Source organism: Neoarius graeffei, chromosome 16 (assembly GCF_027579695.1).
Source record: "Neoarius graeffei isolate fNeoGra1 chromosome 16, fNeoGra1.pri, whole genome shotgun sequence".
NCBI classification, from domain to species: Eukaryota; Metazoa; Chordata; class Actinopteri; order Siluriformes; family Ariidae; genus Neoarius; species Neoarius graeffei.
The window spans coordinates 69,514,436-69,586,524 of NC_083584.1; the positions used below are offsets into that span (position 1 = coordinate 69,514,436).

Sequence of the window (72,089 nt, forward strand, 5' to 3'; positions counted from 1 at the left end):
TTCTTTATCTGAGCTTGGAAAGAGAGACAGCAGCGCACGCCTCCTGCTTGAATACCCCAGGCTCGACTAGTAGATTACCCAACACTTTAACTCTCAGTAGGCAGGAGAAAATGATCACAGATGAATCACAACAGTGAATTAGCCAAACTAGTACTAGAATAATAAACTATAAGAAACAGGAATAATTAGGTGAACCAATAAAATACCAAATGGATGGTGTAAGTGTAATATATAAATTCCCACTTGTCACACACTTCCCATCAAAATAAATGTTGTCCTCAACATTCTCTGACCTTGAGTCTCATTAAGGGGTTCAAGTGGCCTAGCCTAGGCCTAATAGTTCTATCAGCTCAACAGTTCTGCTATCATACAGTGCCATGTTACAGACTGGAACTCTTTTGATATATTCACTTCGGCACCATCGTGCAATGTTACAGGCTGGAGTTTTGACAAAGAAATAGGCATACAACTGCATGTGAATTCCTTTAAAGCTAAATGCATTAACACTTGTGTTTTTTTAAACTTATCACACACTCCCCTATGAAATAAATTTCATCCCGACATTAAACTTATGTTTTTCTAAACTTCCGTTTGAAGATCCTCTTCTTCTGTGAGTTGGAAGTCAGATAAAGGTCAATGTTCACAATTATAGTTTGGGTCCTGTCAGGGCCACAGTCCATGTCTGGTGACTGACCACTATGTCATGCCTGTAGACCTGTTTGCTGGGGTCCATACATTAAAGGGGGCTGGAAGTAGTATGACTGGAAGGGACGCAGCCATGGGACCAGTCCTGGTGCATGGTAAGTAGGTAACAACTGAGGTGTTGGCTGAACACTGTAGCAGGAAAGGATGTCAAGCTGATTGTTTTGGCGGTTGTCTCTCTCTTTTTGTCCACTGGTAGGGTGGATCCTCGGGTTCAGCAGCAGTACTTGATGAGAGAGAGGCATGTGGTGAGTGTTCGTCAGGTAAGTTTCTAGCAAGAAAGTCTCCTTCCTCAACAGGTACATTTTCAGCAGACTCACTGACCACCTCCAGGTGATCATCTTCCAGTGGCTGTGCTGCTGGTTCAACAAGAGCTGGGGTTTCTCTTTCCTCCATTTGTGGGTGTTGGTGATCGAGCTCTGTCTCTGATTCACCAACTATCTCATTTCCTACAACAGGGCCCCTGGAAGGCTCATAATGAAGCTCATACTCATCTGCACTGTCCTCATCAGAGTCCTGAATTTGAGATGTGGGCTGATGTCTCCATTGTTTTTTTGTATTTTTAGCCACCTCTGGTTGTTTCTCAAAAGGCAAGTGATTACAGGGCATTAACAAGTTTCTATGTAGAACTCTAGAGTGACCCTTTCCCTGTTCTGGTCTCACCTCATAGACTGGCAGTTTAGGCCCCATTTGTTTCACCACTGTGTGAACTGTGTCCTCCCAATAGTTGCGGAGTTTGCCTGTTCCTCCTCTGAGTGTCAAGTTTTTGATTAAGACACGCCCACCGGGTTGGAGCACTGAACAACTCACTTTTGTGTCATAGCATTTTTTTTTTACCTCTTTCAGCAGTCTTTTGAGCTCTTTGATTGGCAATGGCATACACTTCCTCCATACCTTGTCTCCATTTCTCCACATATGCTCGCTGGTCTCTGGAGTCATTGGACCCTGACTCTGTATGCAGTCCAAACAGTAGATCCACCGGCAGCCTGGGTGATCTCCCATATAGCAGATAGAACAGAGAATAGCCTGTCACATCGCATCGTGTACAGTTGTAGGCATACACCATTTTGTTCAGGGATTCCTTCCATGATGATTTCTGTGTCTCAGTCAGTGTCCTGAGCATCTGCAACAAGGTCCTGTTCATGCATTCCACCTGATCATTCCCCATCAGGTGATAGGGTGTTGTTCTGGACCCAGCTACTCCACTGAGTTTTTGTAACTGGCTAAACAACTGGTTCTCAAACTCACCACCTTGGTCGTGGTGGATGTGGGAAGGGAAGCCAAACCTCAGGGCAAAGTCATTGAAAATGAGGTTGGCAACAGTTCTTCCTGACTTAGATGTAGTTGCATACGCCTGGACAAACCTAGTGAAATTATCAATAATGACAAGGATGTACTCGTATCCGCCTTTGCATCGGTCAAGATGAAGGAAGTCAATACTAACCAATTCAAATGGCTGTGTTGCTACAGTGTTTGTCAAGGGAACTCTTGTGTCGTAGCAGGGCTTTTTCTGTTTTAGACAAGTACAGACTTTGGTCACATAGTGTTCTATGCCTGATCACATATATGGCCAGAAGAAGCGTTCGCGTACTAGAGATTCTGTGCGATCAATGCCTTGGTGCCCCATGTTGTTGTGTAATTCTCCCAACACCTTTTCTTTGTATCTTTCTGGCAAGACCAGTTGCTTGTAGGCAACAGTAGTTCTGTACAGAATGCCATCGTTGTCTGACAGTTTATCCCATTCTCTAAACAGGCATCTTGTCTTTGGACTAAATGCCCTCAGCTCCCTAACTTGTGGTTTGGAGTCTGACGGCTTATACTCTAACACAGGGTGGATGACTGGGTCTGACCTTTGTGCTTCTTTCAACTTTTCCTTTGGGCTGGGGCTGATAGACGCACTGGCTGGCTCACACTCAGCTGAGACTGACATGGATGCGGCTGTGAGTGACCATCTTGCAGAGGATGTTTTCTGTACCTCAACAGCTTGGGCGATGGCTGTGATGGTGTCAGGCGGCAGTTCTTCTGTGCACTCTCTCATTAGTGACTCCACATCCAGTGGCATTCTCGACAAGGCATCAGCATCACTGTTCTCCTTCCCAGATCTATACTTTTTGGAGAAATGGAAGTCAGCAAGCTCCGCAATCCACCTGGAAGTGATAGCATTTAATTTTTCAGTCAACAGAATGTAGGTAAGCAGGTTGTTATCACTATACACTGTGAATGTTGGTGCGTAATACAAATAGTCATGGAACTTGTCAATGATCGCCCATTTTCTCTCTCTCTCTTATTATCTCTAGCCACTTTATCCTGTTCTACAGGGTCGCAGGCAAGCTGGAGCCTATCCCAGCTGACTACGGGCGAAAGGCGGGGTACACCCTGGACAAGTTGCCAGGTCATCACAGGGCTGACATATAGACACAGACAACCATTCACACTCACATTCACACCTACGGTCAATTTAGAGTCACCAGTTAGCCTAACCTGCATGTCTTTGGACTGTGGGGGAAACCGGAGCACCCAGAGGAAACCCACATGGACACGGGGAGAACATGCAAACTCTGCACAGAAAGGCCCTCGCCGGCCACGGGGCTCGAACCCGGACCTTCTTACTGTGAGGCGACAGCGCTAACCACTACACCACCGTGCCGCCCCGATCGCCCATTTTAAAGCGAGGAATTCTAACTTGCCTGCATGTAAGTGATAGTTCTTTTTAGCTGCCATTAAAGTGCGAGACCCGTAAGCAATGACTCTGAGCTTGCTGGCTTGTTTTTGATAGAGTACTGCTCCCAAGCCTTGGTGTGATGCATCAGTGTGTACAATAAATTCCTGAGTGAAGTCTGGGAAGCCTAACACTGGTGGATGGAGCAAACAGTCAATGAACTCTTCAAGGACCTGTTGGTGCTGATCTGTCCATGTGATTGGCTTGCTTGAGGGGACAACATGGCAGTGCCTCCCTTTCTTTAACCTTGCCTTTGGTTTTCTGTTGTTGACAGGATTTTCATCAGAGTCTGTTTTTAGGAGCTCATACAGGCAGCTGGCTTTCTGAGTGAAGTCTTTTATGTACTGTCTGTAATAGGTGAGTAGCCCCATCACTTTCCTGAATTGGCCCACAGTCTGAGGCTTAATGTCTTTCAGTGCTCTAACAGCTTCAAAGTCAGCTGGGTCAACTTTGCTGCCCTCTGCAGAGACTGTCCTTCCCAGATAGCAGACCTAAGATTTAAATAGGTCACACTTGCTTGGCTTGAGTTTTATGCCATGCCCTCTGAGGCATTGCAGTACGTGTCGTACATCCTCCACATGGTTGTCAAAGGTTCTACTAAAGACCAGTGTGTCATCAAGATAGGGAATACAGATGTTATCTCCTAGCCCTTCCAAACGTTCCTCCATACAGGCCGCAGGGGCATTCATGAGACCGAAGGGGATGCAAATCCACTCATAAAGCCCCCATGGGGTAACAAAAGTGGTCAGTGGCCTGCTTTCCTCTGAGATGAATCCTTGGTTGTAAGCTTTTCCTTGGTCTAGGAGGGAAAACCAAGATTTACCACCTAGACTGTCCATGATGTCTTGGACCCGGGGGATGGGCTGATGGTCGGGATGTTTTTTTCTATTTAGGTCTCTGTAATCAATGCATAGCCGAAGGGTGCCGTCTTTTTTTCTCACACACACAACAGGTGAGGAATAGGAGGAGTTTGACTTGCAAACCCAACCCTGTGCTATCAGGTCATGGAGGTAAGCCTTCGTTTCTTGGTACAGGGGGCTAGGCACTGAGATGTATGTGCGCTTGACTGGTTCACTGTCTTTGAGGGAGACAGTCATGTGCAGCTTTTCAATACAGCCAATATCATTGTCTGATTTGAGAACAAATGAAACTCTTCCCTAAGCATCTGTTTTGCTATCTGTCTCTGATCATCACAAAGGTGACTTAAGTCTACAGGTGGATCCCACTGTTCACTGGCATTACTTGTGGGTTTCACGCTGGTGTGACCCACTGCAACTGGTGTTGCAGCTTTCTCAAAAATCTGGGCAGGCAAAACTGTCATAATGGTTTGCACTGTACCAGTTGAAGTGCACCCTGGCAAAACAATGACATGGTCAGTTGGGTTAGAAACATCAAGTGTGATGACTGGGAATACATCTTTCCTGACTCTGACTAATGTATCATAGAACTCCTAGATCATCTGGCCACTGTGGGTTCAGGTCTCGCTGAAATAGCATGGTCATGTCCTCTTTAAAGGGCTGTGCAGCCACACGACAGTTAACCTGAGTGCTGCAGTCTTTTGGAACTATAACCTTCTCTCTCTTAGTTTTTACTACATATTCTTTTTCTTGCTCCGTGCTAACAGCTTGGATAAAAGCTCTCACTTGCTTTCTTTGGAGACTTGGGAAAGCTTGCCTCACTGTGCTATACTGTTTTGTCCTCTCTGTCTTTATGAGAATGTGCTCAAGAACATTAAAACCTATTATGGGATAAGAGAGGTGGCAGCCTTTCATTACAAGCAACGGAATGATCAGATCTTCTGTTTTGTTAGTTTTAGAGTCAAGCCGGAAAATTGCTTCAATCCATCCCAAGTACGGCATTTCAGTTCCATTTGCAGCAGTTAGTGTTAAGTCAGGTGAGTCAAGGATTTCTGAAATATCTCTCACTTTTGTGGTTGGTAAGTATTCCCTTTTCCATCCTTCATCAATTATGGACACCTGAGAACCTGAGTCCCATAGAGCTTGCAGTCTGTGGCCATCCAGGTAACATTCGACTAGACACTGCCTACCAGCTAGAGAGGTGATGCTGTGGGGCTGGCCAGCTTGAGCTGGGGGGGACAGACTGTTGGTGTTTTCCCTTTTACTTGACAGACAGGTGCATTTTTTTTTCTTATGTTCAGTCCAGTTTTGTTTTTAACATGTTTTAGAACATACAATGTCTCTTTACAGGATGAGCATTGTTTCAGCATGCCAGGTGAGTCTACACTACACAATTTGTGCATTTCTGGGACTCTCTACTAGTTATGGTTAACACCTGTCCCATGGCAATAACCACTCCCCATTTAAAAGAGCATCCCTGGATTGTTTATGCACTTGTTTAAGAGCATAAACAAGCTCCAGTTAGTTAAAAATGCAGCATTAAGAGTCCTTACTAGAACTAGAAAATATGACCACATCACGCCTGTCTTATCCACACTGCATTGGCTCCCAATCAAATTTCGTATTGATTATAAAATACTACTATTGACCTTTAAAGCACTAAATGGTCTCACACCACAGTACCTGAGTGAACTTCTGCTCCTCTATGACCCGCCACGCCTACTTAGATCAAAAGGTGCAGGCTATCTGCTGGTACCTCGTATAGTGAAGGCTACATCAGGGGGCAGAGCCTTTTCTTACAAAGCTCCACAGTTATGGAACAGCCTTCCAAATAATGTTCAGGAATCAGACACAGTCTCAGTGTTTAAGTCTAGGCTGAAAACATATCTGTTTAGTCAAGCCTTTTGTTAATGGTGTTTATGAGGTAAAGGTGTAGATCTGGAGGGTCCTCAGACATAGAGTGTTTTGGTAAACTGGGATGTATGGATGCTGTCAGTCCCCACTCGCTTGCTCACTCGAGTTTGTTGACGGTGTAGTGGCTGGCTGCTTTATGTGCCGGGGTTCCCTCATGCCTGTGTTACCTTCTGGCTCTCCCCTTTTAGTTATGCTGTCATAGTTAGTTGCTGGAATCCCTGCTTGTACTCAGTGCAATATGTATGCTATTACTACTTATTCAGGTGACATTGGGCATACCTAACAACCTGTGTTTTCTTTCCCTCTCTCTCTCTCTCTCTCCCCCCCTCCCCCCCAAATCTGTCCCTCTGAGTTACATGGAGTCAACAGGAAATCTTTTGGTGGAGACGGTGGAGACCTCGACTGGCTATCGTAGCCTGCAGGGAATTGGCCGTCAGACATTCTGTCGCATGTCCCAGACCTGGTGAAATGTAACTGAATTGTCTTGGCCAGCCCTAAGGGTCCCATCTGCATCCCATCATTGCTGAGGAGTGTGCTCCCATCACCCAATCAAGCATCCAGCCAGAATAGGTCATGATATTTTTTAACCATATTAACATGCCATTGTTGTGATGAGAGTCTTGACATCAGGCATAATGCCTGATGTCAAGACTCTCATCTCTGCGAACCTACCACGCAGACTTAATACTTGTCATTTTTAGGGCATACCTAACAACCTGTGTTTTCTCTCCCTCCCCCCCAATCTGTCCCTCTGAGTTACATGTCAGTCCTGGGATCGAGATGCTGACCTCTTCTGCCCCTCGGACCTGCTTGATCCATCCTGGTGCCCTGTGTCTGGTTGGAGTCTTATCGCATCACTCCTGTGGAGGATGGCCCCACGAGGACAGTTGAAAGTTACACCTGGAGGATGTTCTGAACTCTTACAGTAATGCTTTTATGGCTGAGGACTACAGTTGACTTGCTAACTTTAGGACTGCAGTTGTCATGAACAGTTTTGCACTCAAGTTTCCATCAATGAAGAGTTACAACATCAACGAAACTGTCTTCATGTTAAAACTGTTAATTTTATAGTCATGCTGTCTGTTGTTGCCCAAATGAGGATGGGGTTTCCTTTTGAGTCTGGTTCCTCTCGAGGTTTCTTCCTCATGTCATCTGAGGGAGTTTTTCCTTGCCACCGTCGCCACAGGCTTGCTCATTGGGGATAGATTAGGGATAAAATTAGCTCATGTTTTAAGTCATTCAAAGTCTGTAAAGCTGCTTTGCGACAATGTTTATTGTTAAAAGTGCTATACAAATAAACTTGACTTGACTTGACTTGGATTGTCTTTGTTTGCATCTGGCTTGAAAATGTTCTCCACTCCCACATCGGTAGCAGTGCATGCAGTGGTCATTTGTTCCTGTCTGCTGGCAGAAAAAAACATTGTCTGGGGGGACAGATATAATGGTTGGTCTGCTGATTAGGACCATGCTGAGGCCACCTTGGGGGAGGAGCTTGTGGCTGGCTGTGGTAATACTGCTGTGGTGAAACAGGTGGCTGGGGATCCCTATCTGACCTAGCTGCAGGTGACAGGGCATAGGGGTCGGGCCTAGCTGCAGGTGAGACATAGGGGTTGGGCCTAACTGTAGGCTGTAACCTTGTCTGTTGTAGAGTTTCTTTAATCTGAGCTATCTCTACACTGAGACCCTTTAAAGAAGCTACACCTGTCTTAAGTTCTTGTATTTCTGTCAACAGCTCAAGGGAAACCCTGGGTTTGGTCTCCTTTACCAGACACCGAGCAGCAGCTGGCTCATTTTCTGACTTCACCACATTTGCGGTGGAGGACTGTGGAGCATTATGCCTTTTTTATTTCTTCTTTCTGTCTCATTAGCACAAGCGATGTTTAACCTCTCTAACAAAAGCTCATCTGAGGTCTCAGTATCTTGTAGGAGGGGCTGCATGTCTATCCTGATACTGTCATTGTGCAGGCCAGTAAGCAATGTCTGCAAACACATGCTCTGTACTAGGACTGGGTCATACTTAAGCCCTGATTCTGACTCTTGGGATGCAAACAATACTTTCTGCCTTAAGTCTAAAACTCGCATGAGGAAACTCTGAGGGGTTTCTTTGCTGTTCTGTGCCTCGGAGGCTAGCTGCTTGTAAAGCTCTGTGGCACTCTTTTCTTGGAAGTGGGAGCACAGGATCCGTTGAAGTGTGGGGAGAATCAGATAGGGCTTTCCTTCCAAGTACCTGTGTAGCTGTGAGCCTGGAGAAATAGCTCTGATTACCACATCAACTATTTATATCTCTGGAGAACCTCTGTTCAATCCGTTTTCAATTTTATGGGCAAGGCTGGGAAATGATAGTTTATCTCTTTGGCCTGGTTCACCTATTTGCCCTGAGATTTTGAAATATTTGTGCCAGCATGGGTTTGGTTGCTGCAGTGGAGTAATAATAATAATAATAATAATAAGTTCAATTTATATAGCGCCTTTCACAAACCCAAGGATGCTTTACAAAAGAATTACCACCAAAAAAAAAAAAAAAAACCTAGGAAGAATAGTGTGAGGTAAAGAGAAAAGTTTTCAAGTTGGCTTTGAAGGAAGAGAGAGTGGAACAGTCACGAAGTGATTGTGGTAACGAGTTCCAAAGTTTAGGAGCAGCAACACTAAATGATCTGCCACCCATAGATGTCAGTTTAAAACGTGGAACAGTCAGAAGTCCACAGACAGAAGATCTGAGGGAGCGGGAGGGACAGTACAAATGAATTAGCTCACAGAGATAGGAAGGAGCAAAACCATGAAGAGCTTTATAGGTTAAAAGCAGGATTTTGTATTTGATCCAAGAGAAAACTGGCAACCAGTGCAGTTGCTGTAAAACAGGAGTGATGTGAGCAGTGCGCTTGGTGAGTGTGAGGACTCTTGCTGCTGAGTTTTGGATGTACTGCAGGCGATTGAGCAATGTGGCAGGGAGACCATAAAAGAGAGAATTGCAATAATCAAGACGAGAAAAAATAAATGCATTGACCAACATATTGGCATCAGTTTCCAAAAGAAAAGGGCGGAGACATGCAATATTGCAGAGGTGAAAGAAAGCATTCTTAGTAATTAGTTTAAGATGGGGTTCAAACGTAAGGGTGGAGTCAAAGATAACTCCAAGGTTTTTTATAACTTGGGAAGGATGAATAGACACACCATCAACATCAATAGTAAAACTGGAGAAATTCTGAACCTGTCTTTTGGTACCTACTAATAGAACCTCCGTTTTGCCAGCATTAAGTTTAACGCAGTTCTTATGCAGCCATTGCTTAAGGTCAGTGATGCAAGTCCTTAGCAGCTGAACAGAGGCTATGGAAGGGGTGATAGTGATGTAGATTTGAATATCATCAACATAACAATGAAAGTTAAGGCCATAGTTACGAATAATCTGGCCTATAGGAGAAATATATAATATAAAAAGAAGGGGACCAAGGATGGAACCCTGAGGTACACCTTGAGCAACAGTAGCAGTGGATGATTTATGAACACCAATAGAAATAAACTGTTGCCTGTTTGCTAGATATGACTGAAACCAGGATAAAGCTAAGCCAGTAATACCAAAAGAAGATAATCTGGAAATGAGTCTCTCATGATGTACGGTGTCAAAGGCAGCTGTGAGGTCCAAGAGAACAAGGACATTGAGATGACCAGCATCAGTTGAGAGCAGGAGGTCATTAACAACTCTTAAGAGAGCAGATTCAATGCTATGCATATTGCGAAAGCCTGACTGAAAGGGTTCATAGAGATCATTATGAGCAAGAAAAGTATGAAGTTGAGAGGCTACAACTCTCTCCATTACTTTAGCTAAGAAAGGGAGATTTGAAATGGGTCTGTAATTGGACAGTGAAAGAGAATCTAGACCAGGTTTCTTTAGTATTGGTGTAACTGAAGCAATTTTGAGGGAGATGGGAACAGTGCCTAAAGCAAAACACTGATTAATCAAATGAGCAATATAAGGGGAGATAGCAGATACACAAGATTTAAGAAGTGTAGTGGGTGCAGGGTCCAACAGACATGAGGAGGAGGAGGACTTAGACATAATTTCTGATACTTTAGAAGAATCAACAGGAGAGAAAGCAGTCAGCTTTATGAGAAAGAGCTACTAGCGGGACAGAAGAATGAATTTCAGAATGAAAAAGTGTTGGTAAATACTGACAATTTTATCCTTGAAAAAATCCAAAAAAGCCTGACACTGAGCAGGAGAACTAGGAATGGTTGAGGAAGGAGGCTGAAGAAGTTTATTTATTGTATTAAACAGAGTTTTGGGTCTATGATTGCCACTCTTAATGATGTTAGCATAATAGGAGGATCGGGCAGCATTAAGAGCATCCTTATACTTTGTGATGTGTTCAGAGAAGAGTGAAAGATGAATAGTAAGGCCAGTTTTCTTATAAAGGTGCTCTAGCTGCCTTCCCTTGGCCTTCATGGCCCTAAGCTCAGAGGTGAACCAAGGAGAGGCGCGATTTGCAGAGACCTGTCTAGTTTTAACGGGAGCGAAAGTGTTGTGTTAGATATAGTATTATTGTAAATAGCAACTGTATCATCAGGAGAGGAAACCTCAGAAAATTTACAAAAAGAAGAGAGGAGAGAGGCAGAGAAAGAATGCACATCAGTAGAAGTAAGATTACAGAAAGAGACAGTAGAATGCAGAGGAAGTTTAGAAGAAGGCACACTGAGACAACACTCAATCAACTTGTGGTCAGTAAAACCTACATCAGAACCCGATACAGATACAATTTTTGTACCAGTAGAGCAAAGCAAGTCAAGTATATGACCATGATTATGTGTGGGAAAGTCAACATGCTGAGTTAAACCAAAACATTCAAATGCCGCTTTTCCACTACCAACGCGGCTGAGTTGGGCTGAGCCGTGCCGTGCTGAGTTGGGCTGAGTCGAGCTGAGTGGGGCTGTTGGAGTTGCATTTCAACTACAACCACGCTGAACTGTGCTGGCTGGAAGTGGGTGGACACATTGGGTGGAGTTAGCGAAAGTGGGTGGACATCACGTGATGTCGTTAGGCGGCGCAAACAGTGACATCAGTGACCTTTTAAGCGGTAGTCTCACGACCCAGATAGTAAACAATAAACATGGAGGACATGGAGTCGTTAGTGTTGCTGGTCTTGGTGCTGTGGCTTGTTGTCACCGACAACGCCAACAGATACTGGCAAGAGCGTATAGATGAGGCGAGGCGCATAAGGCTTCAGAAATTCTTGTAATTTGTAATTATTCTTCTTCCGGGTTTACGGTGTTTACAGATCCCAGCGTGCTCGCGGGGCATGTGTGGGCATGTGAGGACACTCCTCCTCACCAATCAGTGCACAGGGGAGTGTCTCCTCATGCCCCTAGCCCCACTCGGCTCAGTTTGGCTCGCTTCAGCCCTACTCCAAAACCGTGCAAGTTTTGGGTGCTGAGTAGGGCTGAAGCGAGCTGAGTCGTGCTGCTCTGAGGTAGTCGAAACACGAGCCGTGTCGGGCTGAAGTGAGCTGAAAAAGGGTAGTGGAAAAGGGCCAAAAGACAGTCAAGAGCTCATCAGTAAGGGAGCAACTAATATCAACATGAATGTTAAAGTCACCCAGAAGAATGACAGCAGAACAGACAGATGAGGCTACAGTTAGCAGTTCATTCAGTTCAGACAGAAAAGTAGTGCATGAGGGCTGAATGTTGACTTGTGGGCTGACCAATGGTGGGGACTGATAGTAGTGGTGGTCATGGCCAGTACTGTGAGCGGGGGCAGACTGCTCAGTTTTGACTTCTATCGATTCTATGGTTCCGTGTTCCTCCATTGATATTGTTCCATTACCTGTGTGAGTAGTCAACACTTCTATTTCGTCTCTTAGTCGCAACACGGTTGACACACCTCCATCTTCTAACTCTGCCATTTCTTGTCCTTCAATGTACTTCATTACATGACAGTAGTTTTATGCAGGACTTTCCTGCTGTTCTTTGCCCATCTGATATGCTAAGGAAATTACTAACTAGGATTAGGGTCATTCCATCCACTAGAGGCTGCAAGAGTCCTGAAATCCAGGGCATACTCGGCGACGCTTCTGGTGCCCTGTGAGCTGGTGAGAAGGCTTTCCCCAACTTCGAATCCCTCGGGCTCATGATTGAATACCTTCTTGAATAGGGAGAGGAACTTTTTATATGACCCAGTTGGCTTTCCACCTTTGTTCCAGATGGCTGTAGCCCAGTGGAGTGCTTTGCCGGTGAGGAGAGACAGAAATTTAGTGATTTTGTGTTCATCCGGAATATCCAGCATGGTGGCGAAATACAATGAGCATTGTAACAAGAAGCCCTTACATGCGGCGGGGTCACCAGCAAACTTTTCTGATGTGGGGAGTTGCAACGCCAAGCAAGGAGGAGATTCAGTGCACGCTAGGAGGGCCTGCGACATAACCGTTGTTAGCTGCGTCGTCCTGGTGTTCAGATAGGTGAGCATCTGTTGATCTTCTCCTAGCAGTCGCCCCTGTGCGTTGAGAGCGGTTTGCTTGTGATCCTCCGCTACATCCATGCTGGCAAAGTATCCTGTGGGTATGCAGGCACTTATGGATGTATGTGCGGTGGAAGACAGCTTTAGAATAGCAAACCAAGCCAAAACGAGAGACAGGAATTATAGTCAAAGAACAAGCTAGGGTCGGGCGATCGGCGAACAGAGTAACGTGGGCAAAACAGAAATTGAGGAAACGAGAAAATACTAGCAAAGGTCAAACAGGCAGAAAGGCAGTCAGAGAATAATAAGGCTTGGTATGTATCAGTGGTGGCTGGTAGTCTTTCAAACAGGGGAGGCTGGTTGATTACGATATTTCCAGATTTTAAAAGAAAAAACACATCAATTTTGCCCATACTCTTGCCTCTGATCTGGCTGATTGTTGGCAGGGTCACAAACTGTGAAATAACAGGTTCTTTTGGCCCATTAGCCTCTTGTCCAATATACATGATGGTGGTGTTGGTGGGAGGGGTATATTTTAACATTTTATATTTTAAAATTGTGGCATGTTGTTTAAAAATTGACCTCAGCTGTGTTTGTGTTTAAAAATGTTTTCCAAATTGTAGCTGTGTTTAATTCATATCCAGAAAAACATATATTCCAATATAATATCTCATTCATCTCATTATCTCTAGCCGCTTTATCCTTCTACAGGGTCGCAGACAAGCTGGAGCCTATCCCAGCTGACTACGGGCGAAAGGCGGGGTACACCCTGGACAAGTCGCCAGGTCATCACAGGGCTGACACATAGACACAGACAACCATTCACACCTACGGTCAATTTAGAGTCACCAGTTAACCTAACCTGCATGTCTTTGGACTGTGGGGGAAACCGGAGCACCCCCACATGGACACAGGGAGAACATGCAAACTCCACACAGAAAGGCCCTCGCCGGCCCTGGGGCTCGAACCCAGGACCTTCTTGCTGTGAGGCGACAGCGCTAACCACTACACCACCGTGCCGCCCCCAATATAATATACTCAGCATAAACATTTTAAATAGATTCTATATTTTTGGTCCATCCATGACATATTACTAAAGTAGCCTATTTACTGTTGTTGATGTGGGTCACTTGCTGTTAGCCAATTCACTTTCTCATACCAGGAGAGCTGAAAGGAACGAGTATTATTCCCGACCTTTTTCACCAAGTCAATTTGAGGCGTTGGTCTACCCTGCCCTTTAATTTTAATTTTTCCTCGAAAGGAAGACTGGCAAATGGCTTCGCCAAAATTAAATCAGCAATGCTTGGCATCCGTGCGCAGCTTTCTTGCTAGCTGACTAGCCCCCTCAAGTTCAAGTTCAGTCACTCAGATAAACAAAATTTCTGAAACTAAGATAGCAAACTTGACAACACTATATTTACACTTTATTTGCAATGAAAATATATACAAACTAAAAAAGCTGGTAGAAACCGTATGTAATGAATGAAATCGAAATGTAAGCTGATCTCTTACAATACACCACAGCACTTGCGAATCCGCATGGGACTGAACTGATGTTGCCAGATACTGCTAACGTTATCCAGCCCAAAATATGTTCAAAACCCGCCAAAATGCACTTAAAACCGCCCAATCTGGCAACACTGTACCGCTGCCTGTCTATAGTTGAAACGAGCTGTCAATCAAAGAAAATATCCAGCCACTTTCACCAATCACCAGTCTCCTCGTGGAAACTGCCATGTCCCTCCCATGTGAGGCTCAGAGTCCGTGGGCGGGCATTTTCGCAGTATTTGTCCAATAACCACCTTGCATTTTGAGATTGAAAAGCGCATAGCTCCCAAATGCCGTTGAAGTCCATTGAGGCTGGGAGTCCGTGAGACTCCGTGGGCAGGCATTTTCGCAGTATTTGTCCAATAATCGTCTTGCATTTTGAGATTGACAAGCACATAGCTCCCAATCCACTGAGGCTGGGCTGCATCGCGCTGTCACGAGGGGGGAAAACTCACGCACACATTAGGCGAACTGGGGAAAGTTATAACGGAATGATTTTGCACTGTAGTTGGGTTGAGCACATATATTTCTATGATTCTAGATCTGAAATAGCAATGTTATAAGGTCGGCTATAACATAAACCTAGCGCAATTCATCCTACACGATGTTCGTCATTTTTAGAGGAGGCTGAGCCTCCCTCGTTGTCTTAGAGCAATCGCCCGTGGTATGTATGGAAAAAACAGAACGATACTTTGCAATGTGTACTTGTGTGACTGGGGTTTAAATACTGAGACAGGTGATGAGGAAATGAATGTCAGATGAGGGTCAGAAGTCGGGAGATAGAGGGTGCTGTGTGTGCTGGGAGTTGTAGTCCGAGCTGTCCATGTTTGTAGTCTGCTCGTCTCCAGTGGGTTTACTGATATCACTAACCAAGCAATACAGTATATACCATCATGCATTGTGGTTGCACAGAAAGAAAAAAAAGTTCGTTGGGGTGAATGGAAGGAGGAAGAAACATTATAAACAGATATTCAAGTACAATTAAAAATAGTAAGAGAATAGAAAATAAGCTAGCATAGAATCACACAGATAAAATACAAGAATAAAAGTTACAGTGCAGAGCGAGGAATTAATCAGAAGCCTCAAATTTGATTTAATAAAAGGCAGTGGCAAAGTAGAAAGTACTCAGTCTTGATTTAAAAGAACTGAAAGATGCAGCAGACACAAAGAACTTTGTATTTATTAATGTGGGAAATACGCTCAGTATAATATGTATATATCACAAAAATACATGCATGTTTTTATTATTTTGAAAGCCCACCAGCTGACTGATCTGGTAAGTTTTAATTGTGTGACAGTACTGACGAAAATAACGGTGCGGCGGAGTGGTGTCCAAAAGTGTTTTTTTCATTTTACCAATGAGCTCACTCTATAATCCTCTATATAGAATTCCCTATATAGTGAGTAGGGAGTAGTGAACGAGTGAGTGGTTTCAGACACACCCTAAGGGAATTTGGCCTCTGTGTCACCTCATATTTGTTCCCCAGTTCATCAGGAAGCTGTGGATTACAACTTAAAAGTTCCTACACACTCCAATCAACTAAAAAATGTGCAATTTAAATATAATCTTTCAGTTCCATTGTGGGGCGGCATGGTGGTGTAGTGGTTAGCGCTGTCGCCTCACAGCAAGAAGGTCCGGGTTCGAGCCCCGTGGCCGGCGAGGGCCTTTCTGTGCGGAGTTTGCATGTTCTCCCTGTGTCCGCGTGGGTTTCCTCCGGGTGCTCCGGTTTCCCCCACAGTCCAAAGACATGCAGGTTAGGTTAACTGGTGACTCTAAATTGACCGTAGGTGTGAGTGTGAATGGTTGTCTGTGTCTGTGTCAGCCCTGTGATGACCTGGTGACTTGTCCAGGGTGTACCCCGCCTTTCGCCCGTAGTCAGCTGGGATAGGCTCCAGCTTGCCTGCGACCCTGTAGAACAGGATAAAGCAGCTAGAGGTAATGAGATGAGTTTCATTATGTTGACTATAATGTCCAAGGGTGCAAATAATAGTGGCAAATTTGCTTTGTTGAAAATAATTATTTCTTGATGAAGGATTTGTTTTTCTCTGAATAAATGTATTTCAATTAAAGGTTGGATTTTTCTCATTTTTCAGTGTGAGATGAAGCTACTTTTTATTTACTTTTTTTTTATTTTGGTGGCTGTGATGCATTTTTTAGGTGAGATGAACTGTTTGGCCAGGCTGTGTGCTGGTATTGTAGATTGTGTAAAGAGTTTTGAGAAAGTGATTTCAGTATTGCAGAAAGTATCTTAGCAATTGAAAAAAACTGTAATTATCCAACAAAGGACACTGGGCACTTGGGCAGTGTGTGTGTGTGTATGCGCCAATGCATTTTATTTCCCCCATGTTATTAACTGTGATATTTTCAGTGCACATGTTTGTTTGGCATGGTGTGTACTGTGCTTTTTCTGTTTGTGTGTCTAAGGGAGAGAAAGTGAGAGAAACAACCTACTAGACCACTAGATGGTGATGGAACTCCACACACTGTCTAATTCATCAGAGGTGTATAAATCTGAAAGTAAAGTAAGCATGTGTGTAAATTTCACATCTGTTTCTGTATTTAATGTTTAGCATGCTAGAACTGCTTGAGTCTGTACGATCAAACTCATATCTGCTTTGTGTGTGTGTGTGTGTGTGTGTGTGTGTACATACATTTGAGGCTAACATTTTACAAACAATTTAAAAATGGTCAATTTGGAGCTGAATAATAAAAATCAATATTAATTTGATCAAGAATTGGAAGCAGTAAGTAATGTCATATAACAGTAAAAATAAAATTGGCTTCATAATCCTGTCAAAGATGATGTTCACTGTTCTATGTTTTTGAGAATATCAGGAATAACACCTTTTTCAAAAAAAAATCATTGTATGTGGTAAAGCACCATTAGCTAGTAATGTATAAAGTTGTTATCGTTTTTCTGACCTGGGCAACTGATCCAGAATGCAGCTGCATGACTTGTTTTCAACCTCCCCAAGTTCTCCCATACCACCCCATTACTACACTCCCTCCACTTCTTTCCTGTAGCTGCTACATCAGATCTAAAACATCGATGTTTGCCTTCAAAATGAAAAACAGACCATTACCCACTTACCTTAAAGCACTTATCACACCCCATACTGCGCCACACTACACTCCCTCTGATCATCCACCTCGGCTGGTCCCACCATGTCTCAGGGTACAGTGACGACCTGCATCCCAGCTCTTTTCTGTTCTGGTGACTAGATAGTGGGATGAACTTCTCCTAGATCTCCGAACAGCTGAGTCACTGGCAGTCTTCAAATAATGACTAAAAACCTGTTCATGAACTTAAAGAAAACAAAACACTTTGTTATTTAAAAAAAATCCTTGTCTTGTGTACTAACCTCCCCTTTTCAACTGATATACTCTGAGTACTCTTACTCCCTGACCTAGTGAACTAGTATTTTTGATAGTATCCAAAGCTCTTCTGTCTCTCTGGATAAGGCGGTCTGCTAAATTCTGTAAATATTTTTGTAATTTTAATGTTAACATTAATGTTTAAGTTAATGTTATTTCCAGAAAAATTTTCACCCTATCACCTGGTGATTACAAGTTCAAAACCTGATGATGCCACAGTCAGGAGTCCAAGAATGCAAAATTAGCCATGCTCTTAGGGTGGGAGGGGCATACTGTCTCCCCCCTGTCAAGTACTACTAGCCAATCATGGGCATCTGTGAGCTCATATATGCAGAAGAGGGTAGATAGCAATTTCCTCTGAAAAAAAGAAGAAGCCCAAAACGTTCAGTGCATGGTATTTTCTTGATGAAACAAACAAACAAAAAATTCCAGCAAACTTTTCTGCAAGTCTTTCTGTCTTCAGTCCTTTCCTGAAATAAACAATTCATTTGTTTCATTATTTAGATTTTATGAAGATAGCGAATTTATGCATATTTAAGTCAAGTTTATTTGTATAGCGCTTTTAACAATAAACATTGTCGCAAAGCAGCTTTACAGAATTTGAACGACTAAAAACATGAGCTAATTTTATCCCTAATGTATCCCCAATGAGCAAGCCTGTGGCAATAGTGGCAAGGAAAAACTCCCTCAGATGACATGAGGAAGAAACCTCGAGAGGAACCAGACTCAAAAGGGAACCCATCCTCATTTGGGCAACAACAGACAACATGATGATAACATTAACAGTTTTAACATGAAGTCAGTTTCGTTGATGTTATAAACTCTTCATTGATGGAAACTTGAGTGCAAAACTGTTCATGACAACTGCAGTCTGAAAGTTAGCAAGTCAACTGTAGTCCTCAGCCATAAAAGCATTACTGTAAGTGTCCAGAGCATCCTCCAAGTGTGACTTTCAACTGTCCACATGGGGCCGTCCTCCATGGGAGTGATGCGATGAGACTCCAACCAGACACAGGACACCAGGATGGATCAGGCAGGTCCGAGGAGCAGAAAAGGTCAGCATCTCGATCCCAGGACCGACATATAACTCAGAGGGACAGATTGGGGCGGGGGGAGAGAAAACACAGGTTGTTAGGTATGGCCAATGTCACCTGAATAAGTAGGAACAGTATACATATTGCACTGAGTACAAGCAGGGACTCCGGTAAAACTAACTATGACAGTATAACTAAAAGGGGAGAGCCAGAAGGTAACACAGGCATGAGGGAGCCCTGGGACATAAAGCAGCCAGCCACTACACTGTCAACAAACTCGAGTGAGCAAGCGAGTGTGAGACTGACAGCATCCATACATCCCCGTTTACCAAAACACTCTAGCCTGCACCTTTTGATCGAAGTAGGCATGGCGGGTCATAGAGGACCAGAAGTTCACTCAGGTACTGTGGAGCGAGACCGTTCAGTGCTTTAAAGGTCAATAGTATTGGATGTTCCAATAAGTGCATAAACAAGCTCCAGTTAGTTCAAAATGCAGCAGCAAGAGTCCTTACTAGAACTACAAAATATGACCACATCACGCCTGTCTTATCCACACTGCATTGGCTCCCAATCAAATTTCGTATTGATTATAAAATACTACTATTGACCTTTAAAGCACTAAATGGTCTCACACCACAGTACCTGAGTGAACTTCTGGTCCTCTATGACCCGCCACGCCTACTTAGATCAAAAGGTGCAGGCTATCTGCTGGTACCTCGTATAGTGAAGGCTACATCAGGGGGCAGACCCTTTTCTTACAAAGCCCCACAGTTATGGAACAGCCTTCCAAGTAATGTTCGGGAATCAGACACAGTCTCAGCATTTAAGTCTAGGCTGAAAACATATCTGTTTAGTCAAGCCTTTTGTTAATGGTGTTTATGAGGTAAAGGAGTAGATCTGGAGGGTCCTCAGACATAGAGTGTTTTGGTAAACTGGGATGTATGGATGCTGTCAGTCCCCACTCGCTTGCTCACTCGAGTATGTTGACGGTGTAGTGGCTGGCTGCTTTATGTCCCGGGGCACCCTCATGCCTGTGTTACCTTCTGGCTCTCTCCTTTTAGTTATGCTGTCATAGTTAGTTGCCGGAGTCCCTGCTTGTACTCGGTGCAATATGTATACTGTTCCTACTTATTCAGGTGACATTGGGCATACCTAACAACCTGTGTTTTCTTTCCCTCCCCCCCCCCCCCCCCCAAATCTGTCCCTCTGAGTTACATGGAGTCAACAGGAAATCTTTTGGTGGAGACGGTGGAGACCTCGACTGGCTATCATAGCCTGCAGGGAATCGTCCGTCAGACATTCTGTCGCATGTCCCAGACCCGGTGAAATGTAACTGAATTGTCTTGGCCAGCCCTAAGGGTCCCATCTGCATCTCATCATTGCTGAGGAGTGTGCTCCCATCACCCAATCAAGCATCCAGCCAGAGCAAGTCATGATATATTTTACCATATTAACATGCCATTGTGTGTTATGCCTGATGTAAAGACTCTCGTCTCTGTGAGCCTACCACACAGATTTAATACTTGTCATTTTTAGGGCATACCTAACAACGTGTTTTCTTTCTCTCTCTCTTCCCCCCCCATCTGTCCCTCTGAGTTACATGTTGATCCTGGGATTGAGATGCTGACCTCTTCTGCCCCTCGGACCTGCTTGATCCATCCTGGTGCCCTGTGTCTGGTCGGAGTTTTATCGCCCCACTCCTGTGAAGGACGGCCCCATGAGGACAGTTGAGGGTTATACCTGTTAAAACTGTTAATATTATAGTCAGGCTGTCTGTTGTTGCCCAAATGAGGATGGGTTCCTTTTGAGTCTGGTTCCTCTCGAGGTTTCTTCCTCATGTCGTCTGAGGGAGTTTTTCCTTGCCACCGTCGCCACAGGCTTGCTCATTGGGGATAGATTAGGGATAAAATTAGCTCATGTTTTAAGTCGTTCAAATTCTGTAAAGCTGCTTTGCGACAATGTTTATTGTTAAAAGTGCTGTACAAGTAAACTTGATTGATTGATAGTAGTATTTTATAATCAATATCAAATCTGATTGGGAGCCAATGCAGTGTGGATAAGACAGGGGTGATGTGGTCATATTTTCTAGTTCTAGTAAGGACTGTTGCTGCTGCATTTTGAACTACCTGGAGCTTGTTTATGCACTTAGTGGAACATCCAGACAGTAAGGCATTACAATAATCCAACCTGGAGGTAACAAAAGCATGAACTAGTTTTTCCGCGTCATGTAGTGACATTAAATTTCTTATCTTAGCAATATTTCTGAGAGGAAAGAAAGCTATCTGGGTGATGTTATCAGTGTGAGTTTTGAATGAAATACTAGGGTCAATAATCACTCTGAGGTCTTTTACTGCTGCACGTGAAGAAACAGAAAGGCCATCCAGAGTTACTGTGTAATCAGAAAACTTACTTCTAGCTGCATGTGGTCCTAGTACAAGTACTTCAGTCTTGTCACAGTTAAGCAGAAGGAAGTTAATAAGCATCCAGTGTCTAATGTCCTTCGTACATTCCTCAATTCTATTAAGCTGGTGTCTCTCATCAGGTTTTGCAGAAACATACAACTGTGTGTCATCAGCATAACAGTGGAAACTAATACAATGTTTACGAATAATATCACCCAGAGGTAACATATATAAAGAAAAAAGCAGTGGATCCAAGACAGAACCTTGTGGAACACCAAACTTTACCTCAGTATGTCAAGAAAAATCACTATTTACATCAACATACTGATAGCGATCAGTTAAATAAGACCTGAGCCAGGAGAGGGCCGTTCCTTTAACTCCCACAACATTTTCTAGTCTATCCAGAAGAATGGAATGATCCATGGTATCAAATGCTGCACTAAGGTCAAGCAACACAAGCAGTGAGACACAGCCCTGATCAGACACCAACAGTAGGTCGTTTATTACTTTAACCAGAGCTGTCTCTGTGCTATGATTAGGTCTAAATTCTGACTGATACATTTAATGGATGTTATTCCTATGTAAATATGAGCATAACTGCTGTGCCACAGCTTTTTCAAGGATCTTGGAGATAAAGGGGAGGTTTGATATTGGCCGATAATTAGACAGCTGACAGGGATCAAGGTCAGGTTTTTTAATCAGGGGTTTGATAACTGCTAGTTTAAAGGATCTGGATACATAGCCAATCCTAAGAGAAGAATTTATTATTTTTAGTAGCGGTTCAATTACTTCAGGTATTATCTGTTTGAATAGACGTGTAGGTAAGGGATCTAGTACACAACTAAGGCTTTTGATGTGGAGATTAATGAAAGTAATTCAATTTCTCTAAGGGGAGTAAAACATTCTAATTGCTGATCCGATACAGTTATGTTGTTAACTACAGGGTCACTTACATTGTCTGACCTTAAATTAGTAGTTTGAATTTGTTGGATATTCTCAATTTTGTCATTAAAAAAAATTCATGAAATCGTTGCTACTACATACTGCAGGTGTGCATGTGTTGATAGTGGACTTATTCCTGGTTAATTTTGCTACAGTATTAAATAGGAATCTAGGATTATTTTTGTTATCTTCTATTAGGGGGAGAGATCTGTTTATCTCGCAGCACTAAGAGCTTTTCTGTACTTCAGGAAGCTCTCCTTCCACGCTAATTTGAACGCTACCAATTTTGTTTGACGCCATTTATGTTCCAATTTTCGAGTGGTCTGTTTTAAAGTGTGAGTGTCATCATTATACCAGGGTGCTAATTTTTTTTTGACTCTGACCATTTTCCTTTTAAGAGGAGCTACATTATCTAAAGTATGGCGGAACGTTGACTCCAAGCATTCAGTTGCCTGATCAAGTTCTGCAGGGGCTGACAGTGACCCAATCAAAGTTGATAATTCTGGGAGATCATTTATAATGCTCCGTGCAGTAGTTGACATGAATGTACATTTAATGCAGTAACATGGTGAGGTGCATATATTATTACTCAGACATATTTTGAATGAGATGAGATAATGCTTGTGGAACACCAAATCTGAGATAACTTTAGACTGTTGAAGTATGACTATATTTTCTACAACCCCGATTCCAAAAAAGTTGGGACAAAGTACAAATTGTAAATAAAAACGGAATGCAATAATTTACAAATCTCAAAAACTGATATTGTATTCACAATAGAACATAGACAACATATCAAATGTCGAAAGTGAGACATTTTGAAATTTCATGCCAAATATTGGCTCATTTGAAATTTCATGACAGCAACACATCTCAAAAAAGTTGGGACAGGTGCAATAAGAGGCTGGAAAAGTTAAAGTTACAAAAAAGGAACAGCTGGAGGACCAAATTGCAACTCATTAGGTCAATTGGCAATAGGTCATTAACATGACTGGGTATAAAAAGAGCATCTTGGAGTGGCAGTGGCTCTCAGAAGTAAAGATGGGAAGAGGATCACCAATCCCCCTAATTCTGCGCCGACAAATAGTGGAGCAATATCAGAAAGGAGTTCGACAGTGTAAAATTGCAAAGAGTTTGAACACATCATCATCTACAGTGCATATCATCATCAAAAGATTCAGAGAATCTGGAAGAATCTCTGTGCATAAGGGTCAAGGCCAGAAAACCATACTGGGTGCCCGTGATCTTCGGGCCCTTAGACGGCACTGCATCACATACAGGCATGCTTCTGTATTGGAAATCACAAAATGGGCTCAGGAATATTTCCAGAGAACATTATCTGTGAACACAATTCACTGTGCCATCCGCCGTTGCCAGCTAAAACTCTATAGTTCAAAGAAGAAGCCGTATCTAAACACGATCCAGAAGCGCAGACGTCTTCTCTGGGCCAAGGCTCATTTAAAATGGACTGTGGCAAAGTGGAAAACTGTTCTGTGGTCAGACGAATCAAAATTTGAAGTTCTTTATGGAAATCAGGGACGCCGTGTCATTCGGACTAATGAGGAGAAGGACGACCCAAGTTGTTATCAGCGCTCAGTTCAGAAGCCTGCATCTCTGATGGTATGGGGTTGCATTAGTGCATGTGGCATGGGCAGCTTACACATCTGGAAAGACATCATCAATGCTGAAAGGTATATCCAGGTTCTAGAGCAACATATGCTCCCATCCAGACGACGTCTCTTTCAGGGAAGACCTTGCATTTTCCAACATGACAATGCCAAACCACATACTGCATCAATTACAGCATCATGGCTGTGTAGAAGAAGGGTCCGGGTACTGAACTGGCCAGCCTGCAGTCCAGATCTTTCACCCATAGAAAACATTTGGCGCATCACAAAACTGAAGATACGACAAAAAAGACCTAAGACAGTTGAGCAACTAGAATCCTACATTAGACAAGAATGGGTTAACATTCCTATCCCTAAACTTGAGCAACTTGTCTCCTCAGTCCCCAGACATTTACAGACTGTTGTAAAGAGAAAAGGGGATGTCTCACATTGGTAAACATGGCCTTCTCCCAACTTTTTTGAGATGTGTTGTTGTCATGAAATTTAAAATTACCTAATTTTTCTCTTTAAATGATACATTTTCTCAGTTTAAACATTTGATATGTCATCTATGTTCTATTCTGAATAAAATATGGAATTTTGAAACTTCCACATAATTGCATTCCGTTTTTATTTACAATTTGTACTTTGTCCCAACTTTTTTGGAATCGGGGTTGTACGTTTAACGTGAATCTTAGTATTAGATAGTGGGTGTGACCACCATTATGGGTCAGTCCTATGACATTCTGATTAATCCCTACTGAATCTAAAATGGACACAAGCACTGTTTTCAGAGGGTCTTCTGGGTTATCGAAGTGAATATTAAAATCTCTGACAACTAAAGCTTTTTCTAAGGAAATAACCAGGTCTGAGATAAAATCTGCAAATTCATAAAGAAACTCAGAATATGGCCCCGGGGGCCTGTAAATAATAAGTAATGGAATTAACTGGGTAGACCTGTAAGCTACATTGCCATGCTGCATTGGGATGGGGCCAGAGCATACTACAGCATCGGACATCGCCTTTGCTAATTTAAACACCTCTACAAAGTTACTCTTAATAACCTCAGACTGACAAAGGCATATATCATTAGCTCCTGCATGGATAACTATCTTTGAGAACCTGTACTTGCCTAGGACCCTAAGATTACCTGGTATGTCCGGCACCCTGGCTCCCACTATACACCTGACTAAAGCTGCTGGTGCCCCAAAGGCTGAGCTAATTTCACATGCTGTATGATAGAGTCCCCTATAACCAGAGCTCTTTCAGGTTTCCCAGTGGGTGCATCACGAAGGAGAGCATACCTGTTCGACACGTGATGCGGAGAAGAGTGGGGCTCCCGTGGGCGAGTCTCAGCAGTAGCTTTGGCTCTACGCTTATGCCGCCAAGCCGTCACCCATTCGCCCCACTATAAGGGCTCTAATGCCGGAGTTGGCGGATTACTAACTCCACCTAGGGCATCCAGACTTTCCCCTACAGAAACTACACTGTTCTCATTCTCACTGGCCTTCTCTAAAGCCTGGATATGCACTTCTAACACTATAATCTTCTCCATCAGAGAGCTAACTAAGCTGCACTTATCACAAATAAACCTATCGCTAGTGACGGAGGAAGAATGACTAAACATCCTGCACTCAGCACACTGAACAGGCTGAAGGTGTGCCATGATGAAAGGATTCACATACCTTTATCGAAGATCTGTTGATATTAAAGCAGATCCAATGTGGATGGCCTCCGCTTGTGGTCTTTACGCAGGAGGAGAAAAAAAGAAAGCTTCCGGTCTTGGCGTTCTTCCGAAAAAAAGAGAGAGAAAAAAACAAAAAAGGAAAGCGAAAGTACAATAAAAAACTGAAGAGGGTACAGGAAAATTGTTTGTAGAAAAAATAAAAAAAGATTAGTGATTAACGCTAACACTCGCCACTAACAACTCGGGAACCAGGAAGTACATAGCACAGAATGCGCATGTTCAACCCAATCACCCAATCGCATATTTAGTTCTTGTGTCTTGCTGTAATGTTCCTTTATCAAACCATATAATTCCCTTTTATTTGTTAATCCCGCCTCTTTTTAATCATCTTGCTCTCATGAACTCATGCGCAATCTGTCCTTTTTCTGACAACGTGTCAGTGTCATATAGCAGGTCAAAAAAAGTCCTCATTAATTATTAATGAACATTAATCTTCTGTGAAGTAAATATGATATATAAATGGATAATACGTGACTGTGAACAACTGAACTAGTTAGAACTATATATAAATATGTGTTAGTTAATGGTTTTGATACAGATGTTTCTTATTTATTCTGATTTATTACTATTATCAGTTTTATTTTCCTCAACACATTCACAAGAACTTTCTCATCTCATTATCTCTAGCCGCTTTATCCTGTTCTACAGGGTCGCAGGCAAGCTGGAGCGTATCCCAGCTGACTACGGGTGAAAGGCGAGGTACACCCTGGACAAGTCGCCAGGTCATCACAGGGCTCACAAGAACTTTGCACATTTCAATTAATTTACATAAAAAAACACAACTGAATCATTCCATTTTTATTATGTTTCATTGATTGATTGATTGATTGGTCTGAGTGATTGCTGTGTGTTGACTTTTAATGCTGTAAATTAGGGCTTGTCCTCAATGAGCTTGAATTTATTTTCTTTGTTTATAATACTTATGTTTTTTGTTTGCACACACACACACACACACACACACACATATATATATATATATATATATATATATATATATATATATATATATATATATATATAAAATCTGATCCTCATATAAGCTGTAATCTTCATTTTGTTTCATGAACATTTCCCGTTCAGGTAGAACTTTGACCAGCAATAAAGATTTTATGTTTTTTCCTTTGACAACTTCAGGGGTCATTTATAGTCTCCAATGATTGAGGAGTGTGATTCGTGATCGCGTTAGCTGAGAACTGGACATTTTCTTTCGCGGACTCTCGGCTTATTCTGCTTGCTGCTGATCATCATGATTCGGTTCCTGGTGTGTGTCCTGTGCTTTTTTCTGACCACCTCAGGGAAGTCCATACAATGTAATAAACATTCTGAATACACTTTTAATGTACTATTCTTGAGCTAATAATTTATATGCATATACATTTAAATTTTGAAAATATATTACACAAGAATATGCATGCATCGTATATAAATTAGCCCTTAAATGTTAGTAAGGCATTTACATCTAAGATATCTAGATTATTCTCAGTAATATCCAACTTATTATTATAACAATAACCTAATAATTTATTAAAAGGATTGTTGGTTGCATGTTAATATTTTAGATATTTTGTCAGGGATTAGATCATACTTTTGTCATATCCTTATTATGACATACAGTTTTGACATTTTGGGAGAAAATAAAAAAAGAAGATAACTGAAGATAAAAGGAAGTAACTTAAAAAAAACTGACAAAGAGATATACTTTGAGAAAATGTGTATCGTATTGTAATGAAATGTACCAGTCTACAATCAGTGTTACAGATTTGGAGATTTGTAGATATGTGAAAGCTGCTGGAATTTAAATGTATTTTTATTCATTTTTGTTTTTGAAGTGGACGAGGAGAACCCGGAGTTTTGGAGAACTCAGGCTCAGGCTACACTGAACGCGGCTCTCACAAGGCAATTCAACGCTAATGTAGCCAAAAATATTGTTCTGTTCCTCGGAGATGGTGAGAATGTGTAATATATACAAATATATAATTATTCAACTGAAAATGTGTCAAAATTAAATAAATAAACAAACAAATAAATAAAACTGACTTTTTAAAATATTATGGATTTTATATATATATATATATATATATATATATATATATATATATATATATATATATATTTCTTTTTAATGAACATGAATCATTTTAATTTTTGAATTTACATTTAGGATTTAATATTATTTATGATAAAACAATGTTATTGATTGCATTTTTTAACTTGAAATATTATTTATAATAGATAAAGTTGGATGAAATGGAGGAATTACACAATGATACAATTAAGTTTGAATATTTATTAATGTGGATATGTTTTGAGCTCTTTTGTGCATTCAAAAGGAACAAAAATCCTGAAATCACCTGGTTGTCACATTTAACATTAAACATTAACTTTTAGACATTTGACAAAAGTTAAAAAAAAATAATTCTGGTTACAAAGAACGAGTTACTTTAAAGTTAGGTGTTACATTCATTATCTACAGTAATTATTATGTCTTAATAAACTCTGTGTGTGTGTGTGTGTGTGTATAGGAATGGGCATCACCACAATCACAGCTGCTCGCATACTGAAAGGCCAACTGGAGCAACGTCAAGGAGAGGAGACCGTCATGACCATGGACACCTTCCCTTACGTTAGTCTCGCTAAGGTATATACACACACACACACACACACACACACACAAACACATTTGTGTTATATATACAAAAGTTACATATATACTGTGTGTGTGTGTGTGTGTGTGTGTGTGTGTGTGTGTGTGTGTAGGTGTACACAGTAGATTTTCAGATCCCAGACAGCGGAGCGACAGCGACAGCCTATCTGTGTGGTGTGAAGACGAATCTGAATATTGTGGGTTTAAGTGCTGCTGGGCGGAATGGTGTGTGTCGCTCACAGACAGGAAATGAGGTCACATCCATCCTCAAATGGGCTAAAGATGCAGGTATACACCCGCCTATCTCTCTGTCTCTGTGCCTGTCTGTCCTGGTCTGTCTGTCTCACTCACTGTCCCTCTCCATCTGTCTGTCTGCTTTATATTCAGTCTGTCAGTTTCTCTTTTTTCTCTCCATCTGTGCATCTGCCTTACTGTTTTTCTCTTTCTGATCACTCACCATCTGTCTGTCTGCCTCTCTGTCTCTGTTTCTCCATCTGTCACTCTTTTTGTCTCTCTTTATGTGTTTCACTGTCTGTCTCACTCACTCTATCCGTCTGCCTCACAGTTACTGTCTCACTCTCCAACTGTCTGTCTTTTTCCCCGACTGACTGTCTTCCTCATTGTCTGTCTCACTACCTGTCTCTCCATCTGTTTATCTCATTGTCTCTCTATTTGTTCATCTGCCTCTTCTGTAGCTGTCTCACTCAGTCACATGATTGTTTTTTCTGTATGCGTCTCTGTCTGTCTGTCTGTCTGTTTGCCTGTCTCCTTGTCCTCTCCAACTGTCTGTTTGCCTCACTGTGTTTCTGTCTCATTGCTTGTCTCCTATATTGCCTGTCTGTCTGTCTAACTTGAATTGTAATTGAATGGTGAAATTTGGGGCGGCACGGTGGTGTAGTGGTTAGCGCTGTCGCCTCACAGCAAGAAGGTCTGGGTTCGAGCCCCGTGGCTGGCGAGGGCCTTTCTGTGTGGTGTTTGCATGTTCTCCCTGTGTCCGTGTGGGTTTCCTCCAGGTGCTCCGGTTTCCCCCACAGTCCAAAGACATGCAGGTTCGGTTAATTGGTGACTCTAAATTGACCGTAGGTGTGAATGTGAGTGTGAATGGTTGTCTGTGTCTATGCGTCAGCCCTGTGATGACCTGGCGACTTGTCCAGGGAGTACCATGCCTTTCGCCGTAGTCAGCTGGGATAGGCTCCAGCTTGCCTGCGACCCTGTAGAACAGGATAAAGCGGCTAGAGATAATGAGATGAGATGGTGAAATTTGTTCTCTGTAGACATACAGAAATATACAGTGGTGCTTGAAAGTTTGTGAACCCTTTAGAATGTTCTATATTTCTGCATAAATATAACTTAAAACATCATCAGATTTTCACACAAGTCCTAAAAGTAGATAAAGAGAACCCAGTTAAACAAATGAGGCAAAAATATTATACTTGGTCATTTATTTATTGAGGAAAATGATCCAATATTACAAATCTGTGAGTGGCAAAAGTATGTGAACTTTTGCTTTCAGTATCTGGTGTGACCCCCTTGTGCAGAAATAACTGCAACTAAACATTTCCAGTAACTGTTGATCAGTTCTGCATACCGGCTTGGAGGAATTTTAGCCCATTCCTCCATACAGAACAGCTTCAACTCTGGGATGTTGGTGCGTTTCCTCACATTAACTGCTCGCTTCAGGTCCTTCCACAACATTTCGATTGGATTAAGGTCAGGACTTTGACTTGACCATTCCAAAACATTAACTTTATTCTTCTTTAACCATTCTTTGGTAGAATGACTTGTGTGCTTAGGATCATTGTCTTGCTGAATGACTCACCTTCTCTTGAGATTTAGTTCATGGACAGATGTCCTGACATTTTCCTTTAGAATTTGCTGGTATAATTCAGAATTCATTGTTCCATCAATGATGGCAAGCCGTCCTGGCCCAGATGCAGCAAAACAGGCACAAACCATGATTCTACCACCACCGTGTTTCACAGATGGGATAAGGTGCTGGAATGCAGTGTTTTCCTTTTTCCAAACATAACGCTTCTCATTTAAACCATAAAGTTCTGTTTTGGTCTCATCCGTCCACAAAACATTTTTCCAATAGCCTTCTGGCTTGTCCATGTGATCTTTAGCAAACTGCAGATGAACAGCAATGTTCTTTTTGGAGAGCAGTGGCTTCCTCCTTGCAACCCTGCCATGCACACCATTGTTGTTCAGTGTTCAGATGGTAGACTTATGAACATTAACATTAGCCAATGTGAGAGAGGCCTTTAGTTGCTTAGAAGTTACCCTGTGGTCCTTTGTGACCCCGCCAACTATTACATGCCTTGCTCTTGGAGTGATCTTTGGTGGTCAACTACTCCAGGGGAAGATCTTGAATTTCCTCCATTTGTACACAATCTGTGTACAAATGGATTGTGGACTGTGGATTGGTGGAGTCCAAATTCTTTAGAGATGGTTTTGTAACCTTTTCCGGCCTGATGAGCATCAACAACACTTTTTCTGAGGTCCTCAGAAATCTCCTTTGTTCGTGCCATGATACACATCCACAAACATGTGTTGTGAAGATCAGACTTTGATAGATCCTTGTTCTTTAAATAAAACAGGGTGCCCACTCACACCTGATTGTCATCCCATTGATTGAAAACATCTGACTCTAATTTCACCTTCAAATTAACTGCTAATCCTATTGGTTTACATACTTTTGCCACTCACAGATATGTAATATTGGATCCTTTTCCTCAATAAATAAATGACCAAGTATAATATTTTTGTCTCATTTGTTTAACTGGGTTCTCTTTATCTACTTTTAGGACTTGTGTGAAAATCTGATGATGTTTTAGGTCATATTTATGCAGAAATATAGAAAATTCTAAAGGGTTCACAAACTTTCAAGCACCACCGTATTAATGTCAATTATAAAGATATGCTTTGTTATTAGGTTAATTATCTTAAAAAGTAATGATCAGCCAGAATAAAAATACAATTTATAATTCCAGAATTACACACTCCTGTCCTGCTGACCTCTATGTAACTTGTGCGCATATTTGTGTGTGTGTGTGTGTGTGTAGGGAAGTCAGTTGGCATAGTAACGACGACGCGTGTCCAACATGCCACTCCAGCGGCTTCTTATGCTCACAGCGCGAGCAGGAAGTGGTACAGTGATGCTGACATGCCCTCTGTGGCCAAGAGAGATGGCTGCAAAGACATCGCCTCTCAGCTCATCTCCAACACCGACATTGATGTGTGTGTGTGTGTGTGTGTGTGAAACTTATTTTATGTCTAGCTTTTGTGTGTTATGCATGGTACTTATCTAAATGTCTCTCTTGAATGCAGATGGCAGATGTATAAGTGTGTGTGTGTGTGTGTGTGTGTGTGTGTAGGTGATTATTGGTGGTGGCCGTAAGTACATGACTCCTAAAGGCACAGAGGACCCTGAGTACCCCATGGACCTGAAATCAAGCGGCAAGAGAGAGGATGAACGCAACCTCATAAATGAGTGGATCACCATGAAGGAGGGAAAGGTGCAGAGAGAGAGAGAGAGAGAGAGATGTAGAGGGTGTGACAAAGATCGAAAGTGGAGCTTGTACAGTCGAACTGACTAAGATTATTTTAACACAGACTTATTCTACCATCTTATGATACCATTTATGTAAGACATTTTAGCTGATGCTAAACTGGTGGCCATAAGCTTCCATGACTACATTATCCTTGTGGCTTGAGGGAAAAACTAAAGAAGCTTCTTTATCCGTGTGGTCTGTAGGTGGCTCGCTATGTGTGGAATAAGACGGAGTTTGATGCGGTGGACCCCAAGACCACAGACTACCTGATGGGTGAGTGTTATATAATCATTCAACACGAATACAATAAACTGTGAGGACAATTCTGAATGGTCAGAAGGAAATCACAGGTTTCCATAGTAACAGCTCATTCACAGGAACTTGGACAGTGGACGCTCCACTAATAAATAAACGAATTACAAAACGTGTAAATCATTCATATCATGATATGTTCCTATTGTAAGGAAATGTTTATGTAACATTTATGGAAGGAGTTTCCAGCGTCAGCATTTTGTAACAGTCAGAGGTAAAGCTGTGATTAAGTTTTCCAAGATCTTCAGGACAGAGGAGTTTACACTTTGCAGTTTCTCAGTCGCCCCCTTTATTAAATTCAAGACAGAGGAAAACAGAGGTGCTGGTGAGGAAATGACTGTTTATCGCTGCTGTAATGGAAGTGAAAACAGGAACTAGCTCAGTGACTCGGTATTTTACTATAACTTTATATTTTTTGGTTTCTTTGTAGCTCTGTTTGAACCTAGTGATCTGAGGTTCGAGGTGGAAAGAGACCCGCTAATGGATCCCTCCATCATAGAGATGACTGAGAAAGCCATCCGCATCCTACAGAAGAACCCGAGAGGATTCTTCCTGCTAGTGGAAGGTAAACATCAATCAAACAAACTACCAAGCAATCAAATCAATCTATCACTAAGAAGCTAATAAGCTAATGAATTAGAATTTAATAATTTTTTTCTAGAGGAATCCAGACACTTGTTACATGCTAGAACAGTTGCATTAAACAAAATGTAGAAATTATACACAGTGCAATAAAAATGCAAAATAAACTAAATTTCTGGTTTTCATTTAACCCACCCTCAGACATTAAATTTTAGTTCCACATTTCTCATTTACATATCTTACAGCACACTATTTTACAGTTATGAATAAAACATGCTAGTTGTTCATCAGTTCACTCCAAATTATAGAAATTTCACAGTTAAACACAAATTTCAGCAAAGTGTACAAAGTACATGGTTTTGTTTCTTGTATGAAACTAAGTGTGAAACTGCACAACGTGAAACAATACACTATAAACTCTATAGTCTACAGCTGTGCTAGAAAGTTTAGACCCCTGAATATTTATCTACAATACAAAGAAGGAAGTTAATCAAACAAATAAATAAAATAAACTTTATTGATTTCTTGAGGAACTTTAGGTTTAAAGTTAAGTACCATAAGTAAGTAAAGTGAAGTACAGTCAGTTTAAAATCCCATAAGAACCTTACTTACTTACATACAGTGGTGCTTGAAAATTTGTGAACCCTTTAGAATTTTCTATATTTCTGCATAAATATGACCTAAAACATCATCAGATTTTCACACAAGTCCTAAAAGTAGATAAAAAGAGAACCCAGTTGAACAAACGAGACAAAATATTATACTTGGTCATTTATTTATTGAGGAAAATGATCCAATATTACATATCTGTGAGTGGCAAAAGTATATGAACCTTTGCTTTCAGTATCTGGTGTGACCCCCTTGTGCAGCAATAACTGCAACTAAACATTTCTGGTAACTGTTGATCAGTCCTGCACACCGGCTTGGAGGAATTTTAGCCCATTCTTCCATACAGAACAGCTTCAACTCTGGGATGTTGGTGGGTTTCCTCACATGAACTGCTCGCTTCAGGTCCTTCCACAACATTTTGATTGGATTAAGGTCAGGACTTTGACTTGGCCATTCCAAAACATTAACTTTATTCTTCTTTAACCATTCTTTGGAAGAATGACTTGTGTGCTTAAGATTGTTGTCTTGCTGCATGACCCACTTTCTTTTGAGATTCAGTTCATGGACAGATGTCCTGATATTTTCCTTTAGAATTTGCTGGTATAATTCAGAATTCATTGTTCCATCAATGATGGCAAGCCGTCCTGGCCCAGATGCAGCAAAACAGGCCCAAACCATGATACTACCACCACTATATTTCACAGATGGGATAAGGTTCTTATGCTGGAATGCAGTGTTTTTTCCTTTCTCCAAGCATAACGCTTCTCATTTAATCCAAAAAGTTCTATTTTGGTCTCATCTGTCCACAAAACATTTTTCCAATAGCCTTCTGGCTTGTCCACATGATCTTTAGCAAACTGCAGATGAGCAGCAATGTTCTTTTTGGAGAGCAGTGGCTTTCTCCTTGCAACCCTGCCATGCACACCATTGTTGTTCAGTGTTCTCCTGATGGTGGACTCATGAACATTAACATTAGCCAATGTGAGAGAGGCCTTCAGTTGCTTAGAAGTTACCCTGGGGTCCTTTGTGACCCCGCCGACTATTACACGCCTTGCTCTTGGAGTGATATTTGTTGGTCAACCACTCCCGGGGAGGGTAACAATGGTCTTGAATTTCCTCCATTTGTACACAATCTGTTTGACTGTGGATTGCTGGAGTCCAAACTCTTTAGAGATGGTTTTGTAACCTTTTCCAGCCTGATGAGCATCAACAACGCTTTTTCTGAGGTCCTCAGAAATCTCCTTTGTTCGTGCCATGATACGCTTCCACAAACATGTCTTGTGAAGATCAAACTTTGATCGATCCTTGTTCTTTGAATAAAATAGGGTGCCCACTCACATCTGATTGTCATTCCATTGATTGAAAACACCTGACTCTAATTTCACACTCAAATTAACTGCTAATCCTTGAGGTTCACATACTTTTGCCACTCACATATATGTAATATTGGATAATTTTCCTCAATAAATAGATGACCAAGTATAATATTTTGTCTCGTTTGTTTAACTGGGTTCTCTTTATCTACTTTTAGGACTTGTGTGAAAATCTGATGATGTTTTAGGTCATATTTATGCAGAAATGTAGAAAATTCTAAAGGGTTCACAAACTTTCAAACACCACTGTACATACCAGGGCTGGGAAATATAATGATAGAATATCAATATTGTGATAAACTGCATCAAAATATATAATGTATCACAATACTGTTTTATAACTTTTTTAAATATATAGTTTTTAATACATAAAAGCAAACTGATTTATAAAATGAAGATTTCCATCCATCTATCCTTCCATCTTCTACCATTTATCTAGATCATGGGGGTAGCAGCCTAAGCAGAGCAGCCCAGACTTACCTCTCCCTGGCCACCTCCACCAGCTCTTCCGGGGGAATACCAAGGCATTCCCAGGCCAGCTGAGAGATGTAATCTCTCCAGTGTGTCCTGGGTCTACCCCAGGGTCTCCTCCTGGTGGGGCATGCCCAGAAAACCTCCCTTGGGAGGCATCCAGGGGGCATCCTAACAAGGTGCCCAAACCACCTCAACTGACTCCTTTAGATGTGGAAGAGCAGCGGTTCTACTCTGAGTCTTTCCCGAATGACCAAGCTTCTTACCCTGTCTCTAAGGGAGAGCCCAGCCACCCTGCAGAGAAACTCATTTCTATTGCTTGTATCCACGATCTCATTCTTTTGGTCATGACCCATAGCTCGTAACCATAGGTGAGAGTGGGAACGTAGACGGACCAGTAAATTGAGAGCTTTGCCTTTTGGCTCAGCTCTCTCTTTACCACAACAGACCGGTTTAGCGTCCGCATCACTGCTGATGCTGCCCCGATCCATCTGTCCAACTCCTGCTCCCCTTTACCCTCACTCATGAACAAAACCTTGAGATACGTAAACTCCACTTTAGGTAGCAACTCCCCCCTGACCTGGAGTAGGCACTCCACCCATTTCCGGCTGAGCGCCATGGCCATGGACTTGGAGGTGCTGATCCTTATCCCAGCCGCTTCACACTTGGCTGCAAACCATCCCAGCACAGTAAGTCACAGATTGATGAAGCCAACAGGACCACATTGTCTACAAAAAGCAGAGATGTGATCCTGCTGCCACCAAACCGGACACCCTCCGCCCCTTGGCTGCACCTAGAAATTCTGTCCATAAAAGTTATGAACAGAACCAGTGACAGAGGACAGCCCTGGCGGAGGCCCACATGCACCGGTAATCCTCTCTTTGAATCGCCACCTTAACGTGGTGGAGGGGTTTGAATGCCTCAGGGATTCTAGGAGCTATGTTGTCGGAGCATTTGCCCCTGGTAGGGTATCCCAAGATGAGAGGTCAGACAAAGAGCAGTTCAGAATGACTCTTATGAGAGGAAAAACAGGTACAGTATCTGAGTACCCTTGCCCGGACCAGGGATACCGGGGCCCCACCCTGGAGCCAGGCCTGGGGGAGGGGGCTCGTCAGTGAACACCTGGTGGCTGGGCCTATGTCCGTGGGGCCCGGCCAGGCCCAGCCCGAATGAGCAACACAGAACCACTCTCCTGTGGACCCACCACCCGCCGGAGGTGCCGTAAGGGTCTGGTGCACTGTGGATCAGGTGGCAGCCAAAGGTGGAGGCCCTGGCGTACTGATTCCCAGCTGACAAAATGAAGATTTATTAAATGTAATTATTATATTACATATTAGATTTTATATACTTCATTAGTTTCTATTATGCTTTCCTTTCAGTATCATATATATAAAACACATTAAATAAAATAATTGTCAAATTCAGATTTTCAAATTAAAAAATATGCAGCACTACTGTTTAGCTGGCAGTTTGTTAGCAAATCTCTATATTGTAATATATATTGCATATTGTAGTAGTTAATTGTTATTTCCCTATTAAGTACCATAAAAGCTCAAATACATAATATCAGGTTAAATGTAAAAAGTAAAATATACCAAATTATTTAAAGTTATAAAGAAACAGTAAAGTGTCAATGTTTAACAGGTGAGGATTTGACCGTTTATAGCTGTTATAATGTAAGTGAGAACAGGAACTTGTTGTTTCTTGACATGAAACTGTAAAAAGTATTATATTATGGTATCAGAGGAATAAAACTCTTGGGGACATGTTATTATAGTAAAATAAACTTCAGAGTGAGAACAGTTTATTTTCCTATAACATCATGGCACTTCATGATTTATTCCTTACATTAAACTTTGGGCGGCACAGTGGTGTAGTGGTTAGCGCTGTCACCTCACAGCAAGAAGGTCCGAGTTCGAGCCCCATGGCCGGTGAGGGCCTTTCTGTGCGGAGTTTGCATGTTCTCCCCATGTCCGCGTGGGTTTCCTCCAGGTGCTCCGGTTTCCCCCACAGTCCAAAGACATGCAGGTTAGGTTAACTGGTGACTCTAAATTGACCGTAGGTGTGAGTGTGAATGGTTGTCTGTGTCTGTGTCAGCCCTGTGATGACCTGGCGACTTGTCCAGGATGTACCCCGCCTTTCGCCCGTAGTCAGCTGGGATAGGCTCCAGCTTGCCTGCAACCCTGTAGAAGGATAAAGTGGCTAGAGATAATGAGATGAGACATTAAACTTTTAATTCCTTACTGGAGTGAACCAGAGCAGTAATCAGTGTGTTGTGGCTGCAGGTGGACGAATTGATCAGGGACATCATGCTAGTCGTGCTTCTATGGCACTGCATGAAACTGTCGCCCTTGACAACGCTGTTGCCCGGGCGCTGGAGCTGACCAGTGAGGAGGAGACACTGACCATTGTCACTGCTGACCACTCTCATTCTCTCTCGTTTAATGGGTATCCCTTCAGAGGCAACAGCATTCTAGGTAAGTGTGTGATTTTAGACATTTGAGAGGCCCAACATGATACAAGAACAGATGATAAGTTTATCATTTTGGGACAGCTGGCTGAAGACAGATGAGCTGGTGGTTATGAGAACTTGCGGTCCTCACAACTACAGCCATACATAACTCGTGTGTGTGTTTCTCAATGTTTAAGGTAAATCTCCTGTTTTCGGGATGGACATGCTCCCATATACCACTTTGATGTATGGAAACGGCCCTGGACACAAAATCATGAACAACAAACGACCAGACATCCGCAAAGTGGACACTAGTGAGGGCTACACACACACACACACACACACCACCTAACCATCTAGCTAAATCAATTTATTATATATGGAAGGAGTCTCCAGTGTCAGCTTTTTGTAACAGTCAGGGAACGACCATTTACAGCTGCTATAACATAAGTGAGAATGGGAACTAATTTGTTTCACCAACATTAAATGTAACTATAAACAGATAATAATAGGACATTAAATATACAGAAATTTGTAATCATAGGTAAATTAATATGGTGCATGAGCTCCTCCTTGTTCCTCCTTGGGAGAACCTTTAAATGTTTTATATATAAACTGACAAGGAAGTGTATTCCTTTTTGGAAAAGTTCCATGTAGAACCCTTTTAGAAAGCCAGAACTGTCTCTGTCTGTCTCTCAGAGAGTAAGGACTATGTGCAGCAGGCAGCAGCTCCTCTCGACTCGGAGACTCATGGTGGCGAGGACGTGGCTGTGTTGGCTCGAGGCCCCATGGCTCATCTGTTCCAGGGCGTTAATGAGCAGAGTTACATTGCTCATGCCATGGCCTACGCAGCCTGCGTGGGAACCAATCAGAACCACTGCTACACTGCACAGAACTCCACCCCCAACATGCCCTGATTGAATCGCTTCTGTAATATTACCTCAATTCTTTGTTCAGATTTATTAATCATGGTTTATTAAATGTATTTTTCTTAAAATCAGTGACGCTTTTTTTAATTTGAATCATCACTAAATATTTTTGCTGTTATTTTAATATCTACTGTTATATTAAAATCTACTGTAAATAATTGTATCTATTTATAGCTGAAATGTATACATACATAGGTGCATTCAATTAAGGGAATTTTATAAGGTGTAACTGAAATTTTCAAATTAAAAATAAAAACATGATGCTAATTTTATCTAAACTTTTCTTTACTTGCTTATTTTTACAAACATTTATTTGTTTAATAGTAAATGGATTGGAAATTAATTAAGCACTTAGAAACTCACACGCACAGGTGGCTAGCACTATCGCCTCACAGGAAGAAGGTTCTGGGTTCAAGCCCAGCGGTTGACAGGGGTCTTTCTTTGTGGAGTTTGCATGTTCTCCCCGTGTCTGTGTGGGTTTCCCCCACAGTTCAAAGACATGCAGTTAGATTAATATGGGACGGCCTTGGGCAAGGCACATAGCATAACTGCCCACTGCTCTGGGTATGTGTGTATGCTCATTGCTCACATGTGTGTTCACTGCTTCAGATGGGTTGAATGCAGAGGAATTTCACTGTGTGCTTAAGTCTATGCTTGAGTGTATATGTGACAAAGGCCTCTTGACTTACATTATTGTAAATAAATTCTAGTGCAATTACCCAACTCACAATAGAAAGAAAACTACACTATCATATACATATAATAAACTATAATTAAACATTTATGTTTTAACCTAATGATAATTTGTAACACAAATATGCTAGCTTTAATATTAACAATGCTAGCTTTAATATTAATATTTACATTATTTATATTTAATTTAGTGCAATTATACAGCTCAATTTAGAACATGAATGAAATAAATCTAAGAATCTGATCTAAATCGAAAAGATGGGCCATTAAAATGTACCTTTTCCTGCATGGTGTTGCCAGATGGTAACAATTAATTTTCTCATTTTTCTAACTGGCAGTACCAGAAAACCTATGTTTTACTATTTATTTGTGAAAAAGGTCAAGTTTATTTTTAATCGCGCTTCTAACAACAGACATTGTTGCAAAGCAGCTTTACAGAAAATTAAAGACTTTAAACATGAGTTAAATTTATCCCTAATTTATTCCCAATGAGCAAGCCTGTGGTGATGGTGGCAAGAAAAACCCCCTCAGATGACATGAGGAAGAAACCTTGAGAGGAATCAGACTCAAAAGGGAACCCATCCTCATGTGGGTGATAACAGATAGCATGATTATAAATAATTTGTATTGATAACTGTGTCCTATATAGACCCTTCCCGCATGACGTCACCGCACCATGAGATTTCGGTAGTCGCCATATTGGAAGACCAAGTACACATCTATGCAAGTACATACATACATAAAACAAACTACACCTGAAATGTAGCCAGGGCCGGTTCTGCCCTAATCTGGACCCGGGTGCAACATCGCGCAACCTCCCCCCCCCAAAAAAAAACAAAACAAAACACACCAGTCTAAATCAGGACAACCAGTGTTCGAACTACGGGGGTACTCGGGGGATCCGAGATCCCCTGAAACAGACATGAGATCCCTTGAAAACATGATGTGGGAAATGTTGGGGGGTCTCTAAAATATTGGCAAAATGATGTTTATTGACATAGCAATCGTGTGTAACGGGAAGCATTTGCATATCCGAAGTGTTGTGTTTACATCAAAGATAAACCGATATGACAACGACTGCTGCTGCCAGGTTGGTTGTTGAGTAGCCTGACTGTTTTTTTTTGTTCTTGCGTGTGGTATCATTGTTGACGCGAGGTTGTTTTTTGAACATGCCAATGCGGACACAATTTCCCCTGTTGAGTTATGACTTCAGACGCGATGCGTGTGTGGAGGTGTGGAGTCCGTGTGATATGTGCGTAAGATAGGCTTCTCGTGTTTGGAGATCCGTGCTCCGAGACAAGCGCAAGCACCCCCCCCAGGGAAAAAAAGGGACCCCTGAAAATATCGGCATAGTTCGAACACTGAAGACAACCATCACATAACTATAAACATTTTATATCAACTATTTTAACTAAATGGGCTATAATAAATAAGCCTGCAGGCAGCCACGGCAGGCTGCCTCAGAAAAGTAACCATTCAATGACACAACTGAAAGCCTGCAGCCACGGCGGGCTGCCTCAGAAAAGTAACCATTTGTCCTACCTTAACTCATTTTGCTTTTTCTGCCTCCTTTTTTGTATTTTCGACCCTGCGTTTATTTTCTTTCCTTTTCTGAAAACCCGATTTGTGTCCAGACATTTTGTTCTGCTACCAACGAACTAACTCGTCAGGTCTCGTCTCTCGAGTCCGCGATGAAGGGCAACAATTGATACATTTTTACAAACAGCCAATAAACAGCCAATAGGGAGGTTGCAACTTTCAGGCTCTCCTTTGCTCATGTAGCCGGAAGCGGCCTGCTGCCCGACTACCCTCTGCGTTGTGTTCCGGTGCCACCAATGATGAAGGGACGCTGACACTGTTAATTTCCAACCGACTGTCTTTTATTTTCTTCAAATGAATAGAAAACAGCACAAAATGGGAAGAGGCACTTCGTTCACGCTGTCCCACATGCCTCTCCCAGCAAAGTTGAATGAGTCTGCTTTAACATTTTAACATATTACACTGTTGTAGATAAAAAAAAAGTATAAAATTATATAGAAAATTAAAACTACAGTATTAAAATAACCCTCAGTATATACTGTCATCATATTAATGTCTCATCATATCAATGAACCATGTCTCAGAATAAGATCCATGTAGTAGTGCCCTACAATTAGACTACATGGTCATTCATAGAAAACAACATTGAACATGTAAACACATGAACACTTCGTGGTATTGGGAGTACATACCTTCAAATGAATAGAAAACAGCACAAAATGGGAAGAGGCACTTCGTTCACGCTGTCCCACATGCCTAACATCAAAAAATACACAATGAAATACACAGACTCCAGACTCGAGGACAAAGGGCTAGTCAGTGCCTTAGCAAAATGATTAGCTTTGCTATTCTGTGCTCTCAAAATTCACATTACAAACGAAATGGGAAACCCCCAACAACGGTTTTTACATACACTTGTTATAATATTCATATAAGAAACAAAAAGTTCGACTTCAGTGGCATTACAACACAGGGATTACTTAATACATCTGCAGCTGCCTTAAAGTACGTACCTCTCCCAGCAAAGTTGAATGAGTCTGGCGGGAGGACGCAAGCTGCGCAAAACACCATTCGCGTACACCACAAGAGGGCACTATTACCCCCAAAAATACAACATAACTCACAATACAACTCCCAATACCAGCGAATTCAAAACTACATACAGAAAAAGGATTTTGGTGAAACAAACACCAACACAAAAGAAGTTGTCACATATGACTGAAAATGAGAAAATAAAAATGTAAGTGCAGGTTTTTCTTCTCACTGTTACATTCACCCCTCTTTGATTTCACCAAAATCCTGAATAGATAGAGGGTGGGAAAGTGAGGTAACCAACACTAATGTACCATGTTCATGTTCACCCTACCCAAGGTAACCACGGGACTATATTCCCATTTACAGCATAGTTAGCTACTTAATATAAGTTCGAAGTAAGCAATAGGTGATCAGACTATTATTGCTTCTAGTAAGTAAGGTGCCTTTTTACACCATACCAAACCTTGGAATGTATCTCATCAACACACTACATAATGGTACACTACAACAGTCCCATAATTATCTCTACTGTCTAGAATAATGAAAGTAAGGACATTGACCTGTCAGATCCCATAAGATTCCTTGTGAAGGGTTTTTGAGCCATAGACTCAATAAGACGGTTAACTGCTCTAACAACCCTGCCTGTGCGGGTACGTCTCTCAGGCCCTAAGTGTAGTGTTGTGTGTGTCTGACTATCAGTGACTGGGGTGGGTGAAATGATGTGAAGGGACCCTGTGTTGTTTAAGTCAGTAGTGTCAACAGGGTCAAGGCCAGTGTCAGTTGGGCACGAGTCAGCTAGAACACAGGGACTGGGCACGTCTCTTGGAGACGGGGGACTGATCAACTGGTCAGAGGTACCAGGCGGCAATGAGTGCGGCAGCTCGTCTTCCATTTCCGAATTAGCACTGTCTTCACCAGAGAGAGAGTTGACATCAGGTGTCTCATCTATCCATGAGCAGGTATGGTCCTCAGAGTCATCCACTGCCAAGTTGCTCACAGCATCAATGGACAAGGGGTCGGACTCACTGACCGCATCCAAGGCACCTGTCTCTGACTCTCCGCTGTCTGGTTGGACGATGGGCAAGAAGCTGACATCCAACATCAGATTACGATGGACAACTTTGGTTCTTCCGCTCTCATCCCTGACTTTGTACACATGAGTCTGAGGATTGCGATCTGTAACAGTATAGATGATGGGTTCCCATTTATCTGCTAGTTTCTGCTTCCCTCGTTCTGCCTTATTTGCCAGCAGGACTCTGTCACTGACATTCAGGTGGATGCCACGAGCTCTTTTGTTGTACCCATCAGCCTGGTGCTGTTGCTGCTTCCTTGCATGCTGTTGAGCAATGGTAGCAGCTGCACTGAGGCTTGCCATCAACTTGTCTGCATAGGTGTTGTAGTCGGTAACGACAGGGTCTCTCAGGACCTGTTTGAACACCATGTCCACCGGAAGTCTTGGGACTCGACCGTACATCAAATAGAACGGGGCATATCCGGTCGTTTCATGAATGGTGGCATTGTAAGCAAAAGTCAGAGTCTGTATCTGCTGAGCCCAGTGTTGTTTCGCTGCCAGAGGGAGAGCCCGCAACATACTGCCAAGTGTCCTGTTGAACCTTTCAGTTTGCCCATTTCCCATGGGGTGATATGCAGTTGTGTGTGACTTAGTGACGCCTGTGAGGCTGAGAAGTTCGGCAATGAGTTTACTTTCAAAGTTGGCACCTTGATCCGAATGTATTCGTTTTGGAAAGCCGTATATGCAGAACACGTTATCCCATAGTTTCTTGGCAACTTGCTTTGCAGTTTGGTTTGCACAGGGGAATGCATGAGCCAACTTCGTGAAGTGGTCGGTTATGACCAAAACATCTACCGATCTCTGTTTGCTGTCCTCAGCACTCCAAAAGTCGATGCACACCAGCTCCATGGGGGCAGATGTGCGAATACTCTCCAAGGGTGCTCGAGCAGCCGGTTCGAGCGTCTTCGCAAGGATACATCTTTGGCAACACTTTACGTAGTCCTTGATGTCTCTTTCCATCCACGGCCAGAAAAAGCGCTGTCTGGCAAGGTGCACTGTTCTGGCTTGCCCCTGGTGCCCAGCGAGATCATGAACACCGGAGAGGGCCTTTGCTTTTAGACTGGTAGGCAGAACAAACTGGAACCTCTTCTGGAGGGTTAGGGGATCTTTGGTGACCCGGTAGAGGACTCCATCCTGGACTCTCAATTGATGCCACTGCTTACAAAGTATCTGGGCAGTTGGGGTTAACTTGCCTCTCTCTCTTCAATGTGGCGGCCGTCCACTCGGGACAAACGATAAGACACTCCGGATGACCGGGTCTTCCTCTTGGCTCTGCCGCAGCTCATCGATGGAGAAGGCCGCGGGTATGTCTTGCTCTGAGAGTGCGGTCTGAGGTAGAGCCTTCAGGTACTGCATTGCTCTCAACTGCGCACTGCTTTCCCACTCGGTATGACAGTCACAGGCAGACTTCACCTCTGAGGAATCGTGAGATGCGCCCAACACACAGTAGGCCTGAAGACACTGGACCTTGCAGCGGAAAATGTCCTGCACTCCATCCTCTTTTGTTCCATCAGCCTCCGCCAATAGATTCTCATAAGGCTCACTGATCAACCTTTGACTCACTGACTTTGTGAAAGGGTCTCGGCTTAGGGCATCTGCAACCACATTCTTTGGCCCTGGGATGTGCTTCAGACTGAATGTGTATGGGGACAGTTTTGCAACCCACCGTTGTTCGCAAGCATCAAGTTTTGGTTTGGTCATAATATAAGTTAAAGGATTATTATCTGTCCACACAGTAAAAGAGTGTCCTTTCAACCAATGACTGAATTTTTTGCAAACACTCCATTTAAGTGCTAAGAATTCCAGACGGTGGGCAGGGTATCTCTTCTGTGAACTTGACAGGGTCTTACTGGCGAAGGCAACTGGACGTGCCTTACTCTCTCCTTCGGGCACCTGAGATAAAACGGCCCCGAGACCATCAAGAGAGGTGTCAATGGACAAGATCAGTGGCTTAGAGAAGTCTGGGTGCGTGAGAACTGCACAGTTCAGGAGCTTCTCCTTGAGACTGAGGAAAGCAGCATCACAGTCCTCTGTCCAGTCTGCTGGTTTGAGTTTTCTGAAGATGCCAAGATTCTGACCAGCTTTGCTCGACTTCCCCTTACGTTTCTGCCCAGCTGTTAGGGCGAAAAGCGGCTTGGCCATGGCAGAGCAGTGAGGTATGAAATGCTGGTAGTAAAATACCATCCCCAGAAAGGACTTCACCTGGTGGACTGAAGGAGTGCAGCCGTCATCTTCCATCAGGTCCGTCTTTGACATCTTAACAATGACTTCCACTTTCTCGGGATCGACAGCAACACCCCCACCATTGACGATGTGCCCGAGGAACTTAACAGAACGCCGCAACAGATGGCACTTTTTGGGACTCAGCTTCAAGTTGTGCTCTCTGAGCCGCTGGAAGACAACCTCTAGTCTTTTGAGAGCCTCTTCCTCAGACTGGGCAAAGACCAACAGGTCGTCCAGGTAGCAGAGGAGACTACTGAAGTTTAAATCACCGAAGATGCTCAACATCATCCTCATAAATGAGGCTGGGCTGTTGCAAAGCCCCTGTGGCATTCTGTTATATTCATGGAGGCCTAGAGGTGTGGTGAAGGCTGTGTATTTTTTATCGTCTTCATGCATGGGTAGGTTATAGAAACCTGAGGTGAGGTCCATGGTGCTGAAGACTGTGTTTCCACCCAGGGTGGCCAGACAGTCTGACTGGTGAGGCAGAGGGTGAGCGTCCTTGATGGTCTTTGCATTCAGCCATCGGAAGTCTGTGCAGAGGCGAAGGTCACCGTTTTTCTTCCAGACCATCACGAGGGGAGAAGCATACTCACTCATGGACTTGCGTATTATTCCTTGCTCCTCCATCTCGGTGAGAACTTGCCTCAGCTTTTGATAGTGTGCTGGTGGCACTCTGCGATATGGAAGGCGGAAAGGGCGGTCATCTGTGAGTCGGATCCTATGCACAAAGTCTTTGGCTTCTCCACAGTCTAGATGATGCTTTGAGAAGACGTCGTGATACTGTTCGAGCAAGGTAACCAGCTGGGCCTTTGTGGACGGGTTCGCCTCACAGTGGTCGACATCAACATCTCCCAAACCACACTTCTGAAGTCGCTGTTTGAGATTGGAGTTATTGCTGTGGTTGGCTTGAGTGACTTCAACTAGGTCATTCTCTCTCTGACAATTGCCTTGAAACAGTGAGATATCTTCAACTGCAACACACGGAGAGACGTCGGCCATCTTGGAGTTCTTCCTCAGAGTGAGCGGCTTGTCTGTGATGTTGGTCACTTTCATTGGAGTCCAGCCGTCCCCCCACAGAGGCGTGATTACTCTGCCGACCATGATGCCTCGAGGTGCACACCTGGATGTAGATGACTCCACTATGACTGTGCTCCCAGGTGACATTGGCACGTTACTGGGCAGCCTGCCCCATAAAAGGTACTCCTGTCTGGGGAGGAGTGTCACGGCCTGCATCAGTTTCGCCGTACCCACTTTTTCAGGCACCTCTGCACCCCTCCACCTCGTGAGGTTGGCCATCATCTCCAAAAACGGCTCACAATTAGAAGACTCCTGTGTGTTACATGAGATGAGTGTCCAGTACTTGTCGTCATTTTTCAGCTGGTGCAGCACATATTTCAACATATTAGTCCCTACGATGACCTCATCTTTCTGACCAGGCACCACCAGGACTGGGACCGTGCACGTCACACCATATAGACCCAGTTCCATGTCATACATGCCTTTGGGGCTCACCTGTACTCCGCCACAGCCTACAAGGACGATGCGCTCAGTAGGTTCTCGCCGCTGAGATAGGATGTTCTCCGATACAAGTCTCCGCTCTGCTTCTTCACTGATCGTGCAGGCCATTGACCCTGTATCCAGCAACCCCCTCAGCTGAACAGCACTATTGATCACCACTGGGGCATGAAACAATTCACCCTAGGGCTCAACAGTCTGAGTGTTCTGTACAATTACTTTACAATTATCTGGCATGACTTTACAAACATTCACATACATTTCTCGTAATTCTTCGTTTCCTTTGAGGGTTGATTCTTCAACGCCCACACACCCCCTCGCCAAATGCGGGCCACCTAGTTTAAACGTGCGCCATGCTGCTGGCCTTGGGGCTGGGCCTGGTTCTGCTGTGGTGTGACATTGTGTCTAGGCCTGCGCTGTTGGCAGTCTTTCTTCCAGTGGCCTGGCTCGTAACAGCCCATGCACAGATTCTCCTGCCTACAGTGAGCTGTTGTTGAGTGCTCAGAGGACTGACACACTCTGCATTTCCTCTGGAAAATGTTTACCGGCCCCTTGTATGATGATCCAACTGCAGCTGTCTGAGCCTTCTGCTCCAGCACGCGATCTAACAAACTGATTAGAGACTGGATGTAAACACTCTCAGTCGGAGAGGAGGGTGGTTGCCCCACCATATTTTGGGGAGGGGTGGGCTCACAAGCATTCTCAGCAGTGGGGACTTCTGTCGTGGCTGTCTGTGCATGAACACCAATGTGCTTTGGTTGGACAGACCTGACCTGGGACTTCGTTCGGGCCTCCCTCTGATGCTCAATCAGGTGCTCCTGAATCTCACTTGCTGTCCACTTCTCAGCTGTCTTACACTTCAGGACACTTGCAAGAGCTGGGTCAGGACAGTGTTTCACCAGCATCATTGTGACTTCATGAGAGGGATCTCCAATGTTTCTCCCCTGTCTCCTCAGACATTCATCCGCGACATCCATGGCTTTGTTCAGGCGGATCCAGTAGTCCATTGGGCTTTCTCCATGAAGGGGAAGTGTGTTATAGAAATCTGCTAAAGGCATTGATGAGTAAGTGACCTCACTGAAATGCTGCTTGAGTATATCGAAGACGAGTTTAGGATTCTCAGCAGGCTTTAAGGATGGAATACTACGCAGTGTAACTTTAACAATGTCTCTGGCCTTTACCATCAGTCTGGACATTATTTCTTGTGAGTACTCTCGCAGTGGGACACCCCTCTTGTTCAGGTAGACATTCACAATTTCTTCCCACTCATGCACCGTGTGCTCGTCAGTCCCATCACCCCTGAAGTATGGTGGCTCTCTGACATCTGTCTTCATCACTAACTTGACTCCAGTCATGTTTAAGTCAGGCTGGCCCTGGCCCATGTTCAGACTAGGTGTGGGAGTGGGCTGGCTATGTTCACCATCGGTAGATTTATTCAGTTGACTTGCGATGTTCTCACCTATTTGGTGGGCTAACTGGGTAATAAGATGTCCTATGTCTGCAGTGTTCACACCTGGACTAGGGGGCTCATCAGTGTGCATGTGAGTGAATGAGGATACAGGGTGACGTGCTGCACTAACACCCCTCCCTATGCCAGTGAAATTCCTCAGACTAGGCCTGTGCTGTGTAGGCGTGTCAGTAACCAGGTATGTGGAGGATGATACAGGGTTTCCTATTGCATGAACACTCCTCTGCGGAGTCGGTTCCATGTCTCCCATTAGCTTACCCCTGCCTACACCCACTACTGCATTACCACCCTCATCACAACTAAAAGGCACACCCATGTCATAACCCTCAGCCATATTAAAATCGTCAAAAACCAGTGTATTCAATCAGTGTTGAGCCTATGTGGTATGTATTGTACATCTTAACCAGTGTTATATGTTCAAACACTCAAAACAGAAAGGCACAAATAACTAAAGTTGAAATGAAATGATCATAAACCACACTGTGCATGTATTGATACTAGTACTTGGATAAACATCAGCGTCTCTGAGATGTTCTGCAGCAACCACCGGCGATCACTCTGGCGAGGATCTGGAGCGAAGTCATCCGGGTCACGGCACCATTGTAGCCGGAAGCGGCCTGCTGCCCGACTACCCTCTGCGTTGTGTTCCGGTGCCACCAATGATGAAGGGACGCTGACACCGTTAATTTCCAACCGACTGTCTTTTATTTTCTTCAAATGAATAGAAAACAGCACAAAATGGGAAGAGGCACTTCGTTCACGCTGTCCCACATGCCTCTCCCAGCAAAGTTGAATGAGTCTGCTTTAACATTTTAACATATTACACTGTTGTAGATAAAAAAAAAGTATAAAATTATATAGAAAATTAAAACTACAGTATTAAAATAACCCTCAGTATATACTGTCATCATATTAATGTCTCATCATATCAATGAACCATGTCTCAGAATAAGATCCATGTAGTAGTGCCCTACAATTAGACTACATGGTCATTCATAGAAAACAACATTGAACATGTAAACACATGAACACTTCGTGGTATTGGGAGTACATACCTTCAAATGAATAGAAAACAGCACAAAATGGGAAGAGGCACTTCGTTCACGCTGTCCCACATGCCTAACATCAAAAAATACACAATGAAATACACAGACTCCAGACTCGAGGACAAAGGGCTAGTCAGTGCCTTAGCAAAATGATTAGCTTTGCTATTCTGTGCTCTCAAAATTCACATTACAAACGAAATGGGAAACCCCCAACAACGGTTTTTACATACACTTGTTATAATATTCATATAAGAAACAAAAAGTTCGACTTCAGTGGCATTACAACACAGGGATTACTTAATACATCTGCAGCTGCCTTAAAGTACGTACCTCTCCCAGCAAAGTTGAATGAGTCTGGCGGGAGGACGCAAGCTGCGCAAAACACCATTCGCGTACACCACAAGAGGGCACTATTACCCCCAAAAATACAACATAACTCACAATACAACTCCCAATACCAGCGAATTCAAAACTACATACAGAAAAAGGATTTTGGTGAAACAAACACCAACACAAAAGAAGTTGTCACATATGACTGAAAATGAGAAAATAAAAATGTAAGTGCAGGTTTTTCTTCTCACTGTTACACTCACAGACACTCAGTAATGCACTTATTCTCTGTCTCCTGGCAGAAAGCTCCTTGGTTTGCTTGTGTCTCAATCACAGCTGGTATTCTGTAGAAAGACTTCTTTTCACCTTTCCCATCAGCTTTGTTGGAACACCCTAACACAGCACAAAAGTTTACCATTGTAGGTTTATGATGAATCAAGTGCCTCGTGGGTTTAAATTCCGCGCGCTGCTGTTATTTCCCCCTAATCACGAGTTTGTTGGTCTTCCAATATGGCGCAGGGTTTGTTTACTTCCGGTTTCCGGTGACGTCAGTGGGAAGGGTCTATAGTCACAAAGTATAACTGTGAAACCAGGAAAATTATTTATAGTTTTAACATGAAGTCTGTTTTGTTGAAGTTATAAGCTATTCATTGATGGAAACTTGAATGCAAAACTGTTCATGACAACTGAAGTCCTAAAATTAGCAAGTCAACTGTAGTCCTCAGACATAAATGCATTACTGTAAGTGTCCATAGCCATCTTCCAAGTGTGACTTTCAACTGTCCATATGGGGCCGTTCTCCACAGGAGTGATGTGATGAGACTACAACCAGATGTAGGGCTTCAGGATCTGGATCAGGCAGGTCCAGAGAGCAGAAGAGGTCAGTACCACTGGTGTCTCAGGATTGACTTGTAACTTGACAGAAACTTTATTTTGGTTTGAAACATAATTGTCATGTTACATGAGTAGGAAATGCTGGTAGCACTTCCCTTTCGAACAGATGCCTGATGCTATCAAGGTAATCACCCGAGGACTGTCAAAATTGAAGTATAGTGTCTTGCAAACGTACTCATCCCCCTTCATGTTTGTCCTGTTTTGTTGCATTACAAGATGGAATTAAAATTGATTTTTGGAGGGTTAGCACCATTTTGATTTACACAGCATGATATGATTTACACAATCACTTTAAAGGTGAAAATTGTTTTATTGTGACACAAACAATAATTAAGATGAAAAAGCAGAAATCTGGAGTGTGCATAGGTAATCACCTCCTTTTGTACGAAACCCCTAAATAAGAGCTGGTCCAACAAATTCACTTCATAAGTCAGTCACTTAGGGTGTTTTCACACTTGGTCCCTTACAGTCATCTAACCGAACTCAGATCGATGACTCAGCATTTTTTGTGCATATGTGAACACTCCAACCGTACCCAGACCCCTTTAAAGCGAACCGAACTGAGACCACCTCAGGAGGTGGTCTCAGTACGGTTCGCTAAAAATCAACGGTACGGTTCGCCTAATCTGTGCATTGTGAACAAAAAGCGCATCGGATTCACTTCGCCTTTTTCACTGTAGTTTAACCTTCTTTGTTTGCCGTAGTTGGTCACGTGACTGTAGCAGGGAAACTCAACTTCCTTTTGGAACTTACCACAGCCGCTTTACAGTTCTCTGAACTTACTGACTGATGAGTCGGCCACAATAATATAACACATATAATATAATAAATTTATTTTCCTTAATCCGCACTATTTTGATCAAAGAATACAGCAGGGCAAGCATGGCAGCAGACATTTTGATTCAAGAGAAAATTACCCAGAATTCCGTGCACTGGGGGTCTGAGGGCTCTAGAGGACCTGGTGTGAACAGAAAGAGGACTGAGGCCCCATCAAAGCTTAACTGGACCAGAAAGAGAACCCAGTCCTCTTTGTAATAAATTCACAGTGTGAACACAAAAAGAACTGAGTTCTTTTTCTGTTGGTCCACTTTTTGGTCCACTTAAAGAGGACTGAGTCTGGTTCCTTTAAAGGGGACCAGGTGTGAAAACACCCATAATTAGTTGATTAAGATCCACCTGTGTGCAATCAAAGTGTCACATGAGCTGTCACATGACGTCTGTATAAATCAACCTGTCCTGGAAGGACCTTGACTCTGCAACACTACTAAGCAAGCAACATGAGACCCAAGGAGCACTCCAAACAGGTCAGAGACAAAGTTGTGAAGTATAGATCAGGGCTGGGTTATAAAAATTATCCCAAACTTTGAATATCCCACGGAGCACCATTAAATACACTGTGGCAATGGGGGTGTGGCCAAGCAGCAGTTTGTGAATGGAGGGCGGGGTCAGGGAAGGTAAGGGGCTAAGTCATTACAACCGGTGTCATTAATGTGTGTGGGTGTGTTTGTTTGTTACAGGAATAGAGCATAAAAGGAGGGGGAGAGCAGAGAAAAGGGGGTCCCTGACCCCAACGCATGTGTGTGACTGAATGAATGAATGAAGCTGAAAAGCCAAAATAACAAATAAAAAGTGTGTATGCGAACATCAACTCTCACCTGCTGTGCTTCTGTGCTCCACCCACATCAGGAACTATTACAGTGGTGCCGAAACCTGGGACACACAGAAGGGAACCACCCCATGGAGTCCTCCCCATTCGAAGAGCTCATCCTTGCCCTCACTACCGTCCAGCAGAACCAGCATCAAGCGCTGATCACCCTCTGAAAGGAATAAGAGCAATGCTTTGAAGCCTTGATGCTGGCCCAGCAGGAAGATCACCAGGCGTTCTGGCATCTGCTCACATCAGCAGGGGTGTTGACCATCACCACAGCCGGCACCCTTACGAAGATGGGCCCGCAGGATGATCCGGAAGTGTTCCTCACCCTCTTCGAACAAGCAGCCGATGCATGGGAGTGGCTGCTGGAGTAGCGCACAGCCCACCTCCTCCCGTTCCTGACTGGCGAGGCGCAGCTCGCAGTGCAGCAGATCCCTGCTGACAGCCGACCCCTGCTGACAGCCGACTGGTGTATGCTGACCTGAAGAAAGCCATCCTGCAGCGGGTCGGCCACTCCCCGGAACATCTCCAGCACTTCCAGACGCTGGCATTGGAGGAGGTTGGCCGGCCATTCGCATTCGGCCAGCAACTCCGGGATGCCTGCCAGAGGTGGCTGAGGGCGGAACACTGCGATGCCGATGAGATCATCAATCTGGTGGCACTGGAACAGTTCATCTCTTGACTTCCGAAAGGAACAGCGGAATGGGTCCAGTGTCATTACCCGGCATCACTAGGACGAGCCATCGAGCTGGCGGAGGACTATCTGGAGGTGGCTCCGATGGCAGGCAGATGAGGTGGCTCTCCTCTCTCTCTCTCTCTCCTCCCCCATCTCTCTTTCCTCTCCCCACCCTGTTCCTCTACCACGGAGGCGGCGGCCAGCTCCACCCCAGCCGGCCCGTCGCACCTGTGGTGTCCTCCCATCTCCCTCTTCTGTGTTGTCTCCTCCTCAGGTGAGTGACTCCCATAACGCCGGTGCAGAGGGAAAGCCTGGGCCGGTGGGCTGGCGCGGCAAGGAGTTGGAGCATCTCCAGAGTCAGAGCTCCGCCAGGAAGGTGGGAGCTGTGATCCGGATCCCTGACGTGCCAGAGACTGTCGGGCTGGAACATATTGCATACCAGTAAGTTTTAGGGGTGTAACGATTCGTTTTAACAACGATTCGATTTGAATCACGATTCGTGGTTGCCGATACGATTCAAGGATGATTTTGGTTCATTTAGAACGATACAATCCGAAATGATTCAGTGACTTGAAATTGATTCAGTAACATTTTGGCCAAAAATTAAACCAGTGTGACTGAAATAAATACCTGGATACTGGACAGTGCAGGTGAAGTTTTCTAGATTCCTGTTGCTTCTTGTAAGGGAATCAGGTATAATTATGGATATAAACAAGTAAACAACAATTAGTGGCAAATGCATTGACGTTTTATTTGAATTAAGTGCAACCAACACTTTAGGTTGAAAAAATAATAATACTTCTAAAACTTCTGCTTTTGTTTTTCCAAAACAAACATATTAACATATATCAAAAATAAAGTGCAACCAATTGTTTTAGGTAGAATTAATAACAGTAGGTTTACTTGTTTTTTTAACATAGAAAAATTTCCCGCTCGCCGGCTTCTCCTCTGCTATCCACCATCATGCTATGTTTTGATTTGTGCTGCTGCTGGCGTGTGATGATGACATCACAGACGGGCAGACTGAATCGGATAATGTTTAACGTCTTTATCATTAAAAGTGCTAAAAAAAACCCACATCAATATAAAAGTCTGACGTGCTTAAATCCAATGCGTTATTTCCTAGTATCGATACAATCGATTGATTACCTTTTAAAATGATATTAGATCGATGTATGTCATCTGGAAGGCCAACTTGCCGAGCACAGATCGTTGTAGTTGGATCGTAGGAAAATAAATCGATTCATCCATGTAGTGGATGAATCGTTACACCCCTAGTAAGTGTTCAAATGGATACATATCATGCATTCGTGGATTCCGGTTGTAATCAGACCTCAATTCACCAATGCCTGGTGCAAGGTGAGGCATTGGGGAGAGCACAAGCAGTGAAGGTGTTATGTGTGCATGGGGATGTTCACAATTACCCTCTAGTGTCCATCCATATTCTATTCCAGGGCCAAATGCATAGAATTAAGGATTACTTAATTCCCACTCCTTAATTTTGGGAACTGATTGGCCAGGGTTTAAAGAATTGATGAAACACATAATGAGAGATGGGTCCTGCATAAATACGTCACGGGAAGCTCCTGGTGTGGAATTGACTAGGGAAGCTGTCACAGAGCCTTCTACTTCAGCACAGTGTCAGAGCAATGCGAGGAGCAGCCCTGTCGTGGCTCAGGTGGATAAGGCGCCATACCATAAATCTGGGGATCCGGGTTTGATTCCAACCTGAGGTCATTTCCCGATCCCTCCCCATCTCTCTCTCCCGCTTATTTCCTGTCTCTACACTGTCCTATCCAATAAAGGTGAAAAAAAGCCCCAAAAAAATCTTTAAAAAAAGGTAACATCTCAAAATACTCTGGTCCCCTGTGGAGACCACCTCTTACCAACCCAACACACGGAGGTGGCCAAGTTGTAGGAGGAATTTTCCAACATGTTCCGTCCCTTCCTGGCTGCACCCACCTCATAGAACACCACATTGAGATGCCCCCGGGGGCGGTGGTGCATAGCCGCCCTTACTGCCTACCCGAACACAAAAAAAAATTGGTTCGGGATGAACTCAAGGCCATGCTCAAGATGGGCATAATCGAGGAGTCTCACAGTGACTGGAGCAGCCCAGTGGTCCTGGTTCCCAAGACCGACGGGTCGGTCAGGTTCTGTGTGAACTATAAGAAGGTCAACGCAATGTCTAAATTTGACGCATACCCAATGCCTCACATTGATGAGTTGCTCGATCAGTTAGGTGCAGCTCGCTTTTATTAGATACTGGATCTAACAAAGGGATATTGGCAGATCCCCTTGACTCCTCTATCCTGAGAGAAAACGGCCTTTTCCACACCATTTGGATTACACCAATTTGTCATGCTCCCTATTGGGTTATTTGGGGCACCCGCTATGTTCCAGCGGCTCATGGACAGGGTCCTCTGCCCTCATGCTGCCTACGCGGCCGCATCTCTCGATGATATAATCTACAGCTATGATTGGCCGCAGCACCTAGAACATCTGAGGGCCATTCTAAAGTCGCTGAGGCATGTGGGCCTCACAGCTAACCCAAAAAAAAAGTGTGCAATTGGGCAGGTGGAAGTACGGTATCTGGGGATCCACTTGGGTCATGGGCAGGTGCGTCCCCAAATCAACAAGACGGCAGTGATTGTGGCCTGCCCAAGGCCCAAGACCAAAAAGGGGGTGAGACAGTTCCTGGGGCTGGCTGGCTATTATCGTAGGTTTTATACCTAATTATTCGGACGTCACCAGCCCTTTAACCGATCTCCCTAAAAAGGGGGCTCCAGATCCGGTCCAGTGGACGAAGCAGTGCCAATAGGCATTCTCTAAGGTAAAAGTGCCCCATGCTGTACATCAGCTGTAAACTCTCGATGCATGAAATCAAGTACAGCACCATCGAGAAAGAGTGCCTTGCCATCAACTGGGCGGTCCTCGCCCTCTGATACTATCTGCTGGGGTGCCTTTTCACTCTCTGTTCAGACCACGTGCCCCTCCAGTGGCTCCACCACATGAAGAATGCCAATGCATGGATCACCCGTTGGTATCTCACCCTCCAGCCGTACAAGTTCGAAGTGGTCCACAGGCCAGGGGCGCAGATGGTGGTGGCGGACTTCCTGTCCCATCGGGGGGGGAGCCTGCTTCAGGCTGGATGGCTCCCAGGCCTGAGTCGGGCGGTGGGGGTATGTGGCAAAGGGGGCGTGGCCAAGCAGCAGTTTGTGAATGGAGAGTGGGGTCGGGGAAGGTAAGTGGCTAAGTCATTACACCTGGTGTCATTAATGTGTGTGGGTGTGTTTGTTTGTCACAGGGATAGAGCATAAAAGGAGGAGGAGGAGAGCAAAGAAGAGGGGGTCCCTGACCCCAATGCATGTGTGTGACTGAATGAATGAATAAATGAATGAAGCTGAAAAGCCAAAATAACAAAATAAAAAGTGTGTATGTGAACATCAACTCTCGCCTGCCATGCTTCTGTGCTCCACCCACATCAGGAACTGTTACATCCACTATAACAAAATGGAAAGAATATGGCACCACTACAAACCTGACAAGAGAATGCCATCCACCAAAACTCATGGATCAGGCAAGGAGGGCATTAATCAGAGATGCAACAAAGACACCAAAGATAACACTGAAGGAGCTGCAAAGATCCACACCAGAGATGGGATTATCTGTCCATAGGACCACTTTAAGCCATTCACTCCACAGAGCAGGGCTTTATGGAAGAGTGGCCAGAAAAAAAGTAATTGCATAAGAAAAAACACATTTGGAGTTTGCCTAACAGCATGTGGCAGACTCCCCAAACGCATGGAAGAAGGTTCTTCAGTCAGATGAAACTAAAATTGATCTTTCTGGCAATCATGGGAAATGCCATGTGTGGCACAAACCCAACACCCTGAGAACACCATTCCTGCAATGAAGCATGGTGGTGGCAGCATCATGCTGTGGGGATATTTTTCATCTGCAGGGACAGGAAAGCTGGTCAGGACTGAAGAAAAGATGGATGGCACACAGGGCAATTCTGGAGGAAAATATGTTTGAGTCAGCCAGAGGTTTGAGACTGGGACAAAGGTTCACATTCCAGCAAGACAATGACCCTAAACATATGGCTAAAGCTACACTGGAGTGGTTTAAAGGGAAACATTTAAATGTCTTGGAATGGCTTAGTCAAAGTCCAGACCTCAGTCCAAGTGAGAATCTGTGGCATAACTTGATGACTGATGTACACTAACACAACCCATCTAACTTGAAGGAGTTGGAAGAGTTTTGCCTTGAGGAATGGGCAAAAATCCCAGTGGCTAGATGTGCTAAGCTAATAGAGACATACCCAAAGAGACTTACAACAATAATTGCAGCAAAAGGTGGTTTTACAAAGAATTGACTTTGGGGGGGTGCCTACCTATGCACACTCCAGATTTCTGGGGGGGGGGGGAGGTTCCATCTTAATTATTCTTTGTGTCACAATAAAACAATTTTCACCTTTAAAGTGGTAGGCATGTTGTGTAAATCAAATGGTGCTAACCTCCCAAAAATCCATTTTAATTCCAGCTTGTAATACGACAAAACAGGACAAACACAAAGGGGGTTGAATACTTTTGCAAGACACTGTACACATAATTCATTTAGTAGAGGATTAAATATACTAGTCGGCCTGCCAAGACCCTAAAAAAAAAAAAAAAAAAACTTTTGATGGCATTTTTTTGTTAAAAGTTGGCAACCATGCCAGAAGTTATCAGCATGGACTAAGGTTTCAGAATCGCCCGGTTGCCAACATGGAATTTGACCTTTAAGGTGTAATATAGAGGTCAAAAGGTCAACCGAGGTCAAATATCAAGTCAAGTTTATTTGCATAGCGCTTTTTACAATAAACATTGTCGCAAAGCAGCTTTACAGAATTTGAACGGCTTAAAACATGAGCTAATTTTATCCCTAATCTATCCCCAATGAGCAAGCCTGTGGCGACGGTGGCAAGGAAAAACTCCCTCAGACGACATGAGGAAGAAACCTCGAGAGGAACCAGACTCAAAAGGGAACCCATCCTCATTTGGGCAACAACAGACAGCCTGACTATAATATTAACAGTTTTAACATGAGGACAGTTTCGTTGATGTTATAACTCTTCATTGATGGAAACTTGACTGCAAAACTGTTCATGATAACTGCAGTCCTAAAGTTAGCAAGACAACTGTAGTCCTCAGCCATAAAAGCATTACTGTAAGAGTCCAGAGCATCCTCCAGGTATAACCCTCACTGTCCTCATGGGGCCGTCCTTCACAGGAGCAGTGTGATAAAGCTCCGACCAGACACAGGGCACCAGGATGGATCAAGCAGGTCCGAGGGGCAGAAGAGGCCAGCATCTCAATCCCAGGACCAACATGTAACCCAGAGGGACAGACTGGGGGGGGAGAGAGAGAGAAAGAAAACACGTTGTTAGGTATGCCCTAAAAATTACAAGTATTAAATCTGTGTAGTAGGCTCGCAGAGATGAGAGTCTTTACATCAGGCATAACACACAACAATGGCATGTTAATATGGTAAAAAATATATCATGACCTGCTCTGGCTGGATGCTTGATTGGGTGATGGGAGCACACTCCTCAGCAATGATGAGATGCAGATGGGACCCTTAGGGCTGGTCAAGATATTCAGTTACATTTCACCGGGTCTGGGACATGCGACAGAAAGTCTGATGGCCGATTCCCTGCAGGCTACGATAGCCAGTCGAGGTCTCCACCCTCTCCACCAAAAGATTTCCTGTTGACTCCATGTAACTCAGAGGGACAGATTTGGGGTGGGGGGGAAGGGAAAGAAAACAGATTGTTAGGTATGCCCAATGTCACCTGAATAAGTAGGAGCAGTATACATATTGCACCGAGTACAAGCAGGGACTCCGGCAACTAACTATGACAGCATAACTAAAAGGAGAGAGCCAGAAGGTAACACAGGCATGAGGGAGCCCAGGGACATAAAGCAGCCAGCCACTACACCGTCAACAAACTTGAGTGAGCAAGCGAGTGGGGACTGACAGCATCCATACATGCCAGTTTACCAAAACACTCTGTCTGAGGACCCTCTAGATCTACACCTTTACCTCATAAACACCATTAACAAAAGGCTTGACTAAACAGATATGTTTTCAGCCTAGACTTAAATGCTGAGACTGTGTCTGATTCCCGAACATTACTTGGAAGGCTGTTCCATAACTGTGGGGCTTTGTAAGAAAAGGCTCCGCCCCCTGATGTAGCCTTCACTATACGAGGTACCAGCAGATAGCCTGCACCTTTTGATCCAAGTAGGGGTGGCGGGTCATAGAGGAGCAGAAGTTCACTCAGGTACTGTGGTGCGAGACCATTTAGTGCTTTAAAAGGTCAATAGTAGTATTTTATAATCAATACGAAATTTGACTGGGAGCCAATGCAGTGTGGATAAGACAGGCGTGATGTGGTCATATTTTCTAGTTCTAGTAAGGACTCTTGCTGCTGCATTTTGAACTAACTGGAGCTTATTTATGCACTTATTGGAACATCCAGACAGTAAGGCATTACAATAATCCAACCTGGAGGTAACGAAAGCATGGACTAGTTTTTCTGCATCATGCAAAGACATTAAATTTCTTATCTTTGGAATATTTCTGAGATGAAAGAAAGCTATCCGGGTGATGTTATCAATGTGAGTTTCGAATGAAAGACTGGGGTCAATAATCACTCCGATGTCTTTTACTGCTGCACGTGAAGAAACAGAAAGGCCATCCAGAGTCACTGTGTAATCAGAAAACTTACTTCTAGCTGTATGTGGTCCTAGCACAAGTACTTCAGTCTTGTCAGAGTTAAGCAGAAGGAAATTAATAAGCATCCAGTGTCTAATGTCCTTAACACATTCCTCAATTCTATTAAGCTGGTGTCTCTCATCAGGTTTTGCAGAAACATACAACTGTGTGTCATCAGCATAACAGTGGAAACTAATACAATGTTTACGAATAATATCACCCAGAGGTAACATATATAGATAAAAAAAAGCAGTGGACCCAAGACAGAACCTTGTGGAACACCAAACTTTACCTCGGTATGTCCAGAAATATCACCATTTATATCAACATACTGATAACGATCAGTTAGATAAGACCTGAGCCAGGAGAGGGCCATTCCCTTAACTCCCACAACATTTTCTAGTCTATCCAGAAGAATGGAATGATCAATGGTATCAAATGCTGCACTAAGGTCAAGCAACACAAGTAGCGAGACACAGCCCTGATCAGACCCCAACAGTAGGTCGTTTACTACTTTAACCAGTGCTGTCTCTGTGCTATGATGAGGTCTAAATCCTGACTGATACATTTCATGGATGTTATTCCTATGTAAATATGAGCATAACTGCTGTGCCACAGCTTTTTCAAGGATCTTGGAGATAAAGGGGAGGTTTGATATTGGCCGATAATTGGACAGCTGACAGGGATCAAGGTCAGGTTTTTTAATCAGGGGTTTGATAACTGCTAGTTTAAAGGATTTGGGTACATAGCCAATCATAAGAGAAGAATTTATTATTTTTAGTAGCGGTTCAATTACTCCAGGCATTATCTGTTTGAATAGATGTGTAGGTAAGGGATGTAGTACGCAAGTTGAGGTTTTTGATGTAGAGATTAATGAAAGTAATTCAGTTTCTTTAAGGGGAGTAAAACATTCTAACTGATGATCTGATACAGTTATATAGTTAACTACAAGGTCACTTTCATTGTCTGACCTTAAATTAGTAGTTTGAATTTTTTGTCGGATATTCTCAATTTTGTCATTAAAAAAATTCATGAAGTCGTTGCTACTACATACTGCAGGTGTGCATGTGTCGATAGTGGACTTATTCCTGGTTAATTTTGCTCCAGTATTAAATAGGAATCTAGGATTATTTTTGTTATCTTCTATTAGGGAGGAGAAATATGTTGATCTCGCAGCACTAAGAGCTTTTCTATACTTCAGGAAGCTCTCCTTCCAAGCTAATTTGAACACTACCAATTTTGTTTGATGCCATTTACGTTCCAATTTTCGAGTGGTCTGTTTTAATGTGCGAGTGTCATCATTATACCAGGGTGCTAATTTTTTGTCTCTGACCATTTTCCTTTTTAGAGGAGCTACATTATCTAAAGTATGGCGGAATGTTGACTCTAAGCATTCAGTTGCCTGATCAAGTTCTGCAGGGGCTGACAGTGACCCAATCAAAGTTGTCAACTCTGGGAGATCATTTGTAAAGCTCTGTGTAGTAGTTGACGTGAAAGTACGTTTCATACAGTAGCATGGTGAGGTGCATATATTATTACTCAGACATAGTTTGAATGAGATGAGATAATGATCTGAGATAACTTCAGACTGTGGAAGTATGACTATATTGACTACGTTTAATCTGAATGTTAGTATTAGATCAAGGGTGTGACCACCATTATGGGTCGGTCCTATGACATTCTGCTTAATCCCGACTGAATCTAAGATGGACACAAACGCTGTTTTTCAAGGGTCTTCTGGGTTATCGAAGTGAATATTAAAATCTCCGACAACTAAAGCTTTGTCTAAGGAAATAACCAGATCTGAGATAAAATCTGCAAATTCAGAAAGAAACTCAGAATATGGCCCCGGGGGCCTGTAAATAATAAGCAATGGAATTAACTGGGTAGACTTATTTTTCGAGGCTACATACATTATACGAGTATGAAGAACTTCAAATGTATTAAATTTATAACCAGGTTTTTGTGTTACACCTAGATAATCGTTATAAATAACCGCAACGCCTCCTCCTCTGCCAGTTAGACGAGGCTGGTGTATATAACTGTATCCAGGAGGACTCGCTTCATTTAATGCTATATATTCATTTGGCTTAATCCATGTTTCAGTTAAACAAAGTACATTAAACTCCTGATCAGTAATGAGTTCATTAACCATTAGCGCTTTAGATGTAAGAGATCTAATATTTAATAGCTCCACCTTTAGATCAAAGGTGCTGGCAGCAGCTGTACAGTCAGTATGATCTAATTTTATATTGATTAGGTTACTGGAACAAACTCTCTGAAAATTTCTACCTTTTTGTTGAGCTCGGGGAACAGACACAGTCTCGATGTAGTGGACCCTGAGTGACGACTCTGTGCAGCTAGCAGACAGTCGGTTTAGTCTGTTCGTCTGCTCCCTGGCCTTGGCTCTGGATTGTCAGAAATTAACTAGGCCTGTTCTGAGACTATGACCTATGCTGCAGGAAATGAGAGCAGCACCTTCCCGAGTGGGATGGATACCGTCCCGCCCTAACAGGCCAGCAGTGCCCTCAAAATTAGCCCAATTATCTATAAAGCCCACACTGTTTTCAGAGCACCACCTGGACAGCCAACAGTTCAGCGACCATAACCTGCTGTAAGCTACATCGCCACGCCGCATTGGGATGGGGCCAGAGCATACTACAGCATCGGACATCGCCTTCGCTAATTTAAACACCTCTACAAAGTTACTCTTAGTAACCTCAGACTGACGAAGGCGTATATCATTAACTCCTGCATGGATAACTATCTTTGAGAACCTGTGCTTGCCTAGGACCCTAAGATTACCTGCCATGTCCGGCACCCTGGCTCCCGGTATACACCTGACTAAAGCTGCTGGTGCCCCTAAAGGCTGAGCTAATTTCACATGCCGTATGATAGAGTCCCCTATAACCAGAGCTCTTTCAGGTTTCTCAGTGGGTGCATCACTAAGGAGAGCAAACCTGTTCGGCACGTGACGCGGAGAGGAGTGGTGCTCCCGCGGGCAAGCCTCAGCGGTAGCTTTGGCTCTACACTTATGCCGCCGAGCCATCACCCATTCGGCCCACTGTAAGGGCTCTAATGCCGGAGTTGGGGGATTACTAACTCCACCTAGGGCATCCAGACTTTCCCCTACAGAAGCTACACTGTTCTCACGCTCACTAAATATCAGGAGTTTTTTTTAATTTTGTGATGTGCTTTCATAAAATACAAATTGTTTGCCATAGATATTGGATAATTAGTACCTGGGGGATAGGAAGTTCAAATATATTGATGAATTATATGGATTAATATGTATATTTAGAATTTATATGGCCATTATTATTGTGGTATGAATAACACAAAACGTTTTCTACAGTGACTGAATAACAAGACTGTATGTCAACAGATTGTTTTTGTTTCAAGGCAAGAATTCAAATTCAAATGTGATTACAGACTGAATATTTTTGTAGTATTTTCAATTTTATGTATTTGTAGTAGTTGTGTAGCGTTGCACTTATTGTTGCTGTTATTACAAAAAGGTTGTCTCATCCTTATCATGTTCCATCCCTGCAGTGTTTAAACATCCATCTGCATCACAACCACATGCAGGTATACAGGGCTGTCCATTCTTCAGGCAACTGCAGGCATGTGTACGACACTTGGTTCTACAACCACATGTTATCAGTTCTAAGCAACTATGTGGAACTGGAGGCTTCCTTTGCCACACAGCCACCAAGTGTTGGTCTACCACTTTCCAACCACCTGTCTCCTCAGGGCTTTCATTAACATATACCTTGTCAGACTGCAGCCATACCTTTGCCTGATGATTTGCACATGCAAGATGCAATGCCAATGCGTCACTCGTTGGCGGTAACATGTCAATTGCCTTTCTGAAACAAGTCATGTCTAGCCCTGTCAATACCCGAAGATGAGCATGGTGCTTTGTACAGACGACACAAAAACTCCTCCACGTCTCCTTGAGGCCCATCCCGACCAACACCATGTAAAAAAGTTCTGGGTGTTGCAGATACACAGTCCAACATGACTTTTTCCCATGTCCAGCAAAGGAGGAGACAGTATCACAACCAGTTAGGGCATGGAAACCAAGTATATTTTCCACAATCTATTGAGGTAGACTCTCATTGATAAGGTGTACTGGGTAGCTCTCATGTTCCTTGGAAGTCCCACTCATCATCCACACCTTGCAGACTTGGTCCCTAGTGAAGTGAAGAAGCAGAAGGAGGACATCAGTATCACGGCTCTTCACAATGATGTTCTCGTAACCAGCATTAATTGCTTCCAGCATATGCAGGATAATACGTGTATCAGCCTCCTCATGGTTTGCCTGTAGACCAGGAATAATTCCATGTGTCGTGGAAAACCCACTGGGGGTGCTTCCACCAACAACAATCTCTTTGTTTGTCTCACTTGTTTTAGTGAGTCTCCCACTAAGGAATATTGCAAGGTCCTCCTTGTTCTCATTAAGTGCAATGAAGTTCTTCCAGACATGGGGAAGTTGAAGATCATCCCTATCTATCACCTATTTACCTTCAAATTTCACCTTAAATTTGAAATATGATTTTGGCAACCACTAGATTCTGGAACCTTAGACTTTAATGATAACTTCTAGCATGGTTGCCAACATTTGAAAAAGAATTCCATGAATATAAGGCCCCCCAAAAAGACTAACCATAAAATGCATTGTTTTTGACCTTTTGACCTTCAAATTTGACCTTAAAGGTCAAGTTCCATGTTGGCAACCGGGTGATTCTGAAACCTTAGTCTATGCTGCTAACTTCTAGCATGGTTGCCAACTTTTAACAAGACTTTGCCATCAAAAGTTTTTTTTTAAGCACTTTTGCTGCTGTTGGCTGGCCGACTATACTTTGTCTTAAAAATCAGGATATTAGAATTCAACAAATCTAAACTGTGGCAATTTACCAGTTACATTTGTTTCATTTAATATTATATTTTTTGTAACTTTGAAGTTTATGGTTAGTAAATCTTAAGTGATGGAGTAAATAATGTGAGTTAACTGGATCTTGCTCAATAGACTTGATAAAACACAGTGAACCAACACCAGCAGATGACATGGCACCCCAAATCATCACAGACTGTGGAAAGACTGGACTTCAAACACTTTGGATTCTGTGCCTCTCCACTCTTCCTCCAGACTCCAGGACCTTGATTTCCAAATGAAATGCAAAATTTACTTTCATTTTCCAAGAGGACTTTGGACCACTGAGCAACAGTCCAGTTTTTCTCTCCTTAGCTCAGGTAAGATGCTTCTGACATTGTCTCTGGTTCAGCAGTGTCTTGATATTAGGAATGCGACAGTTGTAACCTCTTTCCTGAGGATGTCTGTGCATGATGGCTCTTGATGCACTGACACCAGCCTCAGTCCACTCCTTGTGAAGCTCTCCCAAGTTCTTGAATCAACTTTTCTTGACAATCCTCTCAAGGCTATGGTCTTTCCTGTTGCTTAAGCACTTTGTCCAGCCAGCCTTTTCAGCTTCTGTGGCTTACCCTCCTTGTGGAGGATGTTGATAATTGTCTTCTGGACAATAGTCAAGTAAGCAGTCTTCCCCATGATTGTGGTTGCGTGTACTAAAATAGACCAATAAATAAATGGTATTTGTACTGTTTTAGTGTTAGAATGCAGGCACTTACATATGTATGCACGGAGGAGAACAGATCGCTGAATATCAACAAAGCCAAGCTGCAGGACTGGAATCGGTGTCGGTAAACTAGTGAGGGTCGGGCGATCAGCAAAAACATAACATAGGGAAGACAAAGAGCAAAAACGTGGAGGAAATAGCAAAGGGTCAGAAATACAAGAGGCAGTCAGAAAAGATACAAGGCTTGGTATGAACTGAACTAGCAGGACAATACTTCGCAATGGTGTGTATGTTAGGGGAGTTTAAATAGAGGAACAGGTGATTAAGGACATGAGAGCCAGCTGAGATTCAGTAGGCTGGAAACAGAGGGTGCTGTGTGTTTTGGGAGCTGTAGTCCAGAGCGTCCATGTTTGTAGTTCGTTCTTTCTCAGCGGGTTTACTGAGAGATACCCCACCCCCTCCCCCTGAGGAGCTACCTTCTTTCTGGGGCGACCCCTAACTCTGGGTGCTGGTTTATTAGGATACTGGGCATTGAATTCCTGCTTAAGAAGTGGGTCAAGGATGTCCCTGGACTTGACCCAACTCTGTTCCTCAGGCCTGTATCCTTCCCAATCTACCAGGTACTCAACTTGACCTCTTTTTTGTCTCGAGTCGAGGATGTTGTTGACCTGGTAGATGGGCTATCCCTCTAGATTAAGTGCAGTGTGTTCCTGGGTAGGTGTGTTGCTGGCAAGTGGCCCTGGGATAGCAGGTTTTAGGTATGAGACATGAAATGTAGGCGATACTTGGCTGTGAAGGGGGAGTTCAAGATGGTATGATACTTCATTGATGTGGCGCAAAACCTTAAATGGCCCAATGTAGCATGGCTGGAGTTTTCTACAGGTGTAGGTTTCTCTCAGATTCTTAGTGGCCACCCATACTCTGTCACCAGGGAGGAAGTTAGGAGTCTCATCTCTATGCTTATCTGCATATTTTATTTTTAGGACTGACCCCACCACTATGGGTCGGTCCTATGATATTCTGATTAATCCCTACTGAATCTAAAATGGACACAAACTGTTTTTAAAGGGTCTTCTGGGTTATTGAAGTGAATATTAAAATCTCTGACAACGAAAGCTTTGTCTAAGGAAATAACCACATCTGAGATAACTGGGATGTATGGATGCTGTCAGTCCCCACTCGTTTGCTCACTTGAGTTTGTTGACTGTGTAGTGGCTGGCTACTTTATGTCCTAGGGCTCGCTCATGCCTGTGCTACCTTCTGGCTTTCCCCTTTTAGTTATGCTGTCATAGTTAGTTGCCGGAGTCCCTGCTTGTACTCCGTGCAATATGTATACTGTTCCTACTTATTCAGGTGACATCGGGCATACCTAGCAACCTGTGTTTTTTCTCTCTCTCTCTCTCTCTCCCCCTCCCCCCCCCAAATCTGCCCCTCTGAGTTACATGTTGGTCCTGGGATCGAGATGCTGACCTCTCCTGTTCCTCGGACCGGCTTGATCCATCCTGGTGCCTTGTGTCTGGTTGGAGTCTCATCACATCACTCCTGTGGAGGACGGCCCCATGAGGACAGTTGAAAGTCACACTTGGAGGACGCTCTGGACTCTTACAGTAATGCTTTTATAGCTGAGGACTACAGTTGACTTGCTAACTTTAGGACTGCAGTTCTCATGAACAGTTTTGCACTCAAGTTTCCATCAATGAAGAGTTTATAACATCAATGAAACTGACTTCATGTTAAAACTGTTAATATTATAGTCATGCTGTCTGTTGCTGCCCAAATGAGGATGGGTTCCCATTTGAGTCTGGTTCCTCTCGAGGTTTCTTCCTCATGTCGTCTGAGGGAGTTTTTCCTTGCCACCATCGCCACAGGCTTGCTCATTGGGGATAGATTAGGGATAAAATTAGCTCAAGTTTTAAGTCGTTCAAATTCTGTAAAGCTGCTTTGCGACAATGTTTATTGTTAAAAGTACTATACAAATAAACTTGATTTGACTATTCCTTGTACTTGGTGTAGGCTGATTCTAGCCACTGATGGACCTCCTCCCAGATGGTTTGACTGCATCTGAACCAGTCATCAATGGCTTGTACCTGGCTGGGTGCGTCATCCCAGGGGAACAAGGGCGGTTGGTAGCCAAGTATGCACTGAAATGGTGTCAGTTGGGTGGATGAGTGTTTAAGTGAGTTTTGTGCATACTTGGCCCAAGAAAGGAAGCACGCCCAGTCCCCCTGGTTGCGCATGCAATAGATCCTTAAAAACACCCAATCTGCTGGTTTGCGCTCTCTACTTGGCCATTAGGCTGGGGGTGATAGCTGGATGTGAGGCTTACGGATACTTCCAACCTCTCCAGGAAGCTTGTTCAAAAATGTGAGATGAATTGGGGTCCCCAGTCAATAACTATATCTCCAGGGATACCATAGTACCTGAAGATTTGCTGAAACAACAGCTCCGCGGTCTCAGAGGCTGTGGGAATGCCTGGCAACGGAATTAGTTTCAATGCTTTTGAAAATCGGTCGATGGTTAACATTATTGTGGTGTTGCCTTGAGAGAGAGGGAGATCTGTGATAAAGTCAACTGCTAGGTGTGACCAAGGCTTTTGGGGAACTGGTAGAGGGCATAGTTTACCGGTGGGGGGGGGTTAGGGTTCTCAGAACTTTTGCTTGAGTGCATTCGGAGCAAGAGGTGATGAACTGGTTGATTTCTGAAAGCATATTCTCCCACCAGTGCCTGTTCCTTAACATGTGGTGCATGCGTTAGCTACTTGGATGTCCAGTGGCGGGAGATGTGTGTGCCCAGGTGAGGAGTCTGCTGCGAAGATGCTTGGGTATGTAGAGAAGGCCAGGTGGGAGATGAAGGGGCAGAGTTTGAGGCTGTGACTTGCTTATTTCCTTGTCCAGTTCCCAGGTGATGGATTGTATGAAACACTGTGGTGGGATGATGGAATGAGAAACTGAGTCATGGTGGGATGGGCCAAATGCCCTGGATAAAGCATCTGCCTTGGTATTCTTGGAACCTGGATGGAATGAAATTGTGAAGTCAAATCGGGTGAAGAACAATGCCCACCTGGCCTGACACGGATTCAACCTTTTGGCTTTCCTGAGATATTCTAGGTTCTTGTGATCTGTGAGGATTACGAAGGGGTGAGTGGCTCCCTCTAACCAATGCAGCCACTCCTCAAGGGCTAGTTTAATAGCAAGCAGTTCTCTGTTCCCCACATCATCATTCCTTTCTGCTGAAGTTAGTTTCTTAAAAAAGAAGGCTACTGGGTGTAGCTTCTGTTTTTCCCTGAAATGTTGGGACAGGATGGCCCCTACTCCACTGTCCAACGCATCTACTTCTATGATGAATGGCTTTGTAGGGTCAGGGTGCTGGAGTATGGGTGCAGAAGTGAAGGCCAGCTTGAGCCAATTAAAGGCTTCTTCTGCCGCTGGATTCCACTGTAGGTGTTTAGGATCCTTCTTCAGCAAGGTGGTTAGAGGGGTTGCCAGAGTGCTGAAACCTCGAATGAACTGGCGGTACAAGTTTGCAAAGCCCAAGAATCATTGAAGATCCTTTATAGATTTGGGTGTCAGCCAGGATGTTACAGCTGATACTTTAGATGAGTCCATGCTCACTCCTTCAGTGCTGATAATATAGCCTAGGAAGGAGATTCTACTTTGATGGAACTCACATTTCTCAGCCTTCATGTATAGGTTGTTCTCTAGTAGTCTCTTGAGAACTGCTCTGATGTGTTCCTGGTGACTCTGGACATTTGAGGAGTATATCAGGATGTCATCGATATAAGCCCAGCATGTCCCGTAGCATGTCATTAATGAAGCATTGGAACATGTTGGATGCTGAAGAAAGGCCATAAGGCATGACCCAGTATTCAAAGTGTCCAGCGGTAGTACTGAAATCTGTTTTCCATTCATCGCCCTTCTTTATCCTGATCAGATTGTAAGCACTGCGCATATCAAGCTTGGAAAAGATCCTCATGGATCAGAGTTGTTCCAGAACTGCTGGGACCAGTGGGAGAGGATAAGGATACTTTACAGTGACCTGGTTTAAACCTCTGTAATCAATGCAGGGCCTTAGTCCGCATTGGGATAGAGAATAAACACAACCACATGGAGGAGATATACCTGGCAGTAAGTCAATAGCACAGTCGTATGACCTGTGTGGTGGCAGCCCACAGGCCTTCCCCTTACTGAAAACTTCTGAAAGGTCCCAATAGTAGTCAGGAACATTGTTCATGGAGTCAGGTTGAGGACTTTCCACAGAGGTGGAAGATACTTTGACCTGGGGATGAGAGAGACAGCTCTAGAAACACGTGGGTGACCATTGAAGGATTTCTTTACTTTGCCATGAAATAAGAGAGTCATGTATTTGTAGCCAGGGATATCCAAGAATAATGCCATGATCAACAGTTGTCGTTACATACAGTGAGATGTGTTCCTTGTGCAATGCTCCTACTTGAATCTGTACTGGTTGGGTCCGTGAAGTGACCAAGCCAGTCACCTATGGGTCCTCCATCAATGGTCCTAATGCTGAACGCACTGTGCAGAGGGGTGGTAGGCAGGTTGAGCTTCTGCACGATGGTACTACTGATAAAGTTCCCCTCTGCCCCTGAATCAACAAAAGCAGATAGGACACAAGTGGAGAATGCCACTTTTAGTAAAACCGGTATCTTGAATGATTTAGAGTTGAACTCTCTCACCAGATTCGTAGATCTTACTGGTTTCTCTGCTGAGGTTTCACGGGCTGGTTGGATTGGACAGTGCCTGATGTTCGGGGTTCCCGCAGTAGAAGCATAACCCCTCCTTGCATCATCTAGCACGCTCAGCATGGGTTAACCTAGTGCGTGAGACCTCCATGGGTGAGCTGACATGGTACAATCGTGGATAGAGGGTCAGTGCTTTAACAGTTGGTCGAGACGAATAGCTAGGTCTATGAGGGAGTCTAGAGTGAGGTTCTCATCTCTACAGGCCAGCTTGCTGATGATTTCAGGACATAAACCTTGGCAAAAGACTGCTTTCAGAGCTGGGTCATTCCATCAGCTTGTGGCTGCTAGCATCCTGAAGTCCAGGGCATATTCAGAAACACTTCGAGAACCTTGAGAGCTGGTGAGTAGACTCTCTCCAACCTCTATCCCCTCTGGTTTGTGGTCAAACACTCTCTTGAATAGAGAGAGGAACTGTTCGTACGACTTAGTAGACTCACCACCCTTGTTCCAAATGGCAGTAACCCAGTGAAGTGCTTTGCTGGTGAGAAAAGACAGAAACTTAGCAATTTTATGCTCATCAGATAGGTTTGGCATGGTGGCAAAATATATAGAACATTGCAGTAAAAAAACCTTTACATGCGATGACGTCTCCAGCGAACTTCTCCAGGGTGGGGAGTTGCAATGCCGGGCTAGGAGGAGACTCGGGGCACGCTAAGAGGGCCTGCGACATCACAATTGTGAGCTGTGTCATCCGGGTGTTGAGATTGGCGAGTATCTGTTGATGTTCTCCCAGCAAATGCCCCTGCACATTCAGAGCAGTCTGTTAGTGTCCTCCGCTACATCCATGTTGGCGAAGTATCCTGTTAGAATGCAGGCACTTACAGATGTATGCATGGAGAAGAACAGATTGCTGAATATCAACAAAGTGGGACTGGAATCGGTGTTGGTAAACTAGCGAGGGTCGGGTGATTGGCGAACAACGTAACGTAGGGAAGACAAAGAGCAGAAACGTGGAAGAAATAGCAAAGGGTCAGAAATACAAGAGGCAGTCAGAACAGATACAAGGCATGGTATGAACTGAACTAGCAGGACAATACTTCACAATGGTGTGTATGTTAGGAGAGCTTAAATAGAGGAACAGGTGATTAAGGAAATGAGAGTCAGCTGAGATTCAGTAGGCTGGAGACAGAGGGCGCTGTGTGTTTTGGGAGCTATAGTCCAGAGTGTCCGTGTTTGTAGTTCGTTCTTTCTCAGCGGATTTAAATGACATTTAGTCAAACTCAAAATTAAATATTCTAATATTTTGAGATACTGGATTTCTGATTTTCATGAGCTATAAGCCATAATCATCAAAATTAAAACAAAGACTTATATATTTCACTTTTGATTTAATGAATATAGAATATATGAAAGCTTAACTTTTTGAATTAACCCATAAGAACCCGGACCCATTTCCTCTTAAAGGAAAATTATGGGGAATATAAAACAGACCAAATGGACCACACAGAACACATTTCTAATTTGTTTTTTAAATTCTGACCCCTACTGGCAAAGATCTGGAAAGTTACATATACATATTATTTATATATATATATATATATATATATATATATATATATATATATATATATATATATATATGTCACACTGGGCACTTATCGTAAATTTATTCCTTATTTGAAAATAAATCAGCTTGACGTTTTTTTTTTTTTGTTCAGTAACATATATTTGTATTTTTATTTGCATTTCCATAAGACACAATAACATTCTAACTTTAATGTTTAAGTTTAACAAAAAAAAATTTGTCTGATTGGTTTTACAACAAAAAAATGTGCAAACTGAATAATAGAAACTACCTCATATTGGGTAATTATGCAACAAGTTACTGTAGCTGTAAAAAAAAAAGCTGAGCTACAGACAGATGTAGTAACCTTCAGAAAACGTACATAGTGCAAAAAAAAAAACTATTAAAGAATAGTGAAGGGGAACAAAACCTTCGTATTATCAGCACCATGTTTTAACCAGGCGGCACGGTGGTGTAGTGGTTAGCGCTGTCGCCTCACAGCAAGAAGGTCTGGGTTCGAGCCCCGTGGCCGGCGAGGGCCTTTCTGTGTGGAGTTTGCATGTTCTCCCCGTGTCCGCGTGGGTTTCCTCCAGGTGCTCCGGTTTCCCCCACAGTCCAAAGACATGCAGGTTAGGTTAATTGGTGACTCTTAATTGACCGTAGGTGTGAGTGTGAATGGTTGTCTGTGTCTATGTGTCAGCCCTGTGATGACCTAGCAACTTGTCCAGGGTGTACCCCGCCTTTCGCCCATAGTCAGCTGGGATAGGCTCCAGCTTGCCTGCGACCCTGTAGAACAGGATAAAGTGGCTAGAGATAATGAGATGAGATGTTTTAACCATTATTATCATCACTCTCTCAGGCCCATTAAGCAGTTTTAGCAAAGTAGCCTAGGCCAAATGGTAGCACCTGAAACAATTTCCTTCTTCAGTGAAGTAAAGACACACATCACACTTCTCACAGAGGGTGGTGGTTGCATTGATTTTTCGTAATTTGCAAAGGCCACGCTTTTCACACTTCACAGGCCAGTGTGCAACCTGGTCAGTGCGAACATCAACCGGAACGCCAACACGCACTCTCTTGGGCAGTGGTGGAGATGGTGCATCAAGTGC

The 72,089-nt window shown here is 43.4% G+C and overlaps 1 protein-coding gene across 1 annotated transcript; it reads left to right on the forward strand.

Moving 5' to 3' along the window:
- The first annotated feature begins 26,539 nt into the window (after positions 1-26,539).
- Positions 26,540-38,204, forward strand: alp3 (alkaline phosphatase 3). Its single transcript, XM_060942224.1, has 11 exons — positions 26,540-26,603; positions 27,123-27,239; positions 27,816-27,931; positions 28,051-28,225; positions 31,000-31,172; positions 31,312-31,452; positions 31,692-31,761; positions 32,231-32,365; positions 37,121-37,312; positions 37,485-37,601; positions 37,987-38,204. The coding sequence occupies exons 1-11, from the start codon at positions 26,540-26,542 to the stop codon at positions 38,202-38,204; spliced, it is 1,518 nt and encodes a 505-aa protein (XP_060798207.1).
- The last annotated feature ends 33,885 nt before the right edge of the window (positions 38,205-72,089 follow it).

Coding starts and splice junctions, on each gene's coding strand:
- alp3 (XM_060942224.1), top strand. CDS start 26,540: ATGATTCGGTTCCTGGTGTGTGTCCTGTGCTTTTTTCTGACCACCTCA. Junction 27,240..27,815: donor TGTTCTGTTCCTCGGAGATG/GTGAGAATGTGT, acceptor GTGTGTGTATAG/GAATGGGCATCACCACAATC. Junction 31,762..32,230: donor GACCACAGACTACCTGATGG/GTGAGTGTTATA, acceptor GTTTCTTTGTAG/CTCTGTTTGAACCTAGTGAT.